This window comes from Ambystoma mexicanum, chromosome 9 (genome assembly GCF_040938575.1).
Source record: "Ambystoma mexicanum isolate Mex_15411 chromosome 9, UKY_AmexF1_1, whole genome shotgun sequence".
In the NCBI taxonomy this organism is placed as follows: Eukaryota; Metazoa; Chordata; class Amphibia; order Caudata; family Ambystomatidae; genus Ambystoma; species Ambystoma mexicanum.
The window spans coordinates 1,007,066,344-1,007,138,432 of record NC_090931.1 but is presented as its reverse complement, the minus strand read 5'-3'; the positions used below and the strand labels follow the sequence as shown (position 1 = coordinate 1,007,138,432).

Here is a 72,089-nt window from a genome sequence, read left to right as displayed (position 1 = left end):
CCCTACCGGATCCACCACGGCCACCACTTGTGGCTCGTCCACCTTTGCCACCCTTACGGATTCCTCGCCTCCCAACCATGGCACTGATGTTAATGTGCGTATGGGAGTGGCTGTAAACTATTGTCCTGGGCAATTGGGGGTCAAAGGGGTTGGGTACCAGATGGTAATTGTACCCTAGTGCTCTAGCAAGGCTGAATGTGACCCCTGGGGAAAGATGACGGGTCACGCAACGCAACGCACAGGAAGCCCAAAAAAGGGAGATGACGTGCACGCAACCCCTCCTAGACCACGTGTGCGGAAAAAAAAACCTGCATTACGCTGTGGCACCCAGTAACACAAGAATGAACGTATGCGTGTCACACGCAGCCTAGAATGACCTCTGAAGGGGTAGGCTACACACGGGGCAAGCACAGATGTTAGATACGTGCGTGACTCACCGTCTGCCAGGAAAAAGAGCGTGAAAAAGAAGCGTGTTTGCGCCTTGGCAACACCCCCGCCAAAAGAAGAATTGTACGCTGTCTGAGGAGACAGGACAACAGTAGAAGGGAACGCTGTTTGAGGGAACAGGCCCAGGAAAACCAGAAAAAGAGAAAAAAGAGAAAAAGCTGTCAGAGGTAACAGGGAGTACGAACTTGAAACGCCGTGAAGTAAATCGCGTGTGAAACGACAAGAAGTACAGATTTCACCCACTCGCTCTCCACGAAAAGCACGTACAAGGAAATGGTGTTCTACACGTACCTTTTATGCAGGCCCACACGTCCAGCGTCACTTCCGCGTGTACGCGCTAGGGCCATTTCCACCAATTACACGCTTTGCCACTTCCGCGTGTAGGGCCATTTCCACCAATTACACGCTTTGTCACTTCCGCGTGTAGGGCCATTTCCACCAATTACACGCTTTGTCACTTCCGCGTGTAGGGCCATTTCCACCAATTACACGCTTTGTCACTTCCGCGTGTACGCGCTAAGGCCATTTCCACCAATTACACGCTTTGACACTCGGACGTGTCTTTCATTTTTTTAACACGCAACATTTCAAACGTGTGCCATATTCAACGTGTACGTGACTTCATAGACGCGCATACGCTGGTGGCCTTTGGGCCAATGAATGTACAGACGTGTGCTGACGCGCTTACGCGCTAAGGGCCTTTCCTCGAATTACACGCAGACGTGCTGGATTTTCACATGCAAAATCACTCCGTATCAAGCTGGCCACGCGTTCACACACGGAAGACCACGCTCCTGCCCAGAAGGCCGAATTACTGCCCCCCATTGCCCTGAGCACGCTCCCACCTGCCATCTGCTGCTGCCTGACTGCCTGCTGCCCACGTGCCCTGCCATTTGCTGCCTGCACATCAGCCAGGGGTGCTTTTGCTGTGACCACCCCTGCTGGAACCGAAGACTCCCGACTGCTTTTCCATCGCCCCACAGCCCAGCCCCAGCACCCAGTTGCCCACCCACTCCTGCCTCTGGGGTTGCCATGTCGGGCACTGCAACATCTGGCACCAGTGGCAACCCCCGGCCAAGGAGGCAGAGGGGCACCAGCTTCACTGCCACCGAAGTTGGTGTCCTGGTGGAGCATGTCCTGGGGCAGTATGATGCCCTCTTTGGAAGGTTGCGCGCCGACAAGGAAGGACGGACTCGGATCTGGGTGGACATCGTGACTGCCATCAACGCGGAGGAGGTGGCAGTCCGCGACTACGAACGTGTCAGGAAGCGCTGGGAGGACTTCAGGTCCAGGACCCTCAACAAGGCCCGGCGCCTCCTGAAGGCAGCGGATGCTAAGGGGTGCCGGGGTCACTTGTCGGAAGATAAGATGAGGGTCCTGGAACGCATATCCCCAGCGCTCCACGTCCAGGTCCTTGAGAGGCAGACCCGTCTGGAGTCGAGCGGTAAGTGTACATGCATACTGATTGTAAGCTGTGCGTGTGGTGTGCCAGGAGTGTGCAGGTTGAACATGTATTTTTATGTGGGCTAGTAGGGGGGGGTGTACAGGGCCGTGAGGGTGACAAACGCGAGGGGTCTCATGTGTGACACATGGATCGTGCTTGTGTGTGTGGGCTTGCATGGCACAGGATGTGGAGGAATGATTGTCAGGTGTGACATGGATGTCGATCGGAACACTGCGACAGTTGGCGGAGGTGTACACATGCATGCAAGTTTGGTGGTGTGTGTGCATGTGTAGTGTACTCCCTATGTTGCATGTGATGTGTGGATGACCTTTGGCTGCTCATGCTGTTGTATGTGAATGGATGGTGCTGGCTGTTGCAATATGCCTGTGGTATGGCTCATGTGTGCAAGTTGAAATGACATGTATATTGGGGATTGTGATGCCATGTCTGAGGTTTACCAATGCCACTCATGTATGACTGTCATGTGTGTATGGGTCCATTGGACAGTGCCCTGATGCCTGTGTTTTCTTTCTCCCTGTCTGCAGCGTCAACTGATGAAGAGGGCGGAGAAGGTTCTGTGGAGCACAGCGGCAGGGGTCGCACCACCAGCCGGAGACGCAAGGCCCGGATCCCCTCCCAGGTTCTGATCTCGTCGGGGAGTGAGGAGTCCGGTGCCGTGTCCCAGGCCGCAGCTGCCGAGGGGAGGTCCAAGAGGTGGAGGTTGGAGTTGGACTCCTCGGCAGCAGAAGGGGCAGCTGGGACCCACAGGGCCCAATGGAGGAAGATGGCACGGAGTCATCCAGGTTGGTGGGGGGTTTGGAAGAGGAGGAGGCCGTGCAAGCGACAGAGGCGGGGTCTGGAGGTGGGGATTCCACTGGTGCTAGTGGTGCTGTGCAGGATCTGGGACAGGAGGCAGCACAGGCCGCCGCGGAGGTGCCTGTGTGCAATCCTGTCCCTGCTCCTGTCACTGCATCATCTTGCGCCAGCGGGGATGCCTACCTCCAGACCCGTTCTCAGGGAGGGGATTGGCTTACAACACCTGTCCTTCCTCTCCCTGCGGATGTGGCTATCCTGCACCAGGTTGAGCCTGTCCAGGGTGGGGTGGCGTTGCGTCAACGGGCCATGTGAGCTGACCTGCAGTCTTTTCATGATGAGTCTGCACGTCTTCTTGTATGGCTCGTTGACTGCGTTGACCCACTGGGACAGCTCACCAGGGCTGGATTCCTCTGTTTCCTGGACCTTGTTCCGACCCCCTCCTCCACGGAACCCCCTATGCCCCAGTCGTCCTTCATGCCATCTTCCCACCCATGTGTCACCTGGGTGCCCTGTGGAGCTGCCTCCGACCGTGCGGCCAGGCTGGTGGACAACAGATCCCTGCCACAGTCGGGAGTCGGACGTCCAGCAGGGGTGGCCACATCAACGACTGCACCCCAGCTGGAGGAGGATGTGCAGGCACCATCGGACAGGGCACATGGACAGCAGCAGCTGCAGCAGCAGGAGGCTGTAAGTGGGGGCCACGATAGCTCGGGGCCTTCAACATCGGAGGGGCAGGCATCGGCCGGAGGGCAGGAGGACCCTGGATGGGAAGTGTCTTGTGGCAGCGGTTGGGCCACGCCATAGATGCGGAGCGGCGGCGGGCGGAAGAGGCGCGGCTCACGATGGTCAGGGCGGAGAACTCCATGCGGAGGTCCCTGAGGCAGGCCGAGTGCCTCGAGGCAATCCGCAGGGAGTTGGAGGAGCAGATGGCGTCGTCCCTGCGGACCCTCGGGGCCATGGAACAGGACCGCCTCCGGGACATAGACGAGGAGTTCGATGATGCCCTGGCCCGGAACACCACTAAGTGAGCCGCTGGACTGGCCCGCCGCCATTGTATATAGTTATTTAGTGATAGGTTTCCTTTATAGTTTATTTTTATTTGGAGTCGACGGACACTGCTCCACCTTTTGTATATAGTTCCATTTTAGTTTTTTGGTAGGTTTCATTTCTTCTGTTGGGATGATGGACCCTGAATACTTTGTACATAGTTGGACTTTGGATTTGGACATTTTTTTTACTATGAATATTTTTTCCCATGGAGCAATGTTTTTCTATTTCTTTTTTCCCTTCATTTCCTTTTTATGGACTTGAACTTTGGAAGACATTTTTTTGGATTATCATTTATTGATTTTAATTTGAAAAGGGACAGCCAGCTTAATTTTGTGTTTTTTACTTGTGTATTTTGTTTAATTTTGATTGCCATTACTGTTGTTATTAATACATTATTTGGATGTTTTCATTCTTCAATGTGTGGTTTCATCTCATTGTTTTCATGCATGTCATGATATGGGTTTTCAGGTTCACTTGCAACCATTGTGTGTGTGTGAGACACATGTGTTGATTTACATTGTTTCCATTGGAGTAGTATCATGGGCGCATGTAATACTTGGTTGTGTCTTTGGGCTGTGGTGGCTGGCCATGAGGCCCATGCTTGAGGATTGTCAGGGCCTGTGGGCAGGGGGACATGAGTGGGGGCCTGGTGGAGGCTGCCCATGGTGGCTGGGGGGTGGGGGTGGGTGGGAGACATGGGTGGGAGCCTGGTGGGGGCTGCCCATGGTGGCTGGGGGGTGGCGGTGGGTGGGAGACATGGGTGGGAGCCTGGTGGGGGCTGCCCATGGTGGCTGGGGGGGTGGCTGGGAGACATGAGTGGGGGCCTGGTGGGGGCTGCCCATGGTGGCTGGGGGGGTGGGTGGGGGACATGAGTGGGGGCCTGGTGGGGGCTGCCCATGGTGGCTGGGGGGTGGGGGTGGTGGGAGACATGGGTGGGGGCCTGGTGGAGGGTGCCCCACACTGCTGGGGGGGTGGGGGTGGTGGGAGACATGAGTGGGGGCCTGGTGGAGGCTGCCCATGGTGGCTGGGGGGTGGGGGGTGGTAGACATGGGTGGGAGCCTGGTGGGGGCTGCCCATGGTGGCTGGGGGGTGGGGGTGGTGGGAGACATGGGTGGGGGCCTGGTGGAGGGTGCCCCACACTGCTGGGGGGGTGGGGGTGGTGGGAGACATGAGTGGGGGCCTGGTGGGGGCTGCCCATGGTGGCTGGGGGTGGGGGTGGGTGGGAGACATGAGTGGGGGCCTGGTGGGGGCTGCCCATGGTGGCTGGGGGGTGGGGGTGGGTGGGAGACATGATTGGGGGCCTGGTGGGGGCTGCCCATGGTGGCTGGGGGGTGGGGGGTGGTAGACATGGGTGGGAGCCTGGTGGGGGCTGCCCATGGTGGCTGGGGGGTGGGGGTGGTGGGAGACATGGGTGGGGGCCTGGTGGAGGGTGCCCCACACTGCTGGGGGGGTGGGGGTGGTGGGAGACATGAGTGGGGGCCTGGTGGGGGCTGCCCATGGTGGCTGGGGGTGGGGGTGGGTGGGAGACATGAGTGGGGGCCTGGTGGGGGCTGCCCATGGTGGCTGGGGGGTGGGGGTGGGTGGGAGACATGATTGGGGGCCTGGTGGGGGCTGCCCATGGTGGCTGGGGGATGGGGGTGGTGTGAGCCATGGGTGGGGGCCTGGTGGAGGGTGCCCCACACTGCTGGGGGGGGTGGGGGGGGGTGGGAGACATGAGTGGGGTCCTGGTGGGGGATGCCCATGGTGGCTGGGGGTGGTGGGAGACATGAGTGGGGGCCTGGTGGAGGCTGCCCATGGTGGCTGGGGGTGGTGGGAGACATGGGTGGGAGCCTGGTGGGGGCTGCCCATGGTGGCTGGGGGGTGGGGGTAGTGGGAGACATGGGTGGGGGCCTGGTGGAGGGTGCCCCACACTGCTGGGTGGGGTGGGGGTGGTGGGAGACATGAGTGGGGGCCTGGTGGAGGCTGCCCATGGTGGCTGGGGGGTGGGGGTGGGTGGGAGACATGAGTGGGGGCCTGGTGGGGGCTGCCCATGGTGGCTGAGGGGTGGGGGTGGTGGTAAACATGAGTGGGGGCCTGGTGGGGGCTGCCCATGGTGGCTGGGGAGGGGGTGGGTGGGAGACATGAGTGGGGGCCTGGTGGGGGCTGCCCATGGTGGCTGGGGGGTGGGGGTGGTGGGAGACATGGGTGGGGGCCTGGTGGAGGGTGCCCCACACTGCTGGGGGGGTGGGGGTGGTGGGAGACATGAGTGGGGGCCTGGTGGAGGCTGCCCATGGTGGCTGGGGGGTGGGAGGGTGGTAGACATGGGTGGGAGCCTGGTGGGGGCTGCCCATGGTGGCTGGGGGGTGGGGGTGGTGGGAGACATGGGTGGGGGCCTGGTGGAGGGTGCCCACACTGCTGGGGGGTGGGGGTGGTGGGAGACATGAGTGGGGGCCTGGTGGGTGCTGCCCATGGTGGCTGGGGGTGGGGGTTGGTGGGAGACATGAGTGGGGGCCTTGTGGGGGCTGCCCATGGTGGCTGGGGGGTGGGGGGGTGGGAGACATGAGTGGGGGCCTGGTGGGGGCTGCCCATGGTGGCTGGGGGGTGGGGGTGGTGGGAGACATGGGTGGGGGCCTGGTGGAGGGTGCCCCACACTGCTGGGGGGGGGTGGGGGTGGTGGGAGACATGAGTGGGGGCCTGGTGGGGGATGCCCATGGTGGCTGGGGGGTGGGGGTGGTGGGAGACATGAGTGGGGGCCTGGTGGAGGCTGCCCATGGTGGCTGGGGGTGGTGGGAGACATGGGTGGGAGCCTGGTGGGGGCTGCCCATGGTGGCTGGGGGGTGGGGGTAGTGGGAGACATGGGTGGGGGCCTGGTGGAGGGTGCCCCACACTGCTGGGGGGGTGGGGGTGGTGGGAGACATGAGTGGGGGCTTGGTGGAGGCTGCCCATGGTGGCTGGGGGGTGGGGGCGGGTGGGAGACATGAGTGGGGGCCTGGTGGGGGCTGCCCATGGTGGCTGAGGGGTGGGGGTGGGTGGGAGACATGAGTGGGGGCCTGGTGGGGGCTGCCCATGGTGGCTGGGGAGGGGGTGGGTGGGAGACATGAGTGGGGGCCTGGTGGGGGCTGCCCATGGTGGCTGGGGGGTGGGGGTGGTGGGAGACATGGGTGGGGGCCTGGTGGAGGGTGCCCCACACTGCTGGGGGGTGGGGGTGGTGGGAGACATGAGTGGGGGCCTGGTGGAGGCTGCCCATGGTGGCTGGGGGGTGGGAGGGTGGTAGACATGGGTGGGAGCCTGGTGGGGGCTGCCCACGGTGGCTGGGGGTTGGGGGTGGTGGGAGACATGGGTGGGGGCCTGGTGGAGGGTGCCCACACTGCTGGGGGGGTGGGGGTGGTGGGAGACATGAGTGGGGGCCTGGTGGGCGCTGCCCATGGTGGCTGGGGGTGGGGGTTGGTGGGAGACATGAGTGGGGGCCTTGTGGGGGCTGCCCATGGTGGCTGGGGGGTGGGAGGGTGGGAGACATGAGTGGGGGCTTGGTGGGGGCTGCCCATGGTGGCTGGGGGGTGGGGGTGGTGGGAGACATGGGTGGAGGCCTGGTGGAGGGTGCCCCACACTGCTGGGGGGGGGGTGGTGGGAGACATGAGTGGGGGCCTGGTGGGGGTGGTGGGAGACATGGGTGGGGGCCTGGTGGAGGGTGCCCCACACTGCTGGGGGGTGGGGGTGGTGGGAAACATGAGTGGGGGCCTGGTGGGGGATGCCCATGGTGGCTGGGGGGTGGGGGTGGTGGGAGACATGAGTGGGGGCCTGGTGGAGGCTGCCCATGGTGGCTGGGGGGTGGGGATGGGGGGAGACATGGGTGGGAGCCTGGTGGGGGCTGCCCATGGTGGCTGGGGGGTGGGAGTGGTGGGAGACATGGGTGGGGGCCTGGTGGAGGGTGCCCCACACTGCTGGGGGGTGGGGGTGGTGGGAGACATGAGTGGGGGCCTGGTGGAGGCTGCCCATGGTGGCTGGGGGGTGGGGGTGGGTGGGAGACATGAGTGGGGGCCTGGTGGGGGCTGCCCATGGTGGCTGGGGGGTGGGGGTGGGTGGGAGACATGAGTGGGGGCCTGGTGGGGGCTGCCCATGGGGGCGGGGGGTGGGTGGGAGACATGAGTGGGGGCCTGATGGGGGCTGCCCAAGGTGGCTGGGGGGTGGGGGTGGTGGGAGACATGGGTGGGGGCCTGGTGGGGGCTGCCCATGGTGCCTGGGGGGTGGGCGTGGTCGGAGACATGAGTGGGGGCCTGGTGGAGGCTGCCCCTGCACTGCTGGGGGGTGGGGGTGGGTGGGAGACATGAGTGGGGGCCTGGTGGGGGCTGCCCATGGTGGCTGGGGCGTGGGGGTGGTGGGAGACATGAGTGGGGGCCTGGTAGGGGCTGCCCTTGGTGGCTGGGGGGTGGGGGTGGTTGGGAGACATGAGTGGGGGCCTGGTAGGGGCTGCCCATGGTGGCTGGGGGGTGGGGGTGGGTGGGAGACATGAGTGGGGGCCTGGTGGGGGCTGCCCATGGTGGCTGGGGGGTGGGGGTGGTGGGAGACATGGGTGGGGGCCTGGTGGAGGGTGCCCCACACTGCTGGGGGGGTGGGGGGTGGGAGACATGAGCAGGTGTGCAGGGTAGTCCCCTGTTTTGTGGGCTGCCTGCAGGGGCCATGGAGGGTGTACAGGGTACACCTGTGAGGACCCACCCAGCCTAATCGCGTGTGATTATTCCCGCGCACCCCTGTAATACACGTACCCAGCCAAATCGCGTGTGATAATTCCCGCGCACCCCTGTAATACACGTACCCAGCCAAATCGCGTGTGATTATTCCCGCGCACCTCTGTAATACACGTACCCTGGCTAATCGCGTGTAAAACTTCACGCGTACCCCTGTCATACACGTACCCAGCCAAATCGCATGTGAAAATTCCCGCGTACCCCTGTAATACACGTACCCTGGCTAATCGCGTGTTTAACTTCACGCGTACCCCTGTCATACACGTACCCTGGCTAATCGCATGTAAAACTTCCCGCGTACCCCTGATATGAAGGTTACCCGCTTTGCGTTCCTTGTTTGGCAGCCCTATAAACTGGTCCAGGGTTAGCGCAGCCCTTTGCGATGATTTAGCGATTTTGATGGCTTTTCCTTGCGCGAGGGCGTTCTTGGGGGCATTACTGGCGCTGCTGCAGGGTCGCTGCGATACTCTGCGCCACGGCTGGTTTGGGAGCCTAAAATCCATGAATAAGCTGTGCGCGGAAATCGGTTTTGGCGCACGCGCCTGGCGCAGACAATCGCACGCGGACACTCTGCGCCAGCCGCTTGCGACACTTTTCTGCGAAATTCTATGAATTACCCTGTAAATCTCCCAGCTGCACAGCCCATTAAAGACCTTGTTAAGAAAATATTTTTGGAAGCAGAGCTTTCACCACACCTTCTTCCTTCACGTGGCAGACTGACCCATATTCCTATCTGGCCCTAATGGCAGTCCATTGGCAGTCATTTTGGTTAAACAATTTTCACCTGGTGGATTCCCTGAAACATCAGATGGAGCTTTGGGTAGTGTACTACCTACTTGGGAATGGCAGGTACTTGCTCCCTCCTGTTCTCATATCCATCTATTAGATGCCGAAGGAATTCACTCCAATGTTCTGTGAATATAGTCAGGTAAAAGGAATTTCTCTACTATCCCTGATACCTGTAAGTAGAAAGTGAGGGGGCTACCACCACCCAGAGCTAGCGGCGGTGGTAGCAAAGCTACTGAGAACCACTATCACTATCTCACTTTGAGTGACACGAGCACCTGCTTCTGCCACTCTCCTTAGTGGAGGCTTAATGGCTGCATACAGAGGCAGGGCTGAGGTAAAGCTATAGCCGAAATAACAGTTGTGTTCAAAACCTGATAACTGTTTCTCTCTGTAACCTCTGTGATTTCCCCTTCCCCAGATTCAAACAGTATTTTCAATCAATAGTTCAATATAAGGAAGTTCCATCTTATAATAAAGTTCTTCTTGCTCCAATAAGTCTCTCACTTGAACTTGACCAACAGTTCCAAATATTCAACAAGTCTTTTATCTATCCACTGGTGGCAGAGAGGTCCACGCAACTGCTTCTCAGAAAATATATATTCTTCTACAGTTCATCAGTACCAAAAAAAATGCTTCTGTCTGGATGATTCTGCAACAGTTTATAAAATACTTGCATCAGCAATATTGATTTGTCAGGATGATTCCACAATAATTCACAATGTACTTTAGTGACGTTGCCACTTCTTCTTCTTCTATGCTCTTAACCACACCACACCACTTTAAAACTGTTCACCTGGTCCACTCACCTGCCAGGCCTACAGCTACAATGTCTCTTACCCTAGTATACTCGCCTGGCATGACTAATGAACTGCTAACACTGCTGAAGTACCTATGTGGCACAGTTTACTTCAAACAACTTATAAAGTCGTTTGACTTTCCACAACATCGGTTTTGACAACTTCTTCTGGGAAGACATGAAGCAAATTGGTGCTGTTTTTTCCACACTTGTGATTGCCACATGCAATGCAGGTTATGCTCCTCTCCTCCTGAATGCCTTCTGTCAGAAGGGCAGCTTACCTGCCACCCTTGTTTTCCCACTCTGGTATTAACCAAGTGCGGAAAATGGCTATTTCTCTCTTACTCTTCTTTGCTTGTTTAGGCCAGTTCCCCCTATTGCTTCGTTCTCTCTCTGACAATAGGGTTCATAAACAACTTGCTTCTTAATTGCCCTCCCATAGCTTTGGCAATGTTGGTTCTTTTTAACTTGCTTTGCTTTTTCCCGCTTGTGACTTTGGCAATCATTGTTTGTATTGGCTTCTAGTACTATTGGCCTCTCTTGGTGTTGGCAATTATTCTGACCCCTATAAGCACAATGGCACCTTTCTGGCTTGTTTGCCAAGTTCTTATTCGGCCACTTTCTCTTCTTTGTATCAGCTCGGTATTCCAGGGCTCAAGTCGAGGGTAAACGCGGGTGGACGGAGCCCCCCCACCTTTTTCAGAGGACACCTTCATATGCTAATTTCAGGTGACACCACATTCAATTGGTATCTTAATGAGTTCCCCCGCCCTTTTTTTAGGACTTGACCCCTGCGGTATTCAAAATTATTATTATTCTGCTGTACATCTGTTTGGTATTGAAAATGCTTAATGTTCTGCCACTTCACTCTGCTTACATCACTTTGATATTCAAAGTAACCAGACCTGGACAATAGGCGAACACGGAGCGCTCCAGAGTCACAATATGCCGGTGAACTCACCAGGTCTTGCGGATGCGTCTGCTCGCTTCGCTGCCTCCAGGTCTTCTGCTTCTTCTGCTCTGCTTGGCCTGGCAAATAGGTTCTCTGTTTTCCAAAGCCCGCGCCAGTCAGAAATGGAGTGCTCCTCACTCCAAATGCTCTCCGGTGCTCACCTGGGGAAAGCTAAATTTCACACTTCTCGCTCTGCGACCGCTGCAGCTACAGTCTTCCAGGGGAAACCTTTCCCAAACAATGTTTCTTGCTGCACAACCGGTGAAATCAAGGTCTCTAAAGGTAGACAACCTCTCAGAACCGGCATCCGTTCAGCAAACAATGGTGGCCCTGGTGTCTCTACTCTCCTTCGCCTGCAACTGTAATGTGGAGTTACTGCAATCACTCCATCTCCCAATACTGCTCTGCTTGGCCGGCACCTGAGGGGGCATTTTATACCTCCCAGTTTCCCTCAGGTGTGGGTCATTAACCCTATTAGGCTGCAACTTGCAATCCAGTGTCTCTGCATCCCTCTTCTTCGTCCCAGTACTTAGTGGCATTGTGGACTTCCACAGTTTAGATTTTAGAATAGGCCATTAGGTTAGTAGGGATTCTGGGTAAGTTATCAAAGGGGGATCAAAGGTGGATTCCCATTCCTTCTGACCTGATACCCACCCCCCTCCTGCAGAATACCATCCCCAGAGTCAGGATCAGGATGTGTCTGCCTTTCCCCAGCCACATGAGAAGGGTCCCAGGCCAGGTTTTCTGCAGGAATCATCTCTGATTCATCACAGTGTAGCTAGAGGTCGAATTTTTGGTGGGCGCAAGCATCCAACTATCATTAAATGTATGCATTCACTTTTAAAAAGCATGCACTGAACACTAGCCGCCATTACTAAATTACAAAAGGAAGTCATTCTTTACATAGAAAAAATCATTATGTTATATATTCCCCTTATAAAAGCTTGCAGTGTAATTTACTTACAATTGTAATCTTGGGCCTGGTTCAAAATGTTGTTAGTAACTGGAAGCAACAATGGGCCTCATTACGAGGTGGGCAGTAAGGGATTACCGGTACCAGTATGGGCACCGTTACCAGTAATCCCTTACCGCTCTATTATGAGTTCCCTTTGCGGGTCCTGCCTTAACGCCTGGTTTTACCAGGCGTTAAGGACAGGACCCGCAAAGGGACTTTGGTGCTAATAACGGTACCGCAATTTGCGGTACCATTATTAGCGCCTTCCCCATTCCCATTGAGCCCTATGGGGGCTCAAATGTGAATGGGGAATGGCCCTGGTGAATGGGGAATTACCGCCCCAGCCAACCTTGGTATGGGGCGGTAATAGCTCCATTTACCAGGGCGGAGTCGGTAAGGATTTGGAGGCAGCCATGGCGCTAATAGCACCATGGTTACCTCCAAACTCCTAATGAGGCCCAATAGGTCGGCAATGTACCAATTATGGGCACAAGACAGCACAAATCTTAAAACATAAAATGGAGAGGCTCATTATCATTCAGAAAAAGAGTATGTCATAAAAGTATATTAAAATTGTCTTTTTATTAATAAAAACAAGTGTAATACTGTATTTTACAAACATGCCACAACCAAGTTTCAGCATGCATAGTTAACAAGCATTGCCAATAGCAACAAATTAACCTTGTGTAGGCATGGAAAAGGGAATACATGTCTCATGGTTCTTTTTCACAATGAGAACTTTGGTAGGCAACATGCTACAAATTTCAAGGAACGCACAACTGTTTTATTTCGATTTTCTGCTTAGTTTGGCTCCAACAGTGGACTAGGTGGACATGTAAGAACATTCCAATGTAGCAATGTTCTTGGGCATAGAGTCTGCTCATGGGAGAAAAGTTGTTCTAACAGACCATGTTTTTCCATCGCTGAGATTGCCAAAGTGACATCTCTCGCAAACTCCAATTCCATATGTCCGAACACAGGTTTTGAAAAACAGTTTTCTTTTTTTTTTGGCCAACCCATAATGCAATTTGCCTGCATCTTCAGCAGTTGTAGCATGTAGCCTATCAAACTTCTCTCATTATGAGTAAGAGCTGCAAGACATGTATGGGCTTTGTAAGAGTTTTGGAGTAAGAGGTTGACACAATGGTGGAATTGTTGATTGCAACAGACTTATATTGAAGAAATGAGGGTTGGGAAATTCCTGCCTAACCATAATACTAAGATGGGTCGCCTTGCTTCAAAAGAATAACTAAGGGGTCTGGCAGGATGTCCAAAGAAAGAAAATTCCCCCGTTGTGTCAACCTATTTCCAGCTCTTACACTTGGAACGTTAAAGTGAATAGGGATCTTCTTCTGGATATGCGATTCAGAAAATCTTCTCCAGTTCATAAAAATAAAGTTCAATAACAGGAGCAAAAATAAACCTCTGAATGACCAAGAGAGTGTCTCCCTTCTCCTGGCTGTTTTGTAGTGTTCACTTTCATCAGTGGGAATTACTACTAGCTTCTTTTTAACTCCTTCAAAGTGTAAAGAGACTACCTCTCTTCTCTTGTCTTTCTACAGTTTTCCACAAACCTAAGGGGAATGACTCCCTTCCGCTGGTTTCTTTTATGGGTGTGGGTCACAGACTCACACTTTCTTCCTTCTGTATTTTAATCCACCTGGTACACTAGCCTGCCAGGTATCGTGACAGCAATGGTTGCTTTAGAGACATTAACTGTTTTTATGGGTGCATGTCACAGACACACACTTGCTCCCTTTTCTCTTTAGTCCACCTTGTATACTAGCTGCCAGGTACTGAGACTATGATGATTACACTGGAGGCTTGGATTGTCTTCCCAACTGCTTCCACTTTGATAGTTTGGGTGCCTGACACTTAGTTGCTGCTCTCTTCCATGCACCCGGCATCACAGCATTGCTTTGGGCCCTCTGCACCTCCCCTCCCACCCATGTACCTTTTTCCTCTGTCTGCTGGTCTCTCAGGGCTCTTCTGATGCTTATGGGTTGGCAACTGCTTTCTTGCCCATCAGAATTTGCCAGCAATCAACAGCACCTCTGCAAGGGAAACTGACCTTCAGCTGCGGTTTTGTCTGCTCTGCACACCTGCTGGCTACCAGGGACACCAGAAACGTCTCCTTCTGCCTTCATGGATGGGTCTCTCCACACGGGACCCTCCTTGCAATGGTGCATCCCGTCTCGGCATTCCGGTCTGCCTTATCTTCTCTTCATGCTTCCACAACCTCACGGTTCCTCCTGGGAGGGCTTGACTTCAGTCTGAGTCCTTCCTTGATGTTTATACATACAAAAGGTCCATATTGACTAGACTGTTCCTTCAGCATCTGCACGGTGACCATTATTTCTCTGTGCCTCTTCTTTGTTGCAGTTCCTCCCATATTATAGCTCCTTCCAAGTTGTTCTCATTCATCCTCATCTCAGTCTTACAGTCTTGTAAAGAAGGGGCATATTCTACCTTATACATATACGTGTAAGAGGGAGGGACTGGGTTAGAGGATGAGGTACTTGGTAAAGGGGTATTCAAATACTGCATTGGCATTACACCATCATCTCTTGTGCTATAAGAGATTTCCCCATCCATGTGATCCTGCTGCAGTTCACCACCCCCAGGGGGACTACTGGACTGTGGCCACACCACCCTGGCCCCATGGGAGGGGTCCTCCCCTAGGGGAGAAGGGACGAGGTCTAAGGAGTTGTCACAGATTCCATACTGTCTATGCAAATCCCCAGTTTGGTAAAACATAGTCCCTTCATACCTCTAGTTAGTCATTTGTCAACCACTAACCATACAAGGGCTGAATTAGGAGGTAACCCTAGTTACAGGCACTTTTTCCCTTTGCCCCTCTTCCTCAGTTCTGGATATGCACACACATGAGATTGGGTGTTTGCACACTATGAATGTTTGTTACCAGCATAGTGAGTACATGATTTCCACACTTGCACCAGTATGTCCACTGAACTTTCACAGTATTTAGATCTCCACCAGAGACAATTACGTATGGACTACAAACCTTTATTTAGCTCTGTGCAGCCCTTTTTTCTTGCCAAGAGACTTTGGCACATGCCATATGTCAAATGTATGCCTGATCTGTGGAAACCTCGCTTGCACGACTTTGGAAACTCTCTGGATTGAATAAGTGCAATGCAGTTCTCAAAACCATGTTTTTCCATGGCATCAGAGGATGTATATTCCGTTACCTGGACCACAACAGATCTTAGTATTTTTTTAGGGTAATAATTGCAGTACTTTGCTGAAAATCCAGGAATGTCACACTCTCCATCACCTTCAAGCCAGACCCTTTTTTTGACCGAGTGCATTATCCAATACTACCGGCTCGGGATTTGACACAATATGTATAGCACCGAATAGTTAACTGTATTCGTATTTATAGTAGTGAGTTTTGTAAAGGAAATCTAGTCCAAAGACTGTACAAAAGCTTTGAGAATTTTGTAAATGTGGAGCCACTAAATAACAGTGCACAAGAACTAAGTGCATTTTGTAAGTGTGTCGAAGAAGGAAGCTGACACAAAGGGGGCATGGTTTTTGGTATAGACTTAAGTTATACAAGAAGAAAAGATCCTCACCATCCCTAAATTCCAAGAGGGGTTTTCCTGCCTCAAAACTAATACTAAAGTGTCCTGTCAAAATGTTCAAAGTAATTTCCATTTCCTGTGACACAACCTACTTCTATCCTTCACAACAGCTAAATGGAAACCTAACAGAAAGTCCCTTCTATAAGGAGAATGTGTCACTTCTTCTGCGTCTTTGATAGCGTTCAGAAAGAATGTTCTCTCACAAACCAAAAAATACCAGGGGAAATTACTCCCTTGCCCTGGCTTGCCGGTTTCAGCCAGCCTTTACACAATGTCATATCCAGGAGAAAGACTTTCTTCTCCCAGTATGGGTCGGTAAAACCTCTGGTAAAACAAGTGGGAATGACTCCCTTGCCCTGGTGTCCCTCCATTCTGGACCAAGAGAATGCCTCCCTTCTCATTGTATGACTTTGTAGAGTTCACAACAAGGCCAGGGGGAATGACTCATTTCCCCTGGTGTCTGTAATACCACTCCTGGTACAATACCAGGAGAATGACTCCCTTCTCCTGGTATGGATTGATACAGTTCAACAATAGACCAGGGAGAATGACTCCATTCCCCCTGGTCTCTTTATAAAAGAAATCCTGATTTGGAATCAGGAGAAGGATTCCCTTCTCCTGTTACTGCAGGATACAAATCTTTCTCACTGCTTTCAGTTTTAATGCACACTTTGCCACTCAGATCTATTGTTAGCAAAGTCCCAGGTCTTGTTGGGGTTCCTGACCCTTCTCTGGCAGTCAGTGGTTTTCTCATTCCCACTGTGATGAGGAAGATTTCCTATGATGTCTTCAGTATTTACTCTTGGGTCCCAAATCCTTCTCTGGTTTGTGGTGGGGTCCCCTACCCTTCGCTGGTGGTCAGTTGATTTCTGTCTGCCACTGACACGAGGAAGATGGTGCACATGGGATGGCTGACACTAGCTAGGCCTAATAACTTTCAAACGCACTAGAGTCGCATGAAAACTGCTCTAGTGTATCTCCCGGCTGCTCCTGCATCCCCTCTGGGTCTACTGTACCCCTTCACCTCCTCTGGGCTTCCTGAGACTGGAATAGGCTTTGTCAGCTCTTTGGACTTCTCTCAGTGTTGTGATCTGTGATGTGGCATCTCCATGCACAGCTCTGATTTCTTCCTGCCCTCGGTTGTGAGCTTGGGTCTGCAACGACAGTCCCACTGGCGAATTCCCACAGCTCACCGGCATTCTTCATGTCCCTCTCCTGCTGGACTCCCAGCAGGATTTGATTCTCCTGCACTGGAGATTGCATGCACCTGTGCCCACTCAAGGTTGCCCTTGACTCTGCATCCTGGCTTGCATTCTCTCCTTGCTCTTTATACTCTTTGGAGAGGAAGGATAGCTCTGGGGCAACGCATTTGTCTTGGAAGCAAGACAACGCAGTGCAACACAGGTTCAAATCTCAATCCCGTTCTTAGAAATCAGCACTTTCTCTACGCTTGCCAAAATTGATCCCTCTGCATCACCCACCAACATATTAGCACTACAACCTCTTATCCTGACCTTAAGCTCCCCACTCCGACCTTGAAAGTTCTCACTAAGCCCACACCACCAATCGCACCTATAACTGAACTGGCCGTCCCACCTTTCAATTGCACCCTTTACAAAGGCATGCTGATCAAAGCTGCTTTGACATCTGTGACCTGCTCACTGGCAACAATCTACATCTATTGGCCATCACTGAAACATGGCTGCACTCGGCCTCTGGCCGTCCCTCTTACTAGCTATCCCGAATAACTACTGCATCTATCATAAAGATAGAGATAATACTACAGGCCTTAGATACTATAGCCTCCCCTGGAAACTCGTAAGGCTAAACCTCAGTCACACATCAATACTTGGTTCACGCCAGCCCTTAAAACACTCTGCATGAATAAACGTGCAGCCGAATCAACATGGAGGAATGACCCTTCAGACGATAACAAAACTCACTTTATCACGCTGGCAAAAGATTACAACCGGGCTATAATGGAAATGCAAAAAGCTCCACCTTTAATGCTATTATTAGCAATGCCAAATCATCTACTAGATTCTAAGGGAACTAAACTAAAAGAAACAACCTAACCTCATCAGATCCCACAGCTCTGCTAAAGCCCTCTCCACTGCAAAGAACTAAAGTCGTGTTCAACTTCAAACCAGTCTCAATTCTAGACTGTGCAGAAGCTCTCGCACCATTCATACCACTGTCATCAATTCCTTGTTCACCAGCAGCTCAGTGCTTCCCAGCCTAAAAGATGCCTGGATCCTTCCTCTAATAAAGAAACCAATGCTTGACCCTAACATCCCCACCAACTTTTGCCCCATTACAACTCTCCCCTTCCTCCTTAAAATCTTAGACAGAGCTGCCTACCTGCAAATACAGTCTCACCTTGAATCCAACAAATTCCTTGGGTTGTGCCAACCAGGATTCCATCCAGGCCACGTACAGAATCAGCACTCTTAGACCTAAAAAAAATAAATGGATGCCTTCAAAGATGCTGGCAATATTGCCCTCCTCACTTTGTTGGCCTTTTATCTGGTTGATCATCAAATTTACTGCGATCATCTAGCCTCAGCTGCCAATTTCTCTACTGAGGCAACCACCTGGATTACTTCCTTCCTCTCCAACAGAATGACAAGTGTTTTTTCACCCACAGCCTCTGCCCCGCCCACCATAGTCACTTGCAGGGTCCCACAGGGCTCATGTTTCTCACCTAACCTGTACAATATTTTCACAAAGCCACTGTTCGACCTTCTGGACACTCAGGGTATCTCCTACACCAACTGTGCTAACAATGCCCAGATTCTCCTGCCTATCACAGGTGACTACCCCACAGACTCAAACAGGCTAGGAGAAATCTATTTTACCATCCAGACCTGGATAGCACATCACTCTCTTTGCTTCAATGATGATAAGACTGAGATCCTCTTGATTGGTCCGAAATGGCAGCTAAATAATCTGGATAGAGCTTACAAATCCTTCATTATCGACAGCAATACTATTACAGTCTCTCACGAGGTCTAATCCCTCGGGGTCTACCTCGACTTGAATTTGTCATTTTAGGAGCAAGTGAACTCAATTGCATCTTCATCAGACATTTCTATGAAACTAATCAATGTGAGCAGACATATTCTCTCTCCCATCAGCTGTATCAAACTAGCAAGAGTTCTAATATGATCCAGACTTGACTACTGCAACTCACTTTTTGCTGGTACTTTTGCACGTAACATCAACAAATTACAAGTGATTCAAAACAATGCCCTGAGAGTCGCCCTGAACATCCTGAAAAAAGATCACATTTCTACAGCCAGACAAAAAGAGCACTGGCTTCCTGTCAGAGATTGAACTCTGTTCACTTCTATGGCTATCACACACAAGTGCATTGCCAATAATGCACCTAAATATCTCTCCTCCAAATTCACCAAATGTCAATCCAATAGACCAACCCGTTTCTTCTACACACTTTGTCTCTCTGTTCTGAGATTCAACCGAAAAATAACTTGTGGGACCAGCTTCCCTGTTACCGTAGCTAGGAACTGGAATGCTGTGCCACCTTCACTAAGATGTGAACTCTCCTTTTGGGCCTTCCGCAACCACCTAAAAATGTGGCTGTTCTGCAAGAAATACAAGAACCCAGATCTAACCACCTTCCTGCCTCAAACTGATATTTGATGTTCTACCTACAAACCCCTGTGCACACCACAAAACCTCTTGAATGTAGACCTTACCTTCTTTTTTGTAACAAACTAACCTCTATGCACGTAAAAAAAAATTATCTCATATATGTAACCAGGGCCTTATTGCCTCTGGGTTTAGCACGCTTTATAAGTGTCAAATAAATAATACTTTGAATGTTTTTCCTCCCATGCAGTTTACAAGAGTCCTTTAAGTCTGATGATGATTGGATCTTCCTGCCTCCACATGGCCTCCTCGTACCAGTATACATACAGTCAATTATATTCATGTCTCCTGTGTTCTTTCTCGTCTTAGTACTTTTGGTATTCTGTTCTAGATCACAGTAATACGTAGGTTTCCCTTCAATGTAGTGCCTCTGAACATTGCGGATGGTGAGGGAATGTCAGGGAGTGACGACATTGACTGGGCTGTACTCCAGGTGATCAACCTTGTCCCCAGATGGGAGTCCCTTCCCATGAGGACCTCTCACATTAATACCACACCTGGTGGGGGGCTATTGGGTAGCACCCACAACTCCCTAGCCTCATGGGAAAGGGCTCCACCTTGGGGAGAAGTCATGACACTTTGTTAATCATCACAATTTCCTCCTGGAACTTTTCCAAGTATTGGTGATCTGACCAAAAAAAGCTGCAGAGTTCATCCTCACAGCTTCCCTGAGTGGTCAGGCTTGTACCAAGTATATGTCTTTTGAAATGTATCAAATGTTTGCCATAATTGTTAACCTGTGTTGATGGGCTGAATTTCATCATCTTTAAAATGTGAAGCAGTCAGCAGTCAAATAATGTGTAATTGGGTTCCCACAAAAGCCACTCATCGGGCAATTGAGTGTCTTCGGCTTCAAGGGTGGTGGTTACTTCCTCCACCCTTGACATGCTGTAGTCAAGTTCTTTGTCCTTATTGCCCTCAGACTGATGCCCATCCTTTGCCAAGGACAGATGAGCTGGTGGATAGACTTGGTTCAGCCAAGTACCTCAGTATATTTGACCTAACCTCAGGCTATTGACAAATAGCCCTGACAGACCTTGCAAAGGAGAAAACGGCATTCTCAACTCCAGCAGGCCTCTAACAGTTTAAGGTTATGCCTTTTGGACTAAAGAATGCACCTGCTACATTCCAAAGTATGGTCAATCAAGTTCTGAATGGGATGGAGGACTTCTGCATGGCATACTTGGATGACATTGCAGTGTTCAGCCCCATGTGGAAAGAACATATTGATCACTTAGGATATGTTTTGCAGGCTCTTGAGCAGGCTCATCTGACCATAAAGGCAAGCACATGTCAAATTGGTCAGAGCAAAGTTGTCTACCTTGGTCATGAGGTAGGAGGAGGTGAAATAAGGCCACTGCCTAGAAAGGTACAAGCTGTACAAAACTGGGCCACCCCTACTACTCAAACCCAAGTGAGAGCTTTCCTAGGTCTCACTGGGTACTACAGGAATTTCATAGAGAACTATGGGACCATAGCTTCTCCCTTGAATGTGATCTCCTCTCCAAAATTCCCTAAAAAGGTTAGATGGAATGAGGCGTACACTCAAGCCTTTGGAAGCCTGAAGAAAGGCCTTTGTCAAGCTCCAGTCCTAAGAGCTCCTGATTATCACCAACCCTTCATTGTGCAGACAGATGCATCCAATACAGGTTTAGGTGAAGTCTTTAGTCAACTGGATGAGAAAGGCCATTTGCTTCATCAGTAGGAAACTGAAGGAACCAGAAACAATGTGGGCAACCATAGAACGTGAATGTTTTGCCATTGTGTGGTCTTTGAAGAAGTTTAGACCATACCTGTATGGATCTACTTTTGTGATTCAAACAGACCACCAACCCTTGAGATGGTTAATGCAAATGAAAGGGGAAAACCCCAAACTTCTTAGATGGTCAATCTGCCTGCAAGGGTTTGATTTCACCATTGAGCACAGAGGAGGATGTCACCACCAAAATGCTGATGGTCTCTCTAGGATGTTTTTAACCGACTAGAGGTAGAGGTTCACCCAGGAGTGGCCAGTATTAGGGAGAATTCTCCGAAATGGCTAATTTCCCTTACCTACTGAGTCCCTCAGCAGTGTTGATTTCTAGGAATTATGTTTTCACCTGGTAAGAGTGTGAGCCCTTTTTTCCCACTCTTATATGTGTTTTGCTGTGTGTGTTTAACATTTTCTTGTGTTCATAGACTGTGGAGCCTCACCTACTCCACAGGCATCATCTTTTTACTGGTGTGATTCACAGCACCTTCAGTGCAGTGACACAGGGTTGTCTTTTAGACTTCCCAACTCAGACTCCATTTTCTGGAACTGACTACTGTCTCCCAGAACATGTAAAGTTGCCATTGACTTTATTAGTCTCTTTAAATCCACAAACCCAGTACAAACTATCTTACATAGAGTACTGCAGAGCGTTAATACTTATCCCTTTCTGTCTGTTTCTCTTGGAGCATTGTTTCGCTCCCTTTTCATTAAGACTTGGCTGGTGGCAGTGGTAACTACCCTATTTTTCCTACCGCGGTTATCTTAAATAACCTTGGTATTGTTTTAGGCTATCTTGGGAGCCTCAAACTTAAATCCGCTGGACCATATTTGTTTTAATTTAGTTCCAGCTGGATTTATTCGCCATTTCTTTTTGTAAAAGTCTTTCTCGTGTTTATCTCTGTGCGCCAAACCAGGTTTGGTTCTTTTGTTCGCCATCCTTTCACGGGCTTCTGCACAGAAGCCCTCCTTAGGCTCCTGAAAGTCTGGGTAGGCAGGATGTGAGGGAGGGGTTTTAGGACCCCCTGCCATGGGTTCCCTCGGTAACCCAAGTCACACTCCTGTTTGATTGGCCAGGTGACTGTCCCGCCAGGACAGCCACCCTGATGTGTGATTGACAGCCAGGCTGTGTGAATGGGGATTGGGCTGGAAAGGCAGAGTTGCCACTGGAACGAGAGAACCGAAGAGGAGCTGACAGAAGAGGACCCCTACAATGACTGAACCGCCCGGTGAAGCCCTGCTGCAGGTCAAAATCTTCAGACTCGAACGACAGAGAAGATCACCCAAACTGCAAGCCAGGACTCCCTCCTCTGGTCGAATTTGCTGTACAGAGCTACAGTGAACCGGAGAGCCAGGAATGTCGGACCCTGCTTGAGTTTTAAGGAGCGCACCTTTTATTCGTTGTTTTGCTCTGTTGCTGGTTTCTTCCCTGGGCAGTGCAGGACCCTCCAGTCTTCCTACTTCGTGTCAGTCTGACAGTCGCTTCAGGAACCGTGAGCCTGCAGGACCTGCCAGGAACATCTGCCTCAGCTACAGCTTCTTCGCCATTTAAAGGTACTGTGCAACCGGTTGCAAATCCGGTCATTCGTTTCGTTCAGCTGCGATGAAGGTGTGTGAAACCTTTCGCCAATCCAAGGGCTTGTCCTTCTCTTCTCTTTAAACTAACTTTTCTCCTGACCAACTTCGTTCTGAACTCTTGGCAAAGACTTAAACGCAAACTACTCTAAACTGTGCGATCTTGAGCAAAAGACTTTTGGCCTATTGACTTTGGCCATAATCCCTTCTGATTTGATTCCCTCAATGTAGTTCCTTTTTCTAGATTGCCCTGCTTACTTACCTGTTTGTGCTGCTCAATGTTTGTCTAACTTTGTCTTTCCCTCCATTTTAAATTACTGGAGTGCCATTTTGCTCACACTTCATTTTTTAGCTTAACTTGTCCAGAATCTATTAGGAGTTGTGTGGTGTATTAAGAGTGTGATTTTTCAACTGCTTTACTTTAGTGAAAAGTTTTTTTTCTTTTATTTGAATTTAATTGCATAGCAATTTTTACAAAAGACAAACAAACATTTAATTTTAAAGTTCACGATCCCCCGTTTTCCTCGTTTTCCAAGAGCCATTTAGTTCACAGACCCACAGGTCCCATTGCAAAATAAAATTCTGGTCTATGATTTATTTGCAGTCCGGTGTCTCTGAGTAGACTTTCCCAATTAAACGGACTACTGCAATCACCCATGTCGTCGAGGTGCCACTCATCAATGCAATCCATCGTTGGTGGTCATCCAGTGTTTTTAAGGATTGAAAAAGAGGTGACAAAAAAAATCGGTGGCTCTCTGCAACCAAGCCAGAGAAGTTAATCATCACATGTTTGATGGATTCATTTTCTGTAGTGAAATGTTTTACAACTGATGTGTAAATAAATGTATATTCTTTTACTCAGAAACCTTGAGTCAGTGTTTGTTTGAATCATAGTAATTGCTGTCCTTTGTGTAACTATTGATACTGCTCACTTGCTCTTGAGATAAGTCTGGCTGCTAAGCCATCGCTACCACTTTACTGTGTAGCACAGGCTTGTACCAAAGGTGAATTTGTACTGTCACTTGTAGTCTTAATTGTGTGTGGTGTTCCCAAAGGGTACTGCATATAATTCTGCCTGACAGGTGCAGGGAGCAGGAGGAGGAGATACCATGCAAGACAAGGGCACATTCCCCATGTCAGGCCCTCACCCTTGACATCAACTGACACTCATCTCATTACCCTGTACTGACTGAACAGAGAGGTCATCGTTGAGCTACTCGCCCTGATCCATTATGACACACATAGCAGGATCAATATCAGAACTGTGGTACCACGCTGCTGAAGCTTGTGCCAGTCCAACACTTACTTGCTACTGGCACTGTCTAGCACACTAGGTGAATGCTGCATGGCATGTCCCAGCCCACATTTACACATGTGCTTGAGCAGGTGCTTGAAACGCTCATGTGCCATGCCTCATGTCACATCTTCCTGCCATCACCCCGGCACAGATAAATGTCACAGAGGTACTTGTAACTCAGCGGCCCACCTGCCCAATGTAATAGCTATTCTGCACTGCACCCATTTCATGTTGGTGGCCCCCCAGGCAACCAAAGAGGTATACTGCAACAGGAAGCAATATCACTTATCATAATGTCCAAGTCACACTGCTCTTCCCACTTACCTGGTTCCACCCACGAGGCCATGGTCCTGTGGATGCGGAAAATCACACTCCCTGCATATATGGAGAGAAAAAGAGGTCACCTGACATGGATACTGGGTGAGTACAAGAGCCATCACACAGACTAATCACACAGCACTTGCGAAATCCAATGTGAAAGGTGGGGCAGTATAACAACTGATAAATGCATGCCCTGGCAAAGTCTTGTATTTACCTCAGAGCCCGCCTATGACGGCCACCAACCCACCGGACTAGGCCATGCAGGACAGTATAGTAGTATGTAAGTGATGCATGTTGCCGCAACACGTGAGTGAACCACAATCAATAGGGAACACAGCACACACCTACACATCCAATGTCACAGTTCAACACTACACAAAGACAATTCAACACTGGCAGACAGTGATTGCATGTTATCTGGTTATCAGATATGTGACCCCATAATGGAAGGAAAGCAGAAACTGCAAACATGCACAAGAACAACGAATAACCCATCAGTTTGCATGCATGATAGCAATGCACAGGCCCAACATAGGCAACACACACCTTGCAATGCCAATCACAAGCCATGAAAGTGATGACTGATGGTTGAGAGCCATGCGCATGGTGAAACACGAGTATGCAAATGTACACTCAAAGTATATAACATTACATTCAATTCCTGAGATGGAAAACCATGTTGTGCACAATGCAGAAAAATGCATGACTAGAATGTCCATCAAAATACTGTTTGGAATGGAAACTGGTCCACAATGCACTGTGAATGACACCTGTTACCTTTGCCCTTGCAGGTGACTCTAGATACCCCCAGCTACCATGTCCAATGGCCTGCAGGCAGCCCATCACCCGTAACCATGCCCGGCAGGCAGCCCGCAACACAGGGGACCCTCCATCACCCATGACCATGCCTTGCAGGCAGCCCACACCACAGGGGACCCCCCATCACCCATGACCATGCCACGCAGGCAGCCCACACCACAGGGGATCCCCCAATCACCCATGACCATGCCCCGTAGGCAGCCCACACCACAGGGGACCCCCATACCCCATGAACATGCCCCGTAGGCAGCCCACACCACAGGGGATCCCCCAATCACCCATGACCATGCCCCGCAGGCAGCCCATCACCCATGACCATGCCCCACAGGCAGTCCACACCACAGGGGACCCCCATCACCCATGACCATACCCCGCAGGCAGGCCCCTACACATGTTCCCCCACCAGTGATGGCAACCTGCAGGCAAGCCCGACTCATGTCCCCCCACCCCCACTAGTGACAGCAACCTGCAGGCAGGCCCCGACACATGTCCCCCCACCAGTGACAGCAAGCTGCAAGCAGGCCCTGACTCATGTCCCCCACCAATGACGGCAACCTGCAGGCAGGACCCGACTCATGTCCCCCACCAGTGACGGCAACCTGCAAGCAGGCCCTACTCATGTCCCCCCACCAGTGACGGCAACCTGCAGGCAGGCCCCAACTCATGTACCACCACCCCCACCAGTGATGGCAACCTGCAAGCAAGCCCCGACGCATGTCCCCTACCCCCACCAGTGACAGCAACCTGCAAGCAAGCCCCGACTCATGTCCCCCACCAAACAGATTGTCACAACATACAATCATGTGGCAAATGTTTACCCAAATGCCACCCCACCCAGTGCAACTCCACACCCATCCATTGGCCCCACTTTCCAGTACTGGCCCCATGGCATGGTATTCACAAAAGCACACATGTATGTACCCAAAGACATGCCCAACATAGCTACACAGCAGTGACACATGACTGAGCCAATGACGATTGACACATGCACCAAACAATTGAGAGCACACAACACTCAGATTGGACTGTATGAAAATGTATTAAAAAAGTAAAATACACCAAATGATAATCAAAGATGAGAATGAAAATGAAATGAAGGTAAATCGAAAGGAAATGCAAATCCCAAAGGAACATGAAAATCCAAAAAAGGGAGAATCCAGAAACTGGTTTTTGTCCAAAGTAATGTTTGCAGGTCCAAACGTAAAACAATAAAAACCATTACTCCATGGGATTAAAAAAAAAGCCAATAAATCCACCAAAGTGCAACTATATACAAGAAAGGATGAAGGGTCCATGATACCAAAAGTCAGATTCATCCACCAAAAAAAGAAGATACAAAAACAACTATATACAAAAAGTGGAGAAATATCTGTGTCCTCCAAATAATAAACCCCTGGAGCCGTTGTGCACATGCCCTGCTTGAAGGTGCCTGAACAACCAGTGGTCCTGTTGCTGGGGTGACCACCTCTGCTGAACCTCCGACTCTCGACTGTGGCAGGGATGAGGCCGTGGTGACTCGACAGGTCCACAGGGTACCCTGGTGGCATCTGGGCCAGAAGATGGCAGGGAGGACGACTGGCGCATAGTGGATGAAGAGGAGGACTGGGTCGCATCAGAGCCCAGTACATGTAGCAAACCCGGAACAATGAGCCATGCTAGCCAGTCCAGAATGGCACAGACCTTTTCGTGATGACGTGTGTGGTCCCGCCAGGAAGCACGCACATCATCACGAATGATGGCTGTGCACATCGCGATACCTACAAGCACATGCTCAACCCTGTCACGGATTGAATGGTCGGCAAGTAGAGGAAGGTCAGTTGACGTGGACTCATCCGCTACTTGCGGAACGGGCTGGACTGAGGCATGCGTGCCGGTGCACAGTGATGCAGTCGCAGGATCATGGACAGGATTAGGCACAGGCCCCTCTGCGGGGACCTGCGCTGCCTTCTGCCCCTGCCCCTGGACTGCATCAATTGCACCAGTGGCACCGCCCTCTCCAGGCCCCATGTGCGGGTCTGATGCGGCCTCCTCCTCCACCTCAACCACCACTGACCTGGATGCCTCTGCACCGTCTTCCACACTGGATTGCCCCTGTGGGGCCTCACCTGCCCCTTCCGCTGCCGAGGAGCCCACGTCCAAATTCGCCCTCTTGGGCATCCCTTCGGCAGCAGCAGCCGTAGTCGTGGACGTGGTACCAGTCCCCTCGATCCTGGAAGATGTTGAAACCTGGGAGGGTGACTGGGCATTGCGTCTACAGCTCCACAGCACCATATCCACCCTTTCCCTCCATCGTCACTGTAGATAGGGATACATTGAACACAAACATCAGGGTACTGAACAAATGTCTGCTAGACACAAGGCAAATGCACATGAGTGGCACTGTCAAACGTCATAACCATCATCACCCTCCACAACATATGGGTCAGTGCAAGCAACACACATGCACAGACAAGCATGGCACGTGCAACAGACATTCACATCCATGTTCAAGGCACTGCAGGAACTTCAGAAGGGGGGCTGGACATCACATGCATCATGGGACATGCACATCACATGCACCCACAACACCGGACAGTCATGCATCTGGCCATGTCTACCTCCGTCACAGTACACTCATGGACAACTTTACCGCATCAGTCTATCACACATTGTGATGCTCCTGTGTCATGCATCCATGGCATTTTCCAGTCACACACTCACTACTCAGACACATGCACATGTACACCAAGCATATCCATGAAGGTGACATAGCATCCATGTCTTACACCCCTCGCATAGCCAAGTCCACACACAGGCATGCAAACATGTGTGCGTCATCACATGCTGGTGGAACATGCTTGACTGGACTCACATGCAGCAGTGTCATGTCCCTGCACACAGACATCCATACATGAGGCATGCCAGACATAAAGCCAAGGTGCACACTCCAGCCACACGTCAACATGCAGTAACACTGAACAAGAACACATGGACAGTTACTACTCGACTCCAGACGGGTCTGCAACAGTAGGACCTGGTGGTAAAGCGCTGGGTGTATGCGCTCCAGGACCCACATCTGGTTGTTTCTCAACTGGGCCCGGTGTCCCATTTTATCCTCAGCCTCGACGAGGCACCTTGCCTTGTGGAGGATCCTAGACCTGAAGTTCTCCCAGCGCTTCAGGACATGCTTGTAGTCGCGGAGTGCCACCCCCTCCTCATTAATGGCACCCACAATGTCCTCCCAGATCCTCCTCTGTCCTTCCTGTTGGTGCACGATGTTGAGAAGAGGGCATCATAATGCCCCAGGACTTGCTCCACCAGGATGCCAACTTCATTGGCAGTGAAGCTGGCAGCCCTATGCCTCTCTGCCTGGAGGTTGCCACTAGCCCCAGGTGGTGTTTGGTCCGACATGGCAACCCCAGAGGAAGGTTTGGGGGGCCAACTGGGTCCTGGTGCTGGGCTGTGGAGCGACGGAACAGCAGTCGGGAGTCTTCTGTTTCAGCAGGGGTGGTTGCAGCAACAGGATCCCTGGCAATGTCTTCTGTGCAGGCACCAAATTGCAGGGCACGTTGATAGCAGGCACACTGAGTTGGCTGGTAGCAGCAGATGGCTCTTAGGAGGCAGCTCGGTGCATTGGGGGGGCAGTTAAATGGCCTTGTGGGCAAGAGCGTGGTCTTCCATGTGTTGTCGCATGGCCAGCTTGATGGAGAATCACTCTGCATGTGCAAAAACTGCGTGTTAGCGTGGAATTCAAGGAAAAACCATTAGCCCGTAAGTGACGAGACGTACATGGGCGTTACCTTCAGTACGGGTTAAAAGTCTGCGTAGGACACTATTTTGCTGCATGTACTTTTCGTGGGGACAGACGCGTGTGATTCTTCTTCTTGTGGGTTCACACGTGATTACTTCACAACAGTTGCAGTGCGTACTTCTTGTTTACTGCCGCAGTGCTTACTTCTTGTTTTGGCAGGGGAGTTTTACGTTTTCTTCTTCATTTTTCCAGGCAGACGGTGAGTTGCGCATGTATTGTTCCCACTGTGGTTACCCATGTGTGTCACATAGCCCATTTACGAGGTCATAGTAGCCTGTTTCTTCCATGCGTACATATTTTTTGTGTTTCTGGGTGCCACAGCGTACTGTGGGACGTTAATTCCATGCACGTGGGCTACCGAGGGGTTGCGTGCACATTTGTTTATGTTTTTGAGGTGCCTGAGTGTTGCGTGACCCGTTATTTTTACCCAGGGGTCACAGACAGCCTTGCAGGAGCACATGGGTACCTATTCCATCTTGTACCCTGCCCCCTTCACCCCAATTACCCAGGATAATTGTTTTCTGCACCTCCCATTCTCACAAGTACATCAGTGCCATGGTTGGGAGGCCACCAAATGGTAAGGGAGGCAAAGCTGGGCGACCTCCCAGAGGTGACCACGGTAGTGGACTTGGCCAGGGTGACCAGGGTGACCAGGGTGGCCAAGGTGGCAGCAGTGGGCAACATGAGCAGGCTGGCCACGGTTGGTGACGTGGACAGTTTGTCCAGGACCATTCAGGGACAGCTATGCCCCCCACCACAGAGTCAAGGAGATGCAGCTGACACCCACCCAGCTCAGGACCTGCTAGCCTGACCCGGATTGGTCACGGAACAGGCACGAGATGACTCACAGGCTGACTTGCATGTCACGAAGTCCAAACCATGTGTGGCGGTGAAATTTGCTGTCATCAGGCCACGTGGATCTGGGGCAGCAATGTCATCTGCTTCCCCAAGCAGCCACGGTATGGAAGCTGCAGGGGCAGCAGCAGCTTACACCACCTCGGCTCTGAGTCTGCCGGAACAGTGTTGGTCCCGGCCCCACACACCGAGGCAGTTGTGGCGCTGGGTCCCGGCAACAGCACCCAGCAGCCAATGCCTGAAGTGAGATATTTGGTCATCATGTCAGTGCCTGCTTCCAGTGGCCAGTCCACCTGCGCTTCAGCCCCTACTGACCGTAGCGGCGGAAGCTACTCAGGGTCCGCACCACCTCTCAAGAGGAAGAAGCATGCTCTTGTGGAACTGGCTGGGACCCCAGACACGGCTCGACCCTCTGGCACGTCAAGGAAGCAGAGTTTCAATAATGTGGAACTGGATGCACTTGTGGGCTATGTGTCAGAATACGGCCGCAACATGCTGGTGACGGCAGGGTGCAAAACTATGCCTGCTCAGTGTTGGGCCCACTGGCAGTGCATCGCGGACTGCATTAGTGCCTTGGGATTTGTGAAGCGCACAGCTGATTGCTCGAAGCGTTGGAATGACCTCAAACGCTGAGCTAAAAAAAAGATGGCTTCTAATTACGCCTCTACTCTGGTGACTGGCAGTGGGACACCACCAGAGGACAATGAACTCACACAAAATGAGGCGATCGCTGGAGGGTTCATCACAGAGGATCAGATTCAAGGCGTGGGAGACTTCCCAGATCTTGAGACGATGTCCGGTGAGTGTCCATGCGTGTGTGTCCAGGCAATGTGTATGTTGCTTGGGTGATGTGTTGTGATTGACTGCCAGTTCAGGCAATGTAGTTATGACTGTCATGTGTCACCCATGCAATACTTCACTGATACATGCTTGTTGTGATGTGGACTGCACACAGAGGCAATCCCCATTAACACACCTGCACACTCCTTCCATGTCAATCACTGGCCAACCTCTCTTGTCCATATTCTTGTTCAATGACATGTTTGCGGATAGCCTGTGATGATCTTCCACTCAACACTCACCATCTGTCGTCACATGACTGATGTCTCTATGAGGTCACACTGCAAGCTGATCCTCCTCAGGGCCATCCTTCCTTGCCTCTCTATCCCCCAGCAGCTCACTGTCTCCATGGGACTGGTGGTTCCCATGTCGGACTACTGCAACAATCTCTTCTTCCCAATTTTTCTGTGAATATGCACTCTTCCCTCAGCAACTTTGCCAGACCTATACTGTGTGGAACATACTTTGGGTTGATGCAGGGTCTATCACTCAGTCTGTGCTGATGGCACAGTGCCCATGAGTGTTCATTCATGGACCATATGCGTTCCAAGCAAGCCCCTATGCGTCCGGGGCAAGCCCCTCATCCGACTCCATCTCCAGTATTTACTCCTTCTCATGGTATTTCATCATCCCTTTCCTGCTCACTCAGGGTCAGCTGATCATCATGACCATTTGTTTGCGGTTGTCGCCTGTGTCGAGTGGATGTTTTCCGGATCTGGGGGCACGTCTGATGCTTAATCATGTGTTGTGCTTTCTGTCCTCCTCCGCCCCTGCTGTAGTCCCAGATGACTTTGAGTATGCAATTGACACCTCCCCACACTGTTTGCTACAACAGGGTGACCATTTTGACCCATGCATTGCCTCCAAGCAATCCCCTGCCATTGGGTTTGGGGTTCACTGTATCCCTGCAACCCACTGCAAACACTTTGCACATGATGACTGCACTTGCCCTTACATTGCCATCATGGAACGACCTTGTAATTGCTGTTTGTTTTTGTCTTTTTATTGACAGTTGAGGCCCTACACATGTAATGCACTGCACCCGCTCACTTCTGAACCCTGTGTCAATCTTCAACATGCCTATTCACTTGTGTGATGTCAAAGTGACCTACCATTGATGTATCAATGTGCCTCCCGTCACTGTATTTCAAAACACTGGCGTTGTTGCATCGTGTGACACGTGTGTTTTGTCTTAGTGATTTCCATGTTCTGTCTGATGAAATGCATTTTACATGGATGGTGGACAGTAGTGATTCACTCGCATCTGGGCCTGCATGTCAGTTCTGCCATGGCCATGCTACATGCCATCTGTGTGCTGGCATCTGTCATGTTTGTTGAAGGTACATGCCGGTCACAGGCTTCTGCATGATGCAGGTGCTATGCACCATGCAGCACATGTGTTGTTTTTGCATTTTAGACTCATCTGAGTCTGCTTTCAGGGTCCTCTTCCACTTCATTGGCACTGCATGCATGGCTGAGTTTGTGTCAGGTGTGATATGTCTGATTAATGGATTGGATGTCAACATTGTAATGCCTATGTGTGTGGCCTATGCTGTTAACATGTGTGGTCATGTCTTCTTTTTGATTTTGTGCAGGTGATGAGGCACTAGAAGCAGTGGAGGAGGAGGAGATGGCACAGGGGGAGGAGTATTCCGGGCCCCAACCAGGCACCAGAGGAGGACGTGGGGTGGTAGCGCACAGAATCCATTGGTTCTACAGACCATCCTGTCTATGGGTGTCTCTGAGTACACCTCAAGGATCTCTATGCCTCTGGTGCTGAATTGGATATTGACCCATATGTCCCATCATGGGTGAGTGATTCTGGCATGGATGCTGTTGTGTCCAACACACCTGGACTGGGCTAGACCCCTCAAGGGCCCATTCAGTGTTGGAATGTCTGCCTAGGGCGGTTACGGATGCAGGGTCATGCTCCACACTATTTGCTCCTGTTCCTGGGGCAGCAGATCAAAGGAGGAATGCAGTCCTGCAGCCACAGGCAGCGCCAGCACAGCAAGGTCCACGTCTCCTTGGGCTCGACAGGTGTGGTGTCCGGCAACGCGGTGGACATGTGCCACCGGGTAATACTGTGTGGGAGAATTCCATGTATGCCATTGTACAGCAACAGGGGGCATCGTGAGATGATGGCTCAGGCTGTGGAAAGGGTGGCTACTTCCATTCTCCTCCCAAAAGGAAGGTGGAGCTCCAGCAGCATGCAACGCGGTCCACGTGCCGCTCACACAGGCAGGACATGTTGGCCGCCAACAGGGATCGTCAGGCTGAACTGGGGGCTCTGCGCACAGCCATGGCTGCAGAGGCACAGGCCTACAGGGACACCCTGAGGAAAGATAACACTTCCCTCAGAGCTACTATGGGTGCACTTGAGATGGCCCAGAGTAGACGGGCGGAACAGCAGATGGAGCAGCTAACACACAACATCTCGGCTGAGCTCCAGGCAACCTGTGAGGAGATCCGTGCATCATGTGAGGGCTTGCAGGCAGAACTCCATGCTACATGTGAGGTGCTGCATGGGGACCTCTGGACCATCATCCTGCAGAACCAAACCTTTCAGACCCGCATGCTTGCTGCCATGGAGGAGCATGCCAGGGCTATGCGTGGTCAGCCTCCAGTACCATGCACACCTTCTCATAGTGCACCAGAGGGTGACGACAGCGACGGCAGTTCTCCGACTAAAGGCTAGCCGTGCAGGCCATGAGCCTATGGAGGTTTTTTTTCTCAACATCCTCCCTCCTGGGTGGTTCGCCCCATCCCCTGGTCAACCATAACCATTTTTGATTTTTTATTGTTATTTTTATTTTTCACTTTTTTTGTCTATTGTGCATTCATGTAACAGTGTGTTGCTTTGTGTGGCATCCAAAGGCATCCACTGTGTGTTCCGGCTGGGCCCATACAGACTTGTCTTGTGTTTGTGTTTGAGGCTTGGGGTCCAGACACATATGCCACTCCTACTTCCCCTTTCCATGGGCTTGCAAGGAGGGCACTGTGTGACAGTAACTTACACAGAGGCATGGGGCTTCCATCAGTTGTGTGCCCAGTCTGAAGTTCAAACTGGGTACACACCCCTAGTGGGGATTCATGATGGCTTCTTCAGGGCATGGTTGACATGTATATTGGTTTTAATATTGCTCATTGTGCTTATTTACATGTTGCATCTTCATGTATTACCTTGCCTGTCTCCAGTGTTGATGCACTTCATGCTGTATGCGGTATCCTACCACATTTAGCTACCAGCAACACACTGAAGATGGGAGGAGTCCATGTGGTGGCTTTGTCATATTGGGACCCTTGGGCTATTGCAATTGGTCCCTGTCTGACGTTGCCACTGTTGGGTCCTGTATTCATGATTTGTTATGCTGGTAAGTATATGTTCATTTTGATGTGTCAGAGGGAATTGTCTCTGGCCTGTTTCCACTTGTCACGGTGCACTTTGTGACAGTTTTGTCATCTGCTGTGCATTTATTTGGTTGCTTTCACATTGCATGCTGTGCATGGTGTGTCGGGCGGGTGACATGAGGTTTGGGAGGCTTTCCATGACATACCAGTATTTGGATGTGCTGTTTTGCAAGGGGCTAGTGGATTATGCACCATGAATGTGTGCCTTTTGGTCATACAGGATTGGGTTTGTTTAAGTAGCTAGGGATGCACACAATGTAGCACTTAAAGGTACACATTCTCAGGGTGGTAAGGTTGTGACAGTTGACTGTCCCTTTGTCATCATCGATTGTCACCTCGTATGTGCCAGGCCTGTGTGAACTCCGCAGGGGTGGGATTTTCTGTGAATATGGTAGCCACAAGCTGGGTACGGGCTGCCTCTCCACGTGCCCTTTCCCCTCCCATGCGCAGCGGGCATGCATGTGGTTGGGGATGTGGGGGCACCACCATGTCCACCGGTACGCCCCGCCGTGTTGCAAAGTTTTGCAAGACACATGCTGCCACAATGATACTGAACACTACTAGGGGTGCATATAATAGCTGTCCACCAGAGCTGTCAAGGGAGCAGAAACGTGACTTCAGCACTCCGAATGTGCACTCCACTATGGCCCTGGTTGCAATATGGGCTGCGTTCTATCTTACTTGGGGTGGTGTGGTGGGGTTCCGTATTGGTGTCATCATGTAGGTGCCCAGAGGGTAGGCACTTTCCCCTGGGGAAGTGATAATGGATGTGATTAGTTGGGTTTGTCTATGTGTCTGTGTGTGACATGCAAGCATGTGCACAGGCATTTGTACTCACCAATGAGCCATGTTTCACCATGCCTCTTAGCTTCCAGGACCCAGTTTAGGGGTGAAATTCTGAATATGAAACTATTGCCACTGAATAGTTTGCCTAGACAGAGGTGATGATTCCCTTGGCATCGCATACCACCTGCACGTTGATGGAATGTCAGTGCTTGCAGTTGCGATATATGTGCTCAATGGCCCTAGGTGGATGTAGAGCCACATGGGTGCAATCAATGGCACCAAGCACTTCGGTGAAGTGTGCCACCCCGTAAACGTCCTGGACTACGCCTGCCTTTCTGTGGGTGTTCTGGGCATGTATATGTGCCTGCGGACTGAGGGGCGTGCAGTCATGATTGCCAACCCCTCACCTGGTGTAGGCAGCGTGACTATGTGGGCTGTGAAACGCCACCAACTATGGCAATTATCCACTGAAATGACCCAGTGGCTAAAAAATGAAGTACGTTGAGCAGCTTTTCCAAGGGGCTCAGTGCTTGGGAGCACAGTGTGGGTGATGTGAGGTCATCCTCCCACTCAGTGACAGGTCTAGGATGATATGAGGTGGAAACCTATACCTGCCATAGACCGGGTCATCAGGCATCTCAAAAAGGCTGGTCGTGGGTAAATAAATGCGGCCCTGGCTATCCTCCTCCTGCAGTGTCCCACGATCACTTCTGCGAGGAATGGTACATTCATTGTTTCTGTATAAGCTTGTTTGTTGTTAGCGCGCACTTTTATGCTGCACAGAGGCGCTTACGCCAGCTCTCGCCTGCCGTACGTGTTTCCGGCTTTGCACGTCTTTTGGCGTGCCCGGGTTTGCCCTGTTCAATTCCATGAACACGTGTTGTTAGCACGCGTGTGGGCTTTGCAAGGATTTCCAGCTGTACTTCCCCTGTAACGCCCACATGTTTGCGTGTTGTTCCCCATTCCCTGCGTTCCGCCCCCTTTTTAGGGGTGTGCACTGGACGGTGTGCATCTTCACTGGGCGTATCGCGCACAGCCTTTGGGATGTCGCAATAACGTGTAAGACATGCGCAGACTCGGTGCAGGTCCCAGGTAAGCCACGCGCAGTGCCTTTCATGAACTGGGAAACAGGGGCTTGCGCAGGTTTCGCACACATGCGCTGCGATTTTCACACTTGCGCCCCCATTTCCGGCACACATTAATTCCATGAATTACCCTCTGAATGTGAATGGAGCGTGTTTTATGCATCATATCAGATCAGTGGTGCACACACTTTGTTAGAGATTTAGGAATACAATTAGCCCTGCATACTGTCCGAGGAAGAGGTGGTCAGAAGAAGGTGTAATGCAAGCAAAAGCCTCTGGCAGACACACCTGTTCCAGTATGTTAGATGCACATTTATTTTTTTGTGATTGTCTGTATATCATTTGATGATACAGATTATTTTAGTCTGCCAGATGTTGTGTTCTTCACTATGAATACACTTTTGATGATTTTACAAAGCAAAATCGTTCCAAGGATAGGAGAAGCAAAGGGCAAGATACAGAGTACCGACCCTTACACAGGACATGTTCCCACTAAAGAACACCTCACTCTGTTTTTTTATTACAGTGCCAAGGGGAGCAAAACTGCAAATAGTTGAAGAAAGGCAATATACAGTATCACTTACATTGCATTTTAAAAGTAATGTTTCAACAACAACATCTACTAGTGACTTATATGGTGTGATTTAGGTGCACTCAACCATATATTTCTCATCTTGATAACTTATGGATATATGTATTTCTCAATGTGTATACTGAGAGTCATAATACAAAATATCTTTGGTTGTCCCTTTTAGACAGATATATTTTATTCTGAAATGTGGACCCTTGCCAAATACTATCAAAAACGTTCCACATAAAAAAATATAACTAAATCTATGGACAACAAACAATAGGATTGTGAATAAGATAGTCTTGGTCATTCTTTTTAATGTGACATGTCCTTGTATACAGGGGCGGCTTTACCACTGAAAATCAAATTATTGTATTCATGTGTACCAATCAACACAACAGAGTTTTGGTGACATGTTGGGCCCATAATTCATTTGAAAGCATACCATAAGTTGCATCTAAGTGCATTCCTATAATAGAACATGTTTATAAAACAATGTTGACTGCAACCAAATAAAACACATGTTTTAGGTTACATTTAAAAATAACGATATGTTAAACCCAGCTTCATTTGCTTGCATCTGAACAAACCCTCTGTATATACCAGTTGCACTTGGAAACTCCCAACTTATTGCTCTTAAATCACATGCCTGTATCACTCTAAGGACTCTGACACGGTCTACTGTGATTCCACCACGTGTTGGATTTATATGCCAGGAACCTGTACCATCTGTTGAGAAAAATGAAATCGTTCAATTGACAGAAAAGAAATATTAAATTAGATGTTCTGCCATTCATTTTTAAAATATATACTTTGCTAAAACAGTGTAAAGCAAGAAGTACTGTACTTCAGCTGTTGACAACAAATACGAATATAAAATTCTAATACGAAATCATATAAATATTAGGTGGACATTGTAAAAAGGAATATATAGGACAGAAAGGTTTCTGTTTGGGGTGTGTTTGTGAACAGAAACTTTGTAAACGTGTTGTGTAGAACACATACCATGAGGACAATGATTGGTTTACTGTAAAAAAAAAAAAAGCAATATTATATACCAAAGATAGAAAAGACTTGTGATCCTTGGACATTTGGATATTACAGTGCTTTCAAGCCAATTGCAAATCAGTTAATCTGTAAAAAGTATAGGCACAATACTCACTCATTACTAGGGCTACATGGACGAATGGCCATGTAATGTATGCACAAGTGCCAGCAGCATTTGAAGAGCCGAAAGTGTAGTGCATGCTGCCCTGAAGTCAGTTCCCTGAGTTATGCATAGAGGCAGAGGATCATCTTCTCATATGTAGGCAAGCATGTAGGCCATCCGGGAGGAATTATTGTGGAAGCATATTTTCTCACAACTTGTACATCAGTTGACAATGCTGTATCAGACATCTCCCTCGTTTCTTTCTGGCTTTACCTTGAAAGGATTTCTTTGGGGATTTCTTTTTCTGTGTAATTGGTCACAAACTGGAATCCCAGAATAACAGCCATGATTGATGATAAATGAAACCAAAAGAAAACAAAAAAACCTGTTGATAGACCAAAAATTGGAATTACTTTTGAAATCACAATGCAAATCAGTATGAGTTTTAAAGAAATTGCATTAAAGTAATTGAGCATTTTAAGTTTAAACGGGACCCATAGTTGAAAAATTGATTAAAAATGTTCTACATCAAGAAAGTGAGAACTGATCAATGATGCCAAAAGTACATGAGCAGAGATATAGTAGGATAAATAGCTAATTCTCAACCTATAATTAATTATTCATTTTATTTATTTTTATTTGGTTACTGTGAATTTTCCAGCGGCATAAATATATAGATAAACATACTTGTTATGTAGCCGACAGTGAAGTTAGTAAGAGTTTACAAAAAATTATGACTCTTGTAGGTCAAAAATAGAGAAAATAAATAAAGCGAACAACAGGCATCACACGGCAACAATACTGGCATCAGACAAAGACTTTGTTGATACTTTTTGAACAAAGAGGTATCTTGTGCATTTTCTTGGCAACACATGAATGCATTGCATACACAGTACGTTTAGCTCCATTGTGCACCAACCTCATGACAATGGGCGTTGCATGGTGGATGTGACAGCTGGTGTCACATACAGGGGCATGTGCTGTGATTTATTGCTGCCAGGTGTGAGAAACCTGAGGGTGTCCTCACATCTGCTTCCTTTGGTTCCCCTTCTCAGGAGATCAGGGAAAGGCCATCACTCCTGGATTCCGACCCTGGGGTTCGAGAAGCAAGGGAGGATCACCTGGGTGGAGGGTTTGTGGAGATTGGGGAGAAGGCAGCCCTGCGGAAGATGCACTACTTCCCCTTTTCAGTCCATAATGAACCTGTAGTACCAGAAGCTTTTGTGGGATATTGTTAACCCATTTCCTTTGGTCAAGATAACATCAGGAACAATTAGAAACACTGGGGATACATAAGGAGAGTGAAAAAGAGGATGGTACCCACAGGTGAGACATGGTATCCCCCTTTCCCTATTAATGGCCAACCTAACCCTCCCCCAACCTTTATGGGCTATTGCAAGACTTTTCCCTTCATTTCCCCACATTTGACATTTAAAAGCACTGGGACAAAGAAGAGGAGAGAGAGTAATAAACACTACACCTTAATTTTACCACTGTGGTACTGGGACAAATAAGATGCCTGCAGAGAGTCAGGCATGTCCCTTTAATCATGATCAGTGTGGAAAAACTGAGGGTGTTTCCCTCCCTACTTCTGGGGGATCTTCTACACAGGTGGCCAGGGAAGGGCCATCGCTATTGGATCCCAAGCCTGGGTGTGGATGAGCGAAGGAGGATCCCCTGGGTGTAAGGTCCTTTGGGATTGGGGAAGGATTGCCTGAAGGCGAGACATGGTACCCCCTTTTTTAATAACCCCCTACCCTACATTCCCTCATGTTACATGACCGCAGACTGTTTCCTTTTCCCTTTTACAAACCCCACCCTCTCTGCTAAAACTTGGCGACATCCAACTGAGGCACTTTTTGATTTCTATCAATGTCCCATTAACAAGGACAGGTGAAGCCAGTCACTGAACACAAACACACCCGAGGACAGTTAGCACACCACAGGTGTATAAAAAGAGTGAGCCAGAGAAACAGAATGAGCGAGCTGGAGCATGAGGAGGTCCGCTAGTCGGAGTACCAGAGCACAGAGAATCTGAGACCTGCTGGCAGAGAACGGAGGGCCAAGACGCTCAGAGCCTATGGTGGAAAAGGGCTAACGAAAGCGTGGTGAGGGAGCCGTGTCTCCAAGGAGCCAGAAGGAGGTTAAGTGCAAAGCTGTTTACCAGAGCGAAGTCTGTGGAAGAGTGTTTGTTACCCTGGGCAAGAGAGGCTGCCCAGGAGAGTTGGAGGGTTTGATGAGGAGCCCTTAATCGTCAGTCGATGAGACCGCAACCAGTGAGTTCAAAGCCAGAGGAGAACCCAGCTGACGATAGCAGCAAAGCGTGAGGGATAAAATGTTGCAAGAAATAAAATAATTACAAAGACTAGCAAGTGGATCAGAAGCGCGTTGAAGAGGAAAGCTTTGATTGTCCGTTTTGAAAGTTGAAATATGAGAGAAACAAATTAGCAAACGTTTGCATGTGCGTTAACATGTGGTGAAAGGAGCTCTAGTGAACAGAGACATTCTGTACAGGAGTGAAGTTCACAGAGAGAGTGAATATGGAAGCAAGTGAAGGGGGGCCATGCTTGAGGGAAAAGGCACACCAAGACCCTGTGAAAACCTAGCTATGAATTGTAAAAAAGTGCCGGGAGCACAATATTGAGAAAAGCTGAAGTTGAGCTGCAAAAAGGTGCCAGGGCACAAAGAGAAAACTGAAAGAGAAGCTAATAGCAGAGTAGTGCCACACAGGGCCGGAAGTACTGTGTGTTCATCGAAAATCTCTGATACGTTGAACTGTTGAATAACTTTGTGAGGAGAGCCAAGGTGAAAGAGTGGTCCTGCCTGGGGCTGAGGAATACTGGGCGTTGTCAAAAGGCTCTTATACACCAATATACCAACCTGTTGTGAACTGTGAAAGTCTTGAGAACTAATGATAAGTAGCAGGCTTCCTGAGGAGAGGTGACACAGAGGAATTGTTGCCTAAAGCAACTTTGAACTTGTTTGACTAGAACTGTTTGAACTTTGTAAAAATAACTTTATGCAGTGCCTTTGAAAGCCGAGGGATGCATGCTGAATCCTAAGTAGTTCAAGACGCTTTTTATTTAGTCCAAACCCATGTACATTATTGTATTAGAAAGTGTGAGGGCAGCATATGGACACTTTTGTTTTGACTAGCTTGACTGGCTTTGGACTTATACTTTTGTTGATGGTCAAGACTGCTCCCATTATAGATTTAGGGCAAGTTAGGCAGTCTTCAACCCCATTTCTTTACAAAATAAAGGTTTTCATAAACTTGAATCATTGTTTCTGTGTTTCTCCCATGATACCATGTTCGTGTCGTATCAGGCAAACCTAAGCAGGGACACACACCTTCAACCTGTTTACTGGTTGCAGGTGTATAAAAGGAGGGTCAGAGAACAAGAGAAGAGAGCAACAGGGAGGCTTTATGGGAGAGACCAGCAGCAGACCCCTTTTTGTGTGGAAGCAGCCATGGTGGGGCTCGAGCAGGAGCCAGGTTACTGGCAGAGACCCAAGGGAATGTGTGGGGCCCAAGACAAGTGGGCTGCATTGTGTCCCAGGTGTGGGAGCCTCCAGCACAGTGCGCCAGCAGCAGGGGCTTCGGGCGCATCCAGGAGAGAGAGGACGCTGTCGGCGTCCGGAGAAAAGCCTCTCCAATAGCCGGCGTGCAGCAATGAATGCCCAGCAGGTGAACAGTACTTGCATCAGAAGGCCCACCGGCGATGCGAGCAGACAAGAGCTGCAGGATCAGTCCCAGGTAGCTGAAATCAGCCGATGAGTGTCAAGGAGAAGACTTGGGCACCGGCGCTTCTAATATAACCGGAATAAGTAACAGTCTTTGAAAATAAGTTCAACAATGTCTATTGAATACGAACCGAACAGAAACTTGAAACTACATATAACGAATGCATCATAAATACCGAGCTGCATGAAAACTCAATTAAGCATAATGAATGCATCGTAATTACCGAATGGAGTGAAAACTTAATATTAAGCCTAATGAATGTAGTTGAAACAATAAACTGAACGAAAAGGTGAAATTAAACATAACAGAAGTATATTGAATACAAAACTGAATGAAACCTTAAAGTTAAAAATATTGAACACTGAATGCACTAAAACCTTTATGGGCAAAGTACATTTTGAACGACAAATAAAGTGCCTATGTGAAAATAAACTATGGGAGAAGGTATGAGTGTGAAAGCGTGCCACACAAGATAGGATATTAATAAAACCCCTCAAATGTGAACTTTTATGAGTGAATGCAATACAGCAATACCTCAGACTGGCAAGAGGTGTGTGACACAAGATCAGGATAAGCCAAAGACGTGTACACTTCGACATAAATCCAGTAGGCCAATAAAGTGGAATTAAGTGAAAGTGACTTGGTACACAGGGGCAGGAGCTGAAGAACCTATGTGACCAGAGAATCTAGGGATCATGGTTGCGTGACCCATGATAAGTGGACCATGTGGTCTGACGATTTCGCCTAGGCCAGAGAGCCCTGTATGAGAAGAACTCAAAGACATTGTGAAATAAAATCAGGAATAAGCCTTGTGAGTGAACTGGTGAAGCCAACCAGAAGGAGTGTCAGGATGACCTTGAGTTAAGTTGCACTTTTCAAAAGACTGAAATAAACTTGGCAGTGTTAAAGTCTTGAGGAAGGAAACCCCAAGACTTGAGGAACTGCCTGTGTTGTCTTGAGGGTAAATACCCCTTTGCTTTGTGAACTCTGTTACTTGTAGCTTGGGGAAGGGAACCCCAAGACTTGAGGAACTGCACATATTGTCTTGAGGGAGAAGCCTCAAGATCCCTTTGCTTTGAGAAATGTGTTGCTTGGAGCTTGGGAAAGGAACCCCGAGAACTATTTTGAACTGTGTTATCTTGAACGTGAGAAAGGTCATCTGGAGACTTTTTGTGGAACTTTCTTGCACTTAGAGAAGAGGAACTGAATGAAAGCTGAAAGCTGAAAGCTGAGAGCTGGACGAAGCTCAGAACCTTAAATTGAACACTGTTTATTTTATTAGTAACATCCCTACACATTGGTTAGCTTTAGTTGTGAGGGCAAGAATAGGTTTTGGACACAGACAGACTTTGACTCAGACTTTCCTTAGTTTTATTCAGGTAGGGAAATCCCGCCATATCATAGGGCAAGTTAGGCCTTCTACGATCCTGACATTTAATTTAATAAATATCTTTTGGTTTGAACTTTAAGTCTGTTGTCTGTGTCTTACTTCTGATGCCTTCACACAGGGCACTTGAACTTCGGTCGATCATGAAGAAGATTGCATCAAAATGGCATATTGAAACAGGTGTGGTTCACAGATATTAATCATTCAAAATGTAAGTTATGCACTTTGAAAAAGGTTTAATGCCTCACAATATGGTGCAACACGAATGTCGTGACGATTGTCATATTAAACATGTAAGTGAACCCTTCCTTTAAATCCTTGTCTGGTTGGTCATTTCCTGCGTATCACATTCTGGTCAAACATTTATCTTGTAGTTGTTCCTGAGCCTTCAGCACTTTATACGTTCAGATACCATACCATATCACATGTCATTTGTTTTTCAATACATAGGAATTGATTTATTTGCATCAGGCACTATGGTTCCCCATTACAAAAAACAAGCCTGAGGTGATGGAGAACACACTGTCAGTCCCGTTTGGGGTGCGTATGTTGACAGAGCTGCTTCTCGCTGGAGTAGAACACGTCACAGAATAGCACATGCTAACCCAGACACACTGCAGGTGTGCATACTAAAGCGACCGGTGAAACAAGATCTCCTGGGACATGTCACAGAATACATGATTGAGGTGACGGTAAGCATGCAACCAGCTCTGTTTGAGCCGTGTGCACAGATATAACAGGTCACATAATACCACCCAGGAACAAATGCCACAGACTACCAGCCTCAAGTAACAGCGAGTACACTGCCATTTCAGACCGAATTGGAGTGCACGTACTGGGCTAACATGTGATAGCTCCTCAACCAATTAATTCAGGCCACAGAATGCTAGCCAGAGGTGTAATGACGTACACTGCTAGACCTCTAGCGGGGCACTCACGACTTCTTGCACAAACACATCACAAAATAATGACATGTAGTGACAGAAAGCACACTGCCACCCCTGGCAGAGGTGCGGGAACAGGAGATGGCTCCGTGCCCAATGCATAATTGGCATAGAATCCTGGCCAAAGTTGACACGGGAGTCCACCAAAAGTCATATCTCTAAGTTCAAGGTGACTTTGAACGCTTGCAGGAAGTCACTCACTGCCCAAGGTGCTATTGGAGATTATGGTTACTTTTAGTAATGTCCAAAGTACACATTTGCACCCTTCTACATTCAGGGGCTTTGATACCCTCCCAGGCCTGGTGGCTGACTCTGATTCCCTTCTAGATTGAGTACTTCTGACCCTCAAAGCAAATTAGACTGGGTGGTTCACACATTGATACCCTCTTAGTCTAAGGAACACTTACACGTTCTTAGTCTGAGAGGCATGGACTCTGAGAGACCCATAGTCTGAAGACCTTGATAGTCTCATTGTGTTGGGGGCTCTATCCTTGGTATCCTACTAGCCTAAGGGATGATAACTATAGTCTGAGGATCCCAGAATAATTTTAGGAGTCAGATTCACAGACCTTCGTAGTATGGGGTGTTCAAGACTCCGAGATTTTGCTAGCTTTCAGGGTTTCAGTCTGGCACCTTCTTTGCCTGACAAAGTCATGCTTAAAATGAATTATGAAATAACTTTCTAGTAGCAATAGTTTAATTTGGAGCCCCATGGGCAAAGATACTGTCTGGCATATCTGCAAACGGTGCATACAGTGTGAGTACTATAATGTTATGTATTTATTTTATTTATTGGATATTTATAAGGCACTTGTACAACAAGACAGTGTTTCAAAGTGCCACAAAGCACAAGGGAAGGGAACAAGGGAGAAAATAATCCATGAAAATGACAATGAATAAATACAAAGGGAAAATGGTCCTACTAGGCCTTGTGACATTCAGAGCAAGTGCAGTGAAAAGAAAAACGAAAAAAGGGGGGGTTGTGTGGGGGGTAAGTGCTATTAGGGTGGCCTTGAGGAGAAAGTGCCAGAGGTGCCAATTGGGGAGGCAACAGGTAAGTGCAAGGGCAGAGACATCCCAGATGAAGAGGGAGGTCTACTGCCAAACAGGTAAGTGCAGGGCGCAGGCAAACCACCTGATAGGTGGGCGTGGACCCAGAGAGCACTGCAGGGGGGGTTTTGGGGGCGATTGGACTGAAGGCTAGGCCCCTATTGGACTCTTGAGGGACAAGTCTGCCAATCTCAGAGACAGAGGGGCAGGTTAGCATGGGAGGGGGAGAGGGAAGGAGGAGTAGAAGAGAAAAGTCTTGAGCTGTTTGCGTAATTGAGGTGGTCCCGTTCAGGACAGAGAGAAAGCGAGAGACTGTTCCATAGAAGGGAACAAGCTGAGGAGAGAGATCTGCCCCCAGTTTTCTGCTTGGAGAAGCATTTGATCAGCAGAAAGTTGGAGCCAGAAGATAAAAGGGCTCTGGAAGGAAAGTATTTAGCAAGAGAGATGCAGGTAGCATGGTCCCAGGCCACATCCTTCCCCAGCTGAGATTGTATACATATTTGAAGCTATTCCTTTTCATATTTCTGGGGAAGCGCAGAAAAAGCTGTACTACCTTTGTGTTTAATTTTATCTGCAGTAGCCAGAGGGCTGTGGCAGCCTGTTTCCATTTTTCAGGAAGTTAGATACAAGAGGCTTCCCGCTACCAACTATCTAGGTCTATAAATAGGTTACCTCTTCTGTGTCCCAGTACTGACAAAGCCCATGTATAAAAAAGACATTAAAAAGACATGAAAAAGACAGGTAAGTGGACACACAATAACCCATGAAGACTGGGGAAGGTTAGGCTTGGTCATTAGTAGGGAACGGTGGATACCATGTTTCCCTCGAGGGCGCCCTATTACTATTCCCCAAGGACCCTCCACCCAGGTGATCCTCCCTCTCTTGTTAAACACCAGGGTCAGGGTCCAAAGGTGATGGCCTTTCCCTGGCCACCTGCGCAGGGGACGCATGGGAAATAGGAGGGAGAATACCCTCAGGTTTCTTACAGTCCCCACACTAGGACAGGAAGCATGTAGATGATTATACCCAGTTCCCAAACCTACAGACACCTATGATCTCCTAGGAGGTGGTCCTAAGAGGTTTTGCAGTCTCACCATTCCTGAAGTCCATGGTGACTGGTGAGGTAGTCACTAGGAAAACAAGGCAGTAATCACAAAGGGCATTCTGATCCCCACTGCTGATGCCAATATGCAGGCTCAAAACGAGAGAGTCATGGGAATCCTCACACCCCACCACCCCTATCCCTAACAGTGATCACCACCGGGAAAGGGAGAGATCCTTAGAAAAACTCTTTCCCATAAGGCAAACACCCCTAGAGATCTAATCAAGTTCATTAGCTAGACCCAAATCTCTAGGGTAGGAAAGGAGACATCTTGTTTAAAGGGATCAGTGTTGCAGCAGTTCAAAGTTGCTGAAGAGTGGAGAAATACTTTTTTTCCTTCAGGACTAATGCTGGAGAAACCATCTGTGACTCAGAATTGTGCAGCTTGCGGAACCTTGCAATTACAAAGTTGTGTGAGCAAATGAGCTGACAGACCCCATTCCTTCAGCATCTCAAAGACATTAAATTTGCAAATTCCTTATGATGAAGGAAGGTTAAATGTATGGAACCATTTCCCATTCTTACCAGAATATTTCCCTACTCACCAACACCAGCAATTACAGCAGGACTTCCAGGAAGAGGACGGGAGACTCCACACCCTTCGTGGAACTTCTGTAACCTCTGATGGCTGCAGGCCTTCATGTTTTCTCAGGCTATCCCCCTTCCATTGCACATTACCACCCACCCATGGCTCAATCACAAACCAGCTCAGACCTCAATGCGCAGGTATCCTCAATATCAATAAGCAACACACATGGGGAAGAGAGACCCTAGTATAAAAAAGTAGCCAGTTCATCCTGCCACTGTAGAGCTTTGTAGTATGACTTGGATGAAGGAGATTCATGAAGCATTGTGAGAAAGATGTGAACTGAGAGGAGACAGCTATAGGTTGGAGGGAGAGTATTAACAGGTTGAATGACGAGAACAGTGTCATCATAAGAGAGTTGTTGGGAAGTGGATGGGGAGACCATCAGAAGAAGACAGAGCTGGGAGGAGGTTGGGGGAAGAGAAAGGTGCCATCACAAGAAGCACATTTGGGAAGCGAGAAGCTAGACCATCAGAAGAAGAGAGGGTGTTGTGAGGAAATTAGAGGTAGCAAACAAAGAAGGTTGGAGGCCAATGTTTACATCAAGGAGCTGCCAACTGAAGTGGGAAGGCTGGAGGATAATTGATACCATCGATAAGGGGAAAGGATATAGCAGTTTGAGTAAAAGTATTGCCAGAGGACAAACCATCTAGGAGGAGAAAGGAGATTTAAGCCCTTAACTTCAGTGGCATAGATAGAGCAGCAATCCATTGATGTCCCACTGTTATACCTGAGGAGGTTGGAAAACAGGTATCACTAGAGAGAAATATCAGGGAGATTTTAGCAGACTATTTCAGTCCAGGGCAGAATCTAGAACTAGTAGAAGAAGGCGCAAGATGGTTGGATATCCCTGGGAGTGAGGAAGGGTACTGTAGGTGTGGAGAGTCAGAGCATCCTGGGTTCAAGACCCCACAATAATGAATTTAGCAGTGGATAGGGAACTCCCTGAGGCTTACTCTGAAACACCTCACAACTGAACCTGAGCTGAAGAGGTACCACTGTCGCCTCGGACCCCTGAAGGAGTTTTTCAGGTACTTTCCAATTACAGAATTTGTTGACCAAGGAAGCCCTGATCCTTGTAATCAACCGACAAGAATTCAGAAACCCAGTGGAATCAACAAACCCAAGACAAATATCAGGGTCATCAATTGGACATTCAAGAGGAACTAGATTGAGAACGGCCCATGAAACTTTGTAAGAAACTGTACTGGGTTTTGATTTTCAAAGAGAGACCATATCTGGAGAACCAAGATTATAAGTTTACAACCATATCCCTCAATAATGAAGGACAGTACTGGGAATCAGAGGTCCAAACACCCAAGTTGCCTCAGAAAGGAGTTACCACTAAAACAAGATGTTTTTCTTCAGTTTCTTTCTTTTCCTATCCCCTTTGCCTTGAGTTATCCTCAACACAATGCCATGGCAAAAATCACATTGCCCCTCATTACGGGTCCAGCGTTAACAGTGCTGGTAAAACCGCCAGGTAGCCGACGGACCCGTAATTATTTAGCGGCACCTGACTTGCTGGAAACAACGGGGCAGTACAACCCCAGCGGTCCCGTAAATCAGGCCATAGTAAAATGTTGATTCCCATTCCCATAGAGTCCAGTAGGACTCTATGGGAGTGGGGACCACGGAAGCACCAGCACCGTTAATAAAGGTGCCGGTGCTTCCGTGAAAGTCTGCGGGCGGGTGCCGTTCCACCCGCCAGGTCTGACCCTTGGGGGCAGAACGGCACCCACCCGCATACTCGTTTGCCGGTCTGGAAACAATGGTGCCGGTAAGCTTACCGGCACTGTTGTTTCTGGACTGAAAACGTGTAATGAGGGCCATTATCTCCTGTGAACACATTAATAGAATTCTTAGCTTGACATCACCTTTGGCCTGTTCCTTTGTCCCCTACATGGTGCACTCTGTGATACCATGCAAAGTTGGGATAAAGTGCCTTTAATTAAAATTTTGGGAGAAGATGCTTTGAAATCACAACCTTGATGGCCTGGGTCCTCACTACCTTTAGCTCTCTCTTCCTAAATATCTTCCTTCTCGAGCTCTTCGCTCATCCGCCTCCAACTCCCTCAGTGTCAGTCGCTTCTCCAAGCAACAAGTTGGTGGTTGATCTCTTTCCTCGGCTGGGCCTCCCCAAGGAACAGCCTCCCTGGCTCCCTGAAACTTGAGGAGAATCATCTCAGGTTCCGGAATTACCTCAATACCTTTCTCTTTGCTTCTGATTTTTCTCCTCCTCTCCCCTGCTGACTTCCTGGCTGATACTGAAACTGCACTGGTTACCTGGCTACCCCCTGATCTCAGCCCCAGATCCCCCACCCCACCAGTCGCACTCCTGCACTGCCTTCCTGGCAATCGCCGCACTTAGGGACTGTTTCTGTATCCCTGCAGTTTCACCACCATCACTTGACACCTGATGTCTGCACTTACCCTTGCACTTGCCACCAGTTGGCCGTATGTTACTTAGTGTTTATTATTCTTATCCATGTACTGCACTTCCCCCCTCCTTCCTCCCATGCACTTGCGCGATCTGAATAACACATGGGGCCTCATTACGACCTAGGCGTTAAGGGTTAACGCCGTCATTAACCCTTAACGCCTGATTCTGATTTTAACGGCTGCTTTTAGCAGCCGTTAAAATCCATGGCCCTAACCTGCCATGATGCTAATTACGCCACCGTAATTTACGGTGGCGTAATTAGCGCCTTCCCCACTCCCATTATGTCCCATGGGGCAAAAATGGGAATGGGGAAGGGAAAATGGGAAATGGGGATTTACCGCCCCACTCACCTTGGAATGGGGCGGTAAATCCGCCATCCACCATGGTGTAAACGTAGTTTACACCATGGTGGTAAAGTTGGTGCAATTAGCGCCTGGGTCGTAATGACCCCCATGGCCTAGTAGGATCGTTGTCTTTCTTCCCTCTGTTCCCCCTCCCTTGCCGTCATCACGCCTTGAAACACTTGTGTATAGGCGCGTTATAAATGCCGTATCATATCATATCATACCAGTCATGCACCAGAATCAGTATGCAGACATCACGTGGGCACAGAATATCTCAGGAGTAGCCCTACGTAGGAATGACAGAGGCAGGAATCCACTCAGGGAAGATCAGGGCTACACCCACTTCTGAGCGGTTGGACCTGGGCGCGGAGAGTATCTTGTAGGAGCGGAGGGAGGAGCGTGTCAACACTTGTGACAGAGCTGGCCGTGAACCATGTCTCAGTGAGACCGAGGACATCGAGGTCAAGTTCTTCCAAAAGGTGGCAGATGTTGGAGGAGTGTTTGACAGATGAACGAGAGTTAAGAGTGACAATGTGGAGACAGTTGCCATCCTTGAAGGACTTCCAGGGAGGGGTACAGATCAGAGGTATGCCCTGCGGAGGTGTGGAAGGAGCCCGAGGAGGGGCAGAGAGGGAATGAGAGGGCAAGGTAGCTGAGGAGGAGGCAGCAGGGGGAGGCGAGGAGGCCGTGGAGGGGCAAGAGGGGGGCAGCAGGAGAAGAAAGGAAATTGATGAGGCACGGGAACCGTCTATCAAAGAGGTGAGGGTTGGCCTGAGGGCCTTGGACCAGGACGGCCCCATTCGAATAAACATTAATGATGACCTTAGAGAAATGGAAGGAGGGCAGGAGGGCATCCCACTGTGTGCCGCCATTAATGGGAGAAGAAGAGAAAGGAGAGACACAGAGACCATATGTAGGGTCCATAGGTCTGGCGAAGGAACGACAAAGAGGATGTCGGTGAGAGTTTCCTTAGAGGAAACACTGGTATAGGTGTCAGCGATAGGGAGGCCTGGGTTGGTCTTTGGCAATTGAGGGGGGACTCCCACAGGTCAGCTTCACCCAAAATAGAGAGGGTATCTGTAACGCTCACCTGGTTCCCTCGGAGGCGCAGGTCTTGACTGGGCGGTGAAAACGTCTTCAACGTTAGGCGTAGGATTCGTCTGGCTCCCGGATTTGGCCCTTTCCTTACCGAAAGCTTGACCTGCAGAGTGAGGTGTCTGCAAGTGGAAAATCAAGGTATTAGTGGCTGGAAGGTTGGGAGTAGTTCTTAGCCCCTCTCTCCCTCTCTTCCCGTGGTACTCGGGTGATTGTTGTGCTCACCTTAAGTAAGTGAATGCTGAGCTCTCCATCCTGCGTCTTGTGCAGGGGCGCTGGGTCCAGTTACTTCACTGGATGTGAGTTCCGCCTCTTGATTGCAGAGGGTAGATGAGAGCGAAGCCGCCGTTTGCAGCACGAGCGTGACTTGTAAGTATTAAAGTTTTCAGATTGCTCTCTCAAATGTCTTTTTCCTTAAGTCTATGTCTTTTATCTTTTCAGATGCTGTCGATGCCAACGAAACTGCTCTCCCCGATTCGTGGCAGAGAGCGTGACAAGAAGATGATGAATTCGAAGGCACGTAAGTAGGAAGGCTGCCTTAGGGCCGCAGAATGCACCTTAATGTTCCCTTTTGTCTTTACAGGTGCCGGAATGCAGTGCGAGCAAGTTGGAGCTATCGCAACACAGGTAAGCAGTATTGTAACTGAGCGTTACTAACCAATGTTCTTTGTCTTTGCAGGCCCGATGCTGGACGAGAAATGCTGAAAAAACGTCTTGGATGCTGCCGATGGATCGGGTGAGTTGAAGCGCTAACTTTGCCTTTGTTTAATCTGTGCCGTTTGTTTTGCAGGAGCCGCTGAAGATTGAAGACTGGTTCCCAGCAGGTAATTTTCGTAATTACAGGATCCGGAGCTGAAGATTCGCTGGAGCTGACACGGTGAGCGTCCTGCTGCAGATGCAGAATAACGCAAAGCATGTGGTACCAATCGGGCGTGGTTTAAATAGCCCATAGGAGTGCTTAGCTGTCTTCTTCCACAGCAGCCTCGCCCAGGTAAAAGAGTTCCTGCTTCCAGAAGGGTTCCAGCATCCAAGATCCAGGGAGTGGTGCCTGCCCCACCCAGAAGGAAAAGTAGTCCCTGCCAGAAGAGAGTAAAGCATCATCTTACGGGTAAGTAAGCAGCATGGTCTGCTCCAGGTAGGTTCACCCAAGCACTTTTACACCTGATATGAGCCCGGCGCTTCCTGTGCCGGGACGGGTCCTTACTATGAGCCTGGCACCACCGGTGCCAGGACAAGGTCCAAAAAGTCCCAATTGGGACTTGCTGGTGCAGATAAGACATGTTATGAGTCTGCTTCCAAGGATGTTGGGTAGGTCCTGACTCCTTGAAAGCAGTGGTCATGACAGCATCCCTCACATTTTAATCTTTTTCCCCATCTGATGCAATCAACTCCATCAGTCCTTCCCTACAGAGCTCCAGACCCTCTGTATGCCACAACCTAAGCCAATAAATACAGCATCAGGTTTCAGATATAAATAATCACTCACTGGTTAAACATCCAGTTCCAGACAAGTAGAAGGCACCCTCTGTAGGAGCATTAAAAGTTGTTTTAGAAATGTTGCTTCAGTTATATCCAAAGCCTTCATTTTTCCATACCCCCAGATTTCTGCTCCATATGTTGTGCCAACAACAGTCTGTTTGTCATGGAGAACTAGAGCAGGAGAAACTGCTCCACAGCCATATTTATAAATATATGACTTCACTGCACCACTATATTCGCCCAGGAATAGGTTGGATTTTCCAATTTATGATACCCACTCTCCATTTTCTTGGAAACGGAGACCCAAGTAATCAAAGATCCTTGGTTGCTCAATGTGGGCCCCCTCTATTTCTAATAATAGTTTGCAGGGCCTAGAATATTTAGGTCTAAAGACCATTGGGCCTCATTACGAGTCCGGCGTTAACCGAGGCGGTAAAACCGCCTGGTTAACGCCGGACTCGTATTACCATTCCGCCTCCGTGATTCCCGGAATTACCGGGGCATCACAACCCCGGTTTACCGGGAATCACGGAGGCGGAATGGTGTAAATCCCCATTCCCATTGAGTCCTATGGGACTCAATGGGAATCGGGATCATGGAAACACCGGCAGCATCTTGTAATGCTGCCGGTGTTTCCTCGTCCGCCTGCAGGCGGGCGGTGTTAAACCCGCCAGGTCAGACCTGGCGGGAACATCACCTCCCGCCTGCAGGGGTCGGGATCAGGCGGTCCGGAAACAACGGTGGCGGCGGGTTTACCGCCACCGTTATTTCCGGACCGCCACGGTCGTAATGAGGCCCATTGTCTTGGTTTTTTTCTGTGTTCAGAGCCAGCCCTAGTTCTTTACACTTTGCCGTGAGCCCATTTAAAGTGGTTCTCACACCTTTGGTTGAGGTATCAAGGATTACGGCATCATCTGCATGAAAAATGGTAGGATACCTTTCCTTACCTAGTTGAGGGAATCTAGACATCAGTCTGCTATTGCATTAATCGTTTTTTTGGATGTAAACACGGAATAGAAGTGGGGCAACCACACATCCTTGCCTTACTACTTTTTCAACTGCAAATGGGTGTGTCAATTGCACTCCCAAACCAAACCTCACTTCTGCGCTGTTCTCAAAACCAAAATGTTGGACTAATGAAACAAGGAAGGCAGGAAACTTTCTATCATACAACATTTCCCATAGAAGTTGCCTGGACACATGGTCAAACTCTATTCTTAGATCTAAAAAGACTGCATAGAGCTTTAGCAACACAGTATACTTTTGTATCAAGAGAAACAGGAGGATAAAACATTGGTCCACCATCACCTTGTTTCTCTGAAAGCCTGCTTGAAGATTTGCAATTATGCTATTATCATCCACCCAATTCTGCAAAGAGGTCAGGAGTAATTTACTGAACATCTTCCCTGAACTATCAAGGAGTGAGATTGGATGATAGTTTGATCTGTATACAGACTACTAAAATAAGCCCAATTTTTGCCCCATGCGATACAGCATATAGGTCGTTGCTCTTCTCCCTGGTCCTTTCCGGACACCAATTTCCAGAAAAGGACACTGTCCCTCTAAGAAGTTGCAGCATGTAATTTGCTCCACTCACAGGCCACAACACCCCCTTTTTTTTTTTAGATCCGTTTTTAATATTGCCCTCTAAACTAGGTTAACCAAGTCTTTTCTGACTTGATGCCACCTTTTACATGGTCAACTATCCTTTTTGTTGCAAGGCGGCATTCAGCGTCATACCAGCTGCCTTATTTATTTATTTATTTATTTTATTTGCATTTATAAAGTGAGCAAGCAGCCCAGAGGCATTGTGGCGCTCTTACAAGGAAATGTCTTAGTTTCATTACAAGGAGAACAGTTGGTTACATTAGCCAATACATGTGTTTGGATATGCACAAGTTGGTTACATCGGTGATATTGATGCCCAGAGTTATATATTGGGCTGCATAACCAGATTGTATAACATACAGTTTGTCGTCGAACACACAGAAGAGGCTGGGTAGTGTCTTAGTGGCAGTGTGTATGAGCATTTATTCAAATAGTCTGGTATTGAAGGCTTTGCGGCAAGCGATGTGTGAAGGTTCAGCCCTGAAGGCGTGATCGAGGGAGTTCCATTGCTTGGAGGCAATGAATGGGAAGCTAGTGCCCCCACCTCTGGTACGTTTAACTCTAGGAATCAACAGAAGTTTGGAGTAAGGTATTCTTGTGGGTCTGGAGGCGGGGGAGAGTGATGACTGTGCGAAAGGTACAGTGGTGCTGTGAGATGGATGCATTTGTGCATGAGGGAAAGTGTCTTGAATAGGATGCGTTGGTGGACAGGCATCCAATGGGCTTGCTGTCTGGCTGCAGAACTGTGTTCTCTTTTAGGGATGCACAATGCCACGCGAAGGGCATTGTTTTGAATAGTTTGGAGTTTGTCCACATTTTTGGCAGAGTTTCCAGTGAAGAGAACATTACAGTAGTCCAGTCTTGAGCCTATTAAGGCTCTGGCTATGGACAAGGCAGTATGTGTTGAGAGGAATGGTCTAGTGGAGTTAAGGAGTTTGGTGTAGTAGGCTGCAGAGGTTACAATTGCACTAACTTGTCTGGTCATAGTTAGATTGGCATCCAAGTAGACTCCCAGCATTTTAACTGATTGGCAGACGGGGATGGTGGTTTTGTCGATAGTGAAGGAGATGTGTTGGTTGTCAAGTTTGATCCTTCAAACAGTGGGGGCTAACAGTAGTAGTTCAGTCTTATCCCCATTAAGGCGAGGTGGAATTGAGGGTTTTGGAATCAGCTTCATATTCACCAGACAAGGGAAGGAGGACTTGTGTATCGTCAGCATAGTTGGTGTACATAATGCAGAGTGAGTCCAATGTTTTGAAGAGAAGTATGGTGAATGTGTTGTATAGTATGGGGGACAGGGAAGAGCCATGGGGGACTCCACATAGGATGGTGGCTGGGGTAGCTGCTGCTTGGTCTGAGAAGACTCACATGGCTCTTCCTTGGAGGAAGGAAGCGATCCAGGCGATTGCACTAGGTGAGAAGAAGGCTGAGGTAGAGAGGTGTTGACAGAGTAGTTTATGGTCCACCAAGTCAAAGGCAGCCGAGAGGTCTAGGAGTAGGAGTAGGGCAGGTTTGCCTGTGTCTCTGATGTCATCAATTTGTTTTTTGAGGTCAACTAAGGCTGTTTCAGTTCCGTGTCCTGGACGGAAGACAGATTGTTGGGAGTCAAGGATGTTGTTGGACTCTAGGAAATGCTAAACTTGCAGGTAGGCTGTTTTGTCTAGGATTTTAAGTAGGAAGAGCACAGTGGTTATGGGCCTGTAGTTATTGGGGTTGGCTGGGTCTATTGAAGCCTTTTTTAGGAGTTTTAGGAGGGGGCGAACCCTCGCTTCCTTTAAGCTGGGAGGAACAGAAGCTGAAGCAAAGGATGCATTGCTGAACGCTGTGATAAAGGGTGTGAGGAGGTCTGCGCACTCCTTGATGATGTTTGCTGGGCAGATATCCCCTTTGCGCATGGTTGGTTTGATGTTTTTCATGATCGAGGCTACTTCAGCCTCGTTGACATCCCTGAAGGAGAAGTGTGTTATGTTGGAAGACTTCTGGTTAGGGGCTGGGCAGGATTTGGATGGTGTAGGTGGAGTTGGTTATTTAGGATTTTGATCTGGACAGTGTTCAGCTGTTGGAGCATGGCCGATTGGATGTCAGAACACCAGGCTTCATTTTTTAGGTTAGTTTAGGGAGCGCAGGAGCTTTTAACTCCCTGAAGATGGTAAAGATTTCCTTGCAGTTGGATTTGGCATTGGTGATTCTTGCATTGAAGGAGTTGGCCTTAGCATGAATAATTACTTTTTTGTATTCTTTGGAGAGTTTGTTGAATTTGAGTTTGTCTGAGTCTAGTTGGTTAGTTTGCCACTTAGATAGCGCTGAGCACTTTTTCGAGTTTAAGGTCATGAGTTCTGGGGTAAACCAAGTGTTGGAGTGTTTGGTGGTCTTTGCTTTGCAACCAGTTAGCGGACCAATGGTTTCTATGGCTTCAGAGAGAATAGCGTTAAGGGAGTGGGCGAGTACATTAGGGTTTTTGGAGAAAGGGGCCATTGGAGCTGGGACACTGAGGTAGGGGGCAAATCTCTCTTTGGTGAGAAGGTGTGCACTTCTGGTGGTGGAGGAGGGGAGAAGTGTAGAAAGCGGTGTCTGGAGTTTGGGTGGGGCCAGGGTTAAAAGTATGAGGTGGTGGTCAGTAGTCCATGGGAGGGGAGAGTTGACGGTGATAGTGGGTGGGCAGTTGTGGTGAGTTACCCAGTCGATGGTGCAGCCTTTGCTGTAGGTTGGATTAGATATGGAATTTGAGAAGCCTAGAGTTTCCAGTGCCTTTGCTAGGGATTAAGCTGGCGTGTCTTTGGAGTCTTGTAGTCCTAGGTTGAGGTTGCCTGCTAGGATAACCTTGGAGGAAGTTTTTAAGTTGTTTGAGAGGAGGTGTGTGATGGTGGAGTGGAAGTCAGCAAGTGGGCAAGGGGGGCGGTAGACAATGTGCAGTGTCATGGTACAGTTATGTGAGGTGGTGAGTTTGATGCTTAGGAGGTCGCAGTTACTAGTGATAGGATGGTCAATCTTTCCGATGGTGATGGAGTCCCTGGCTATGAGGACTACCCCGCCTCCTTTAGAGAGAGGACGGTCTTGGCGAAACATTATGGAACCTGTGGGGAATGCAAGAGCAAGGGAAGGTCCCGATGATTCATGTAGCCAGGTTTCTGTCACCACACAGAGGTCAAGGTTATGGGTGATGATCATGTTGTGTATGTCTACAGCGTGGGCTGGGATGGAGCCGGCATTGATGAGGGCACAGTTAAGGGAGGAGAGGTGGGGTGAGGGAGGTGAGGTGTTAGATTGGTTAGCATTGGTGACCTGGCAAATGCCCTTAGGCAGGGTATTAGGCAGAGTAGGGAAGGTGTTATTATTCATGAAAGTGGAGGCAGCAGTATCATTGTATGAAGGCATGGTGGAAGCAGTATGTAGCTGTCACGACCTTATCTCAACCATATGGTAACGGGACCCGAAAGACCCTATTTGGCCCCCCTCGGATCCCTTGGAGCCAGTCCTGGCGCCGTTGGCATCGGACTCACATGCCTGGATGGAGTTTCAATGGACAAACATGGCTGCCCCCATGAGGACCAATGGGGAACTGCAAGAAGCAGTCTATCATCCAGGGCAGGGCCCGCCCCGAAAGCACCTGGTATACCTGCTAGGTATTTAAATCACGCCCGGATCGAGGCACGCGCTTCGCGTTATTCTGCTCTAGCAGCGTGACATTTACCGTGTCCTGCTCAGCATCCTGGCCTGCTCGGGCGATAGAAGACAAGAACCATCATCGTCCTTACCTGCCCAGTCACAGCCTCTATCCAACCAAAGTCTCCAGTCTTCTTCATCTTCCTCCAGCTACATTCCAGGAAAGAGAGAGATCGTGTAAGCTACTTACCTAGTCTATCTTTACGGCCTTCGCCACCGTCACATCCACCGTTGGCTTGGGGTTCCGGCTGGTCCATTCTTCCTGGATTCTTTCAAGACCTGCAAGAAACAATAGTGCAGATTAGCCAATTGCAAGGACGTTCTTAGCGCCACTTTGCGCATCCATCCTTACCTTTTCGAACTCTGCCTCCAGCAGCCACTCTCTGCCTGCAGCATCTGCAAGACAAGAGGAGAAAGTTATTTGGTGCATTAACCAATACAGACATTATTCTTAATCTTAAAACTTACATGAAAAGCAGAGTCGCAGCTGGTCTGGACTCCGGGCCCACGCCAGTGAAGAAACTCGGCAGAACGGTGCCACTGACGACGCACCCCTGCCCAGCGCGGCAGGATGGAGAGCTCATCCTTATAGAAACCAAGGTGAGAGAAGCCCCAAGGGGAACTGTGAAGAGAACACGGGGAGGTGGGTCGCGAGGGAAGGAATGGCAACTAAACTTCAATCCCCTGTCTCTTAGAATTGATTTACAGCAGCGCGAACCCCAGGGAAGGTGCGGAGTCCCAGGAAGCATTCCAGGCCAGTCGAAGGGCGTCCCTGTGGATACAAGGTGAGCGTTACAGAACGCAAAGCCGTAAAACTTAATAATCCACCCGGGCGCTTAGCATGGAAACCTCGGAAACAGACCAGTTAGCCCAGTTGTTGGGACAGTTGCGCGCAGAGGTCCACTCGGCGCGGCAGGAAACTAAGGCCTTGAGGAGAGAACTAATTGTGGCAAAGGAAAGGACTGATGACCTTGGCAGGCAGCTCCTTCAATCACAAGCAGGACAAGCGCCGTTGCCTGGAATTAGCCCGTCAACGCCATCCCCAGCCAGCAATCTGGTCCAGATCAATCTACCAGGAACAGTACCACTAGCTCCTCCGGAGCGATTCTCTGGAGACCCCCGACGATATGAGACCTTCATGAACCAGTGTCGCCTCCATTTTTTGTGCAGGCCTGGGGCGTTCCCCACTGACCAATCACATGTGGCTTTCGTGTTATCCTACCTAAATGGGAGTGCAGCAGATTGGTCCGTGCCGTTTATCAGCCAGAATGATCCCCTGTTACAGGACTTTGATGGGTTTCAGCAGGAGCTGGAAAAATTCTTCGTTCGACGTCACCATGGACAGGCTTTAGATAATGAGCTTTTGTCCCTTCGTCAAGGGAGCCAGGACCTTTTGGTGTACAGCGCCGCTTTTAATAGACTGGTGGTTGAGGCAAATTGGCCAGAGGACAAACGAACTACTATGTTCCACCGGGGTCTGCGAGGGGAGCTGAAAGATGTTTTGGCCCAAGTGGTGGACAAACCCCGGGATTGCGCCGAGTTCATCAGTCTGGTGGTGCAGCTGGATCAGCGTCTGCAAGATAGGAAGAGCGACCGTAGCAAGTTGGATTCACGTCCTTTATTCCTGCGACCCAAAGATCAAACCCCGCGGGGCTCCAATGGAACCAGTGAACCCATGCAAATAGGAGGAGTCAGGCCTCCTCTGACCCAAGCCGAATGAGAAAGGAGGAGGTAGTTGCAGTTGTGCCTGTATTGTGGAAGAGCGGGCCATTTCCTAAAGGAATGTCCTGTCAAGCCACGAAGAAGAACTGTCGGAGCTACAGATAAGGAAAACCCTGATGAGGAGTCGGGAAACGCCCAAGCCCAGCAATTGTATGGGTCCAATTGTCGAGCGAGAAATCCAACTGCAGACCTCCCATTTTGCTCTACCTTTGATCTTGATTACCCACCAGCAGCCATCTAATATGCACTCTCTGGAAGCCTATATCGACAGTGGAGCTGTGGGGAATTACATAGATCGGGACCCTGCAGCAAAGATGGGGCTAGCTCTTTGCCCTAAGCCAACCGCTGAGACCGTAACCACCGTTGATGGTACAGAGATTGCCTCGGGGCCTGTGTCTGAATGCACCACTGAACTCACCCTCCAGTGTGAAGATGGTCACCGTGAAATCATTGCCTTCGATCTGATTAAGGCACCACAGTTTCGGCTGATCTTGGGAATGCCATGGCTGGTCGCAGATAATCTACGGATTAACTGGCGTGCTCACAAATTGGTTTTCGCTCACAGCTGCACGCACACTTGCTACCCAAAAGGATGGAAGGGGAAACACGCAAGCTCTCCTGTTCATGAGGGAATGGTAAATGTCCTTGGAGGGGTCGCTACTCTGCCGATGCATTACCAAGACTTTCAAGATGTTTTCCAAAAGGAGCAAGCAAATACGTTACCACCCCCCAGACCCTATGATTGCCAGATTTACCTTCTACCTGGAGCCCGGATTCCTTGTGGGCGCATTTATGCACTCACTGAGCCAGAAAACAAACACCTGAAGACTTACCTGAAACAATACCTAGCCAATGGATTCATCCGCCCATCTAAGTCATCGGCCGCGGCGCTGTTATTCTTCGTACCGAAAAAAGAAGGTAATTTGAGAACATGCATTGACTATCGTGCATTAAACCAAGTGACCATCAAAAACCTTTACCCTCTGCTGTTGATCCCGGAGTTATTGGACCAGGTCAAGGAAGCCCAGATCTATACCAAGTTGGATCTGAGAGGTGCCTACCATCTAGTGCGCATTAAAGAAGGGGACGAGTGGAAAACGGCATTCCGTACCAAGTATGGCCTACATGAATATCAAGTAATGCCGTTCGGCCTATGCAACGCCCCAGCTGCATTCCAATATTTTATGAACGATGTCCTTAGAGAACTCATAGATGCCTGAGCTCTAGTGTATATCGATGACATCCTGGTATATTCGACATTGGAACAAGAACACGTTAGGCATGTACGGGCAGTCCTGACCAAGCTCAGAGAACACCACCTCTACGCCAAGCTGGAAAAGTGTTCATTCCATGTTACGGAAGTAGAATTCCTGGGTTTTGTCCTCTCACTCAAGGGCATACGAATGGACGCCCACAAGGTCGACGCCGTCCTCAACTGGCCAGCGCCGAAATTCAATCAAGGGGGTCCAAAGTATGTTGGGTTTTGCAAACTTCTACCGTCGGTTTATTCCCGGATACTCCCAAATAGTGCACCCGATTACTTCATTGTTAAGGAAATGCAACAAGACATTTTGTTGGACAGAGGAAGCGGAGAAGGCTTTCCAGGAACTCAAGAGGAGGTTTACCACAGCTCCCATCTTGCGACCCCCACGTCCCGACCTTCCTTACGTTGTGGAAACAGATGCGTCTAGTCTAGCAATGGGTGCAGTTCTGTCTCAAAGGGACTCACAAACAGGTCAACTACATCCAGTGGCCTTTTGGTCACGAAGATTCACGCCAGCGGAACTCAATTACGCCATCACGGATAAGGAGTTATTGGCCATAAAAGCAGCCTTCAAGGCCTGGCAACACTACCTGTTGAGAGCCAGACACACTATCACCGTGATTACGGACCACTGAAACCTCCAATATCTAAAGAGTGCAAAGGCTCAATCATCGCAGCAGCTGCGCTGGGCCCTCTGTTTTGCGGAGTATGACTTTGTAATCCCGTACCGACCCGGGGTTATAAATGGCAAAGCGGACGCCCTCTCCCGAATGTGCACTGATGAGGCTGCGCACACACCTCCGGATCCCGTGGCCATCATTCCGGGAAATAGAATCCTAGGTATCACAACCACCATGACCCAGGACAAGCTCCTATATGAAGTCCGGCAAGTCCTGACCCAGGAGCAACTACAAGAATGGGGTTCCAGAGGGGAACACTACTGTGTAAAAAACCAACTATCGTATTATAGTAACCGAATGTTCGTGCCTGTGAAAGAACTGCAAGAACAGGTCATCACCGAGTACCATGACTCCCTCATTGATGGCCACCCGGGAATTGCTAAAACCTTGGCTAAAGTGAAAAGGAATTACTGGTGGCCAACATGGCGTAAGGATGTCATTGAGTTCATTTCTTCTTGCGGTATCTGTGCCCAAAACAAGTCCTCCAAACAAAGACCAGCGGGCTCCTACAGCCTTTGGATATTCCGCCGGGCCCATGGCACACACTATCATTAGACTTTATTACCGATCTCCCTCCATGTCAAGGCTACAACACCATCCTAGTAATCGTAGACCTGTTTTCCAAGATGGCTCACTTCTTCCCGTTCAAGGGTCTGCCTAATGCATCCGGCCTCGCCAGAACCTTCCTTGAACACATAGTGCGCCTGCACGGATTCCCTTCAGTTTTAATATCAGACCGGGAACCCAATTTGTATCCAGTTTCTGGAGAAGATGCTGCTCATTGGCCCAAATAGACATCCAACTGTCCACTAGTCACCACCCCCAAACTGACGGTCAAACGGAGAGAACGAATCAGACTCTCGAGCAGTACCTGCGCTGCATGCTCCACCAGGTGGAAGGGGATTGGAAGGAACTTCTATGGATCGCCGAGTACGCCTATAATAACTCTCTGCATAGCAGTACTGGGCAAACACCGTTCTTTACGGTGTATGGAAGACATCCACGCACTTCTGATCTAGAAGTCCCCACAACCCTGGAAATGCCAGCCGTCAAAACCCTTCACACGACCATCTCTCAGGCCTTCTCAAAAGCTCAAGAACACTTGCAACAGGCTAAGGCATGCCAAAAAAGGTATGCGGACCAACTCCGCACCAAGGCCCCGGACTACCAAGTGGGAGATTTGGTGTGGCTAGCCTCCAAGCACATACCTTTAAAAGGGATGCAAACGTTTCGCCCACAGTTCTTGGGACCATACCCTGTGGAAGCCATAATTAATCCAGCAGCCATGAAGCTGACACTGTCAGCCCACATGCGAATACACCCAGTGTTCCATGTATCTCTCCTGAAACCAGTCAAGCCGGGTACCCGAATAACCACTCCAACAGGGGGAACCCGAATACGAAGTAAAATACATTCTGGACTCCAAGTACCTGAGGACAAAACTCTACTACTTAGTAGACTGGAAAGGGTACGGACCACAGGACAGGACATGGGAGCCCAGCGAGTACATCCATGCTCCACGCCTGCTTCAGCGTTTCCACCGAGAATATCCCTCCAAGCCGGGGCCGGATTGGAGAACCGCTTTGAGAGGGGCCTTAGGGGGGAGTGCTGTCACAACCTTATCTCAACCATATGGTAACGGGACCCAAAAGACCCTATTTGGCCCCCCTCGGATCCCTTGGAGCCAATCGCTGGCATCAGACTCACATGCCTGGATGGAGTTTCAATGGGCAATGGACAAACATGGCTGCCCCATGAGGACCAATGGGGAACTGCAAGAAGCAGTCTAGCATCCAGGGCTGGGCCCGCCCCAAAGGCACCTGGGATACCTGCTGGGTATTTAAACCACGCCCGGGCTCGAGGCACACGCTTCGCGTTATTCTGCTCTAGCAGTGTGACGTTCACTGTGTCCTGCTCAGCATCCTGGCCTGCTCGGGTGAGAGAAGACAAGAACCATCATTGTCCTTACCTGCCCAGTCGCAGCCTCTATCCAACCGAAGTCTCCAGTCTTCTTCATCTTCCTCCAGCTACATTCCAGGAAAGAGAGAGATTGTGTAAGCTACTTACCTAGGCTATCTGTATGGTCTTCGCCACCTTCACATCCACCGTTGGTTTGGGGTTCCGGCTGGTCCAGTCTTCCTGGATTCTTGAAAGACCTGCAAGAAACAATAGTGCAGATTAGCCAATTGCAAGGATGCTCTCAGCGCCGCTTTGTGCATCCATCCTTACCTTTTCGAACTCTGCCTCCAGCAGCCGCTCTCTTCCTGCAGCATCTGCAAGACAAGAGGAGAAAGTTATTTGGTGCATCAACCAATACAGACATTATTCTTAATCTTAAGACTTACCTGAAAAGCAGAGTCGCAGCCGGTCTGGACTCCGGGCCCACGCCAGTGAAGAAACTCGCCAGAACGGTGCCACTGACGACGCGCCCCTGCCCAGTGCGGCAGGATGGAGAGCTCATCCTTATAGAAACCAAGGTGAGAGAAGCCCCAAGGGGAACCGCGAAGGGAACACCGGGAGGTGGGTCAAGAGGGAAGGAATAGCAACTAAACTTCAATCCCCTGTCTCCTAGAATTGATTCACGGCAGCGCGAACCCCAGGGAAGGTGCAGAGTCCCAGGAAGCATTCCAGGCCTGTCGAAGGGCATCCCTGTGGATACAAGGTGAGCGTTACAGTAGCCTGAAGGTTGGAGGCCCTGAAGCATCAGCATCAGCAGTATCATTAATGGCAGAGGTAGTGTCCAAGGTGCACTTGGTGATGACATTGGAATGGGTTGCATCACTATTTATTTTAGTTATGGGCACAAGGTGTGGCATGGAGGTGCATGTGGCATCAGCAGCATTATCATAATTGGTAGTGTGAGTACTAGGCTTGGAAAGCTTGGTAGTGACCTTAGTGCGAAGGGCATTAACTAGTTTGATGCAGGATGGTGCAGCCTGAGTTGTGGAGGCAGCATGGTAGGATGCAGCAGAGGTAAGAATGGATGGGCTTGAAGTATTGTTTGCGTGCAAGTGGTATATGGGTGTAGGAGGCTTCTTGAATGTCAAATAATCGGAAAGGACGAGCAGTTTGGGGGCATGCATGTGTGTGTGTGGTGGGCCTTCTCTTTGTAGGCCATGGTTCTGGAACAGAGCCTGAAGTTACGGCTGGCAGCGATTGTGGGTAGTGTGGGCTAGGAAGGGCGGTGGGTGCGTGCTCGGAGATGCGTAGCGCGTCTGGAGAGGGAGGCGATGTGTCGTGGCTTTGGGAAGGTTATATTGAGGATAGAGTTAGGTAAGTGCGTGGTTGCTAAAAAAATATGATAAAGGGCGCCTGCCGGTGTCCTGATATGCCCAGGAGGGTAAATAATAGTAATGTGAAAAAGTCAGGATGGGTGATCAAAAGAACAGTGATGTATTGGATCAATTTATTGGATCTCAAAAGCATATTGCTAGATATTGCATGTTTTACAAACAAGACAGTAGAACGGACAGGTATTGTATTTTAGCAATGGGGGTACTAGTGGGTACCAACCTCTTGATTATTGAGGTAGTATACCTATATTGGTGAACATTCTCTAACAAGCAAGTAAACATTTCAATCTCAACAAGAGTGAATGCTAGCCAGGGCTGCTATTGGTCCATGGGTTTTGAAAAAACAGTACACAACGACATACATAAACATAAAAGGTGGGTCAAGGAGTTATGTCACAGATCATCAACACTGTAGTGTTTCGGCAAACGGTGGCAGTTGTTGAGAGCACGCTATTGTAGTGGCCTTCTTCCGTGCGTTTATCTGTTGGAGTATAACGGAGAAGTGGACAGCTGTTATGATCTCGGTGATATGTTATTTCTACTTTTAGTTAATTATTAGTGGCTAACTGGTGCCGTAAAAATACAATAACGTGTGTATTGGAGTAAGGCTTACCGGCGGTATAGCTGTACTCAGAAGTCACTCAATATTTCGTGGTGGAGACGGAAGTGTATTTAATACACTGCTGAGGATCAGCCTGGAGATCCTGGGTCCAATGCATTCACCAGGATGTGGCAATGCCTATTGGTGGCAAGCCGAATCAACAGGTCTGTTTAAAGAAGAGACGAAAGGATAGCTTATGTCTATTCTGTTTGAAATTCATGCGAGTGGTCACAACAATGGTGATGCTGAGAGTGCGTGCTGCAAGAGCACGTTGTCTATAAGCAAGCCACACAATGCAAGGTGGATGTGCGGTGAACACATCAGACTCTGTCCCACCACTAGGTGGTACATGACAGGGTTCGAGTGCATGCCATGTGAGGGCAGTGACTTTTTGTTTTAAAAAGCTTGTGATGACGTGAGGGCGGGGTGGTTTACACACTAATGCGTGTGTAGAACATAGTGACATTTCGTATAAGGACTTAGGTTTCAGGCGTAGCATAAGCCTGAGCGTGGTTAATGCCTGTGTGGTGGTGGGGGCGTAAAGGTGCCTATTAACAGGGTGGGACCTGTGCAGGTACTCGTGTCCGGTATTGAAATGAGAGTAGACTGGTGACTGGAGATCCCAAAGATCCCAAAGCATTGTCTATAAAAGTGTGAGAGCACGGCACCGAAAACGATCGTGCAAAACATCCCAATCGTACGGTCCCGCAAGAGCATAGTGCTGTGACATACTTGGAGGTTCTGTAAACGACTCAAACTCTCTGCGAAAGTGGCGCTGTCTGTTGCGAGTTGCCGTGGTAATGAGGATAGCTGCTGTGGTGGACTCCGCCCCATTACCGAGGCAGCCAATGGATGTGTATCTGGTGGGCCAATCGGAGCGCGGTAATATGACGCGCTTCTGAAATAAAAGTGAAACAAAGTACCAAAGGCTAGTTGTTCGGCCCATAATTCAACACACGCAAGGGGCCTTTTTAGAGTGAGCCCAGTGCATCATGGGAATAGCAGTGTGACTAATGTTTGTGCCGTAGCAAGATCTACAAGTGCCGACGGGACAAGAATTGAATCATGCCACATGGCAAATACTCTCTGCAGTGGCAGAATGTGCGTGTTAAGCTGACACAGGGGCACTATGTGGGAATGCAAAGCCACGCCCGGGTTGTGGCCACCTGCAATTGAAAACACGGTTATAGTGAGACGTGTGTGGGTACGGGTCCCCTGTTGCATGTGCTAATTTGTGGAACATGAGGATGTGCACTCACGTGATATCATGTGCATGCAATGGATAGATCGCTTCTTGACAAAATGAAAACGGGAGCAAGCTGTCATTATCGCTACCCCCGGGGCACCAGACCAGGTCCAGCAACCCCAGAAGCAGGCATCAAGTTATTTTGAGCAAGCCCAAAAACCCCTGCTAGGGGCTGTTTGGGTGCGGTCCTGGCGCCTATGGCACCAGGCTCATATGGAGAGTCAATCCTGGCGCCATAGGCGCCAGGCTCATAGAGTAGAACTTACCTGATGCAGCTCATGCTGCAAGCTTACCTGATGCAGACCATGCTGCAGAGCTCCAAGCCAAATGAGGCTTGGAAGGGACTATTTTACCTTGGGACTATTTTTTACTCGGGTGGGGCTGGGGAGCACTACTTACCTGGGACTACTTTGGAGGCTATTTAAACCACGCCCGAAGAGCAGCACACGCTTCGCGTTATTCTGCATTAAACAGCGTAACGCTAACCGTGTCTGCAAGCCTGCATTCAGTCTTCTGCCACGCCCGCCTCGAGTCTTCAGCTCCTAGAAAAAGGGAGGAACAGAAGGAGAAGAGGTTAGAATAAGAGCAAAACCTTCGATCCTTACCTGAATTCCGGATCCACCGCACCTTCGAGCTGGAAGAAAGAAGCTTTTACGTGCACCGCCTCGCCTGCTGCAGCGCCGCGCTGAACTCACCGGCCTTCGCAGCATCCTCATGATCCACCGCATCCTTCTGCACGTTCCCGCCGCACTCTGGCACCTAAGGGGAACACAAGAACAGCAAAGGTGAGCCAAGGGAAGAAACAGAGGCAATAGTAATTACCCCCATAGACTTACCTGATTACCGCCGGGGGTACTATTCCTCTTCACGGGTCGGCGCAGTCTCCATTGCATCCTTGCCGTACCCCAGCCCCTGAGGGGAACAAAAGGACAACAAGGTGAGACAAAGGGACAAACAAGGGGAACTCTTCTCACCACAATAGACTTACCTAATTTTACCGCCAGAGGCATTATTCCCCGAACTTCATATTTTCTCTCCACACCTGAATAAGAGAGGAAGCAACAGGTTACATTTTGGCCTCATTTTATTGAACTGTGTAGGATAAGCCAAATCCTTACCTGAACTTTTTCAGCTAGCACGAGGAACTCTTTGCTGGGGTCAAGCTGCAAACTGCAAGGAATCGGACAAGAGTGAAAGTCAAACATGTGAACTCTTACGAACTACATACTTTTCGGAGTCAATATTGTTCTGGAACTCACCAATTCCTTCGAGCCAGTGAAGCAACTGCTTATCAACACGCCCCTGTGCTCAATGCAGGATGGAGAGCTTATCTTTTCAAACCATCAGAAGAATATTTCTATGGGCCAAGCAAACGAAGCTAGGTGGGCCAGTCCAGTCCGTCATCTTGGCCCTACGCGTCACATTGGTGGAGACTGCAGCTGTCCAGTTCAGATCGACGCCTCTGTGGGAGCTAGGTGAGCGTAACAGAACGCGAAGCCTACCCACAAATTCCCACCCGGGCATTATGGATACCTCAGAGACTGACCAATTGGCCCAATTACTAGGGGAACTGAGGGCTGAAGTGCATTCCACCCGTCAAGAAACCAATGCTCTTAGGAGAGAACTGATTTTATCAAAGGAGCGAACTGATGACCTTGCTAGGCAACTATTGCAAAGCCAGGCTGGACAAGCACCCCTACCTGGTTCCGGGGGAAATCCAGCTCCTGTGTTATCGAGTAACCCTGTGCAAATAAATCTACCAGGAAATATTCCATTAGCTCCACTCGAAGGCTTTGCTGGAGATCCCAAAAGGTTCGCCGTGTTTATGAACCAATGCCGCTTGCACTTTTTATGCAGACCTGGAGCCTTCCCAAACAATCAAGCCAAGGTAACCTTTGTATTGTCATATCTGAGCGGCAGTGCAGCTGATTGGTCAATTCCACTAGTTACTCAGGATGACCCAATTCTTCGGGATTTTCAGGGCTTTCAAACTAGCATGGAAAGACTATTTGCCCGGCACTCCCAAGGACAGGCCCTGGATAACGAACTTTTGTCCCTACGACAGGGTAATCAGGACCTTCTATCCTACATCGGGACCTTTAATAGGTTGATAGTGGAAACTGGATGGCCTGAGGTAAAACGAATCACGTTATTTCATCGAGGGCTTCGAGGAGAACTCAAGGATGTGTTAGCACATGTCGTGAACCCACCTCAAGACTGAGCTGAATATATAGACCTAGTGGTTCAATTAGATCACAGACTTCAGAACAGAAAGGCTGATCGAGACAAGTTTGAGAATCGGGTGTTAGTCAAAACCCACGCTAACCCCAAAGGAGCAGATGCTTCAGAACCCATGCAAATCGGAGGGGTTAATGGACCCTTAACCCAGAAGGAAAGAGAAAGGAGACGGCAAATGCAATTGAGTCTATATTGTGGAACTTCTGGGCATTTTCTACGATACTGGGGTGGTAGGAGCTGCTGATAAAAGCCATATGGAGTCAGACTCGAGAAATGACCACGCCCGACAAGCGTAGAGGTCCGCTTGCCGAGCTTGAAGAAGGATACTCAGACCTTGCATTTCATCATACCAATGGTCCTCGTAGATCCAGGGCAGCCATCGCGTATGCACGCAGTAAGGGCGTACATTGATAGCGGGGCCATAGGAAACTATGTGGACTATGAATTGGCTTCAAGGATGAATCTACCTCTCTGCCGAAAAACCACCTCAGAGGTCATCACCACAGTCGATGGAACTGAAATTGCCTCTGGGCCTGTAACTCATTCCACCGCACAGATGACACTATTAGGTCAGGATGGGCATCGAGAGACTATTGTGTTTGATCTAATCAAAGCCCCACAGTTCCAAATAATACTGGGGATACCTTGGTTGGAAACACATAATCCTTGTATTGATTGGCGAGAGAAGAGAATAACCTTCCCGGATTGGGCACAAACCTGTTACCCAAAGAAAAATCAGAACGCAGGCCTGGCCACAGTAACCACAGCAGTCATGCAACTACCTCCAGAATACCAAGAATTCCAGGATGTCTTCCAAAAGGAAAAGGCAAACACCTTACCTCCTCACAGATCGTACGATTGTCAAATGGATCTCATACCTGGTGCACAACCCCCTTGTAGTAGGATCTATGCCCTTACGGAACCTGAGAACCTTCACCTACGACAATACTTAGACCAGTACCTTGCCAATAGCTTTATTCTCTCATCCAAGTCCACTGCATCTTCAGCTTTGTTCTTCGTGCCCAAAAAGGAAGGTGACCTCAGAATGTGCATTGACTACCGTGCATTGAACCAGATAACTGTTAAGAACCGATACCCATTGCCTCTGATCCCTGAACTACTAGACCAAGTGAAGGACGCTTGTATATACACTAAATTAGATCTCCGGGGGGCATACAATCTGGTACGTGTAAAAGAGGGCGACGAATGGAAGACTGCTTTCTGCACTAAGTATGGGTTATTCGAATACCAGTTGATGCCTTTCGGGTTGTGCAATGCACCAGCAGCCTTCCAATACTTCATGAACGATGTCCTTCGTGAACTCATTGACGTTTGTGTTGTCGTGTATATCGATGATATTCTAGTATACTCCTCTTCAGAATCTGACCATGTGAAGCACGTCCGAGCAGTCCTTGAGAAATTGCACCAGCACAAACTATATGCAAAACTAGAAAAATGCGTTTTTCATGCCACAGAAGTTGAATTCCTTGCGTTTATCCTGACCCCAAAGGGAGTCCGAATGGACTCACGAAAGGTGGACGCAATCCTTAAGTGGCCATCACCAAGTTCAGTTAAAGGAGTACAAAGCATGCTCGGCTTTGCCAATTTCTACCGCAGATTCATCCCAGATTTTTCACATGTCGTGCATCCCATCCCATCCTTTATGTGGACTGAAGAAGCTGAAAAAGCCTTCCAAGAGCTGAAAGTAAAATCCACGTCTGCACCTGTGTTAAGGCACCCGTGCCCTGAACTTCCATACATAGTGGAAACTGATGCATCCAGTCTAGCCATGGGAGCTGTCCTGTCTCAAAAGGACCCTGAAACTGGCCAGCTTCACCCAGTAGCATTTTGGTCCAGAGAGTTCTCGGCACCCGAGTTAAACTATGCGTTTACCGACAAGGAGTTATTAGCCATTAAATCCGCCTTCAAGGCTTGGCGGCACTATCTTCCTGGTGCCAGGCATAACATTACTGTGATCACCGATCACTGGAACTTACAGTATTTAAAAACAGCCAAGGCCCAATCGTCACGTCAACTCCGATGGGCATTGTTCTTTGCCGAGTTCGATTTCGTGATAACCTATCGACCAGGTTGTAAGAATGGTAAAGTAGACGCCTTATCCCGAATAGGGATGGGAGAGGCAGAAGTGAACCCAGAACCAGTACCTATAATTTCCGAACAAAGGATTCTTGGCATGACTACTCTACAGACACTAGAGGACATTCAGGTAAAGATCCAGCAACTCCTTGATCTTACATCCCTGCAGGACTGGGTAAAGAAAGGCCCGGACTACTCTGTCACCAATGATCTGCCTTATTACCAAGGGCGGCTATTTCTGCCACACAAGGAACTACAAGAGCTAGTAATTTCCCGTTATCATGATACCCTAATGGAAGGGCAACCAGGTATTGCAAAAACTGAAGCTAAAATTAAAAGACAATTCTGGTGGCCCACCTGGCAAAAGGATATTAAATCATTTGTGATGTCTTGTGGCATTTGCGCCCAAAACAAAAGTCAAAAGAAAAAACCAGCTGGACTCTTACAACCTTTAGACATTCCGCCTACACCAAGGCACACATTATCGTTAGACTTTATTACCGATCTACCTCCTTGTGATGGGTTTAACACCATTCTAGTTATTGTGGATCTTTTTTCCAAGATGGCCCACTTTATTCCTTTAAAAGGACTACCTTCAGCCTCAATCCTGGCCAAAGAATTCCTCGAAAACATTGTTTGCATACATGGATTTCCGTCCGTGTTGGTCTCTGACCGGGGCAGTCAATTCATTTCACATTTTTGGAAGAAATGTTGTCAATTGGCGCAAATCGATGTGAGATTATCGACCAGTCACCACCCCCAGACCGATGGTCAAACAGAGAGGACCAACCAGACTCTTGAACAATACCTGCGTTGTATGTTACATCAGACTGAGAGTAATTGGAAGGACATTCTTTGGATCGCCGAATATGCATACAATAATTCAGTACATTCTGGAACTGGACAAAGCCCCTTTTATACCCTATATGGGCACCATCCCTCGAACCTCAGACCTTGACTCACCCCAACACTTAGAAATGCCCGCAGTGGACCATCTACACACTACAATTACACAAGCCTTTAAGGAGGCAACTGCACATTTAAAACAGGCGAAGGAGAAATATAAGAAAGATGCTGATCGGCATAGAAGTGATACTCCACAGTACCAAATAGGGGACCAAGTATGGTTGGCCACAAAACACATACCTCTCAAGAGAACGCGGACCTTTAACCCTAGATATTTGGGACCTTACTCTATTAAGGCCATTATCAACCCGGTGGCCATCAAGTTGGACTTACCTGCTAATATGCAAATTCATCCCGTCTTTCATGTGTCACTTTTGAAGCCAGTGCAACCAGGGACAAGACTAACCAAGCCACCAGATCCCGTCCTTATAGACGGAGAACCCGAATTTGAAGTTAAGAACATCCTGGACTCCAAGATGTTGAAGTCAAAACTTTTTTATTTAATCGACTGGAAAGGTTACGGACCACAGGAAAGGTCTTGGGAACCTAGTGACCACGTGCATGCACCTTGATTGGTGAAAAAATTCTACCGAAATTTCCCAGACAAACCAAAACCACGGGGAAGAACGACTTTAGGAGGGGCCTTGGGTGGGGAGTGCTGTCATGATCCCTACCGCCGGGGCACCAGACCAGGTCCAGCAACCCCGGAAGCAGGCATCAAGTTATTTTGAGTAAGCACAAAAACCCCTGCTAGGGGCTGTTTGGGTGCGGTCTTGGCGGCTATGGCGCCAGGCTCATATGGAGAGTCAGTCCTGGCACCATAGGCGCCAGGCTCATAGAGTAGAACTTACCTGATGCAGACCATGCTGCAAGCTTACCTGATGCAGACCATGCTGCAGAGCTCCAAGCCAAATGAGCTTAGAAGGGACTATTTTACCTTGGGACTATTTTTTACTCGGGTGGGGCTGGGGAGGAATACTTACCTGGGACTACTTTGGAGGCTATTTAAACCATGCCCGAAGAGCAGCACACGCTTCGCGTTATTCTGCATCCAGCAGCGTAACGCTCACCGTGTCTGCAAGCCTGCATCCAG

At 49.3% G+C, this 72,089-nt stretch overlaps 1 long non-coding RNA gene across 1 annotated transcript; it reads right to left on the bottom strand.

Annotated features, from left to right (window-relative positions):
- Positions 1-36,619: 36,619 nt before the first annotated feature.
- On the bottom strand, positions 36,620-65,328 carry LOC138489771 (uncharacterized). Its single transcript, XR_011274893.1, has 3 exons — positions 65,242-65,328; positions 37,516-37,888; positions 36,620-37,082 (listed from the first exon to the last, which is right to left on the bottom strand). It is a non-coding gene; the product is annotated as an uncharacterized lncRNA (long non-coding RNA).
- Between the last annotated feature and the right edge of the window lie 6,761 nt (positions 65,329-72,089).